We start from the raw sequence: 72,089 nt of genomic DNA, 5'->3' as shown, positions 1-72,089 counted from the left end.
GCGACCTGAAAACTCTGGCACTTGGGTGATGGCATTACCACCATATGCATATATGCATATATATATATATATATATATATATATATATATATATATATCTTAGTAATATTTTGCAACAACGCATTTGCGTTTGTTTGTTTCTATATGAGAAAAGAACTGTGTTAAAGTAAATCCCAGGGACAAATTGAGCCAAGAAAACCCATCAATTTAATGAGAAAAATAATTATAAAAATGACAGTTGTTGCTAGAGGTTGGAAACGAACCACAAGCGCATGTGGTAATTTCACTAGGTGCAAACTTCAGTCATTCAATTCAATTCATTCATTCGAATTATTAGAGTGAGATAAATATATTACTCCCAGCGTGTACGTGAGAAAGAAAGGAACGAATAATTTTGTTCAATAGTTTTATTCGATTCTTTTTAACGAATGATTTTAAACAAATGAATGAATTTTCTACTATCGAATTATTCCTTAAATTCATTACTACTTAAAAGACCTGGAGAATTCATAAAACTTTATTTATGTAAATTCCATAGTATTTTTAATGGTTTAATTGGTTTAGATAACTTAGAATTTTTAAAGGCTATTTTCGATTTTAATAATAACTTTTTATTAACTCCATCAGCAAAATTAAAAATAGATTTCCAAAATTTACCTTCCAAACGGATCAATATTTTTTTAATAATAATAATATGAAGATGGCAGACTCGGAGGGGGACGGTAATTCGTGCTCCCACTGTTCTGGGTCTATGACGATCAAGAGAAAACATTATGACGTGCATAAAATGTAGTAAACTGTTTCATAATAAGTGCGTCAACATCGATTTGAGAGGATTCCACTTAAAGAAGTCCATTTGGAAGTGTTTTGGATGTGGCTTTATCCACATCAGAGCAGTCCAGAGGTGCCGTACCTAACAAGAGACTGAGATTAGATAATGGTGGCGATCAACCGTGTAGTTTGGAAGATGTTATGCCTGTTATCCAGGGATTGGTAGTTTCGGTTACAAAGTTGAAGGCCAATGTGCGAGAGAGAGCTGCTGCTGCTCGATAACGAAAAACTTCGTGCTGAGTAATTTCCCAACAAGTTTCAAGTTTGAGTTGTCAAAACGCCTGGATCCTAACATCGAAAAAAGGAAAAGCAAAGCCTCGAATAAATTGTCATGTTCGTTGTCTCTCACATCGTCTCTCACATCGTCAGGAACATCGGAATATATTTCTAAGCATTAATATTTTGCTAATATTCTATCCGTAGAGTCTTCGAAACAGAAAATCTCCACGTTCTCTACAAGTTATGCAAGCGTCCCGGAGAAGAATCTAGATGATGGTCGTCTTCGCGTTATAAATCATCATAAAAAGAAATTTTTAAGAGAAACGGCCAATAATGAAGGTACATTGATAAAAAGTGTGGCGCGCAAAAGCTAACTGTATGTTGGAAACTTAGCTCCTGGAACTACTAGAAAGGAAGGCCATTTAAAATCCCTACATCCTACGGAAGAATTTACTGTTGAAGAACTTCCTAAACGGGAAACCGCCAAAAGGTATGCTTTCAAGATTGCGGTTAGTAACACAATTGTTAAGTCATTGTATGGATCCTGAGGTCTGCCCGCAAAGTGTTATTGTCAAGTTTTTTTTTTTTTCAAAAAAGATCACCAGCGAAGTGCAAACTCAAGAAAATCCATTGCAAGAACACCTAGGAGTCCCTTCCGTACGACACCATACTCACACTTTATGTGAACAGTCTACGTTTTTAAACTACTATTATCAAGACCTCACAAGCTTAACTTTAAAACTTAAAGACTTTTACTGTGCTTGCTTGAGCAAACATTATTATAGCATGGGTGTATTAACTTATACTTAAACATGGTTGTCACCTAATATCCTCAGCCTAGAAAAAACTTTTCAGATGCTACAGAAGTGAAGCCAAATATAGCACCAAATCCTCTGGTGGTGGCGTGCTCATCGCTGCGAGAAAAGCTTTGTAGTTCTTGTGAAGTGTCATGTAAGTGTTCTTGTGTTGTTTATACACCTTTGTAAAAAGGTGTATAAACTCTCGTGAGGAAATTATTAGTGTTGTTTACCTGCCTCCTAACTCTGATACATCAAAATACTCAAGTCATGTTGAATCTGTGACAAGTATCTGTAATTGCTTTACCAATGCGGATATAATAGTACAAAGCGATCAAAAAGTCCTTCTAACAAGTAGGCGTATTACTTAAGAACGTATGTCTGGCGTCATGTATTAACTCAGGCTGCTGTAAAAATTTAAACTGAAATTACCTCAAATGTAAACTGTTGGATGCCGTGAATCCGTGATTCGGGAAAACGTACACTGAAAGACTCCTCCTTATAGTCCTAATCTATCACCTTGTGATTTAAATTTTTATTGAACCACATAAAGAGGCACTGAAGCACTAGGTAAAGTTTTAAATTCCACAATGACGATGAGCTTCAAAATTTTGCGCATACGCCGTACTTACGTACTTGGCTTAAAAAATTGCTGTAAAGAAGGCTTTGTGAAACTATTAAAATGTGCACAGATGTAGAGGAAGAGTTCGTGAAAAAGTAGTTTTAAAAGTTTTGTTAAAATTTTGTTTCAATACATTTTTTTAAATAAACTCCGGTTTGTATTGAACTCTCCTCGTATATTGGTTGTTTCTTCTAAGTAATAACCTAACTACAAGAATACTACAGTATTGTGCAAAGAGAGTTAATTACACATTTATTACCATCTTCATAGTTGCTTGAGATTTTAAATAAAGATTTATTCGGGTTATTGCAGCCGAAACACTTACGTTTAACCATTGAATAAAATGTAAGGAAAAACACAATTACAAGAAACAACGAAAAAAACAACTCAGAGCGAGATTATTAAATTAAGAAAAGTGCCTGAAAAGTGTCAACAGCTGATCAATGCCCCTTCAAATGTATATCATTTAACAGTAACTAAGTAATGGTAAAATTTTTCGAATTTCGCGGTTTTATTCTGCTATTCTGCCCTGTAGAGGGCTCTACATGCCGGCCGCTTCAAGGCCTTCTGATCCGAATCAGAATTTCATGTCCAGTGAAACGACCACATGAGTGAAGCGAAATGTCATTTTTGTCGGTCACGGAAAACACTTTTCAAATTGGATTCAATCCCCCAAGGAAACGTAGTATACGTTTCCATGAGGGTTCAAATCGATCTGAATACGGATCCAACCATAGAATGATCCAACTCATGAAAGCACCTTGACTTGAACGGATTGAAGTCGATCTGAGTCTAAGGTCAAATTTTGGGATCGCATCGAGATCGAATCGAACCTTTTCCATGAAAAACGGAGAATTTGTAAAAAAAACTTAGCTTGCTGGACATTAAACCTTGTGCTATCACTAGCTGAACCATTGAATAGGTTAAATTCATTGTAAATCCATTCATTTCTTCCAGAAACTGTTCACAATTAAATTTAAGTTGTACTTCCAATGACAAGTGACAAATAAAATTGTCAAAATATCAAATCCAGATTTAAAATTTGTCATGAAAACACGTTTGAAATTGGATATACTAAAACAGTTTTCAAATTGAAATGAAATCTTCATGAAAACCTAGTAGTAATATGTATGTAATTCACCTAGCTTTTAATCGAAAATATTGATTTAAAATTATATTTAAAACAAATGTTTTTCAAAATAGTAACAATGTAGAATCCACTCCTCCAGGATCCCCATAAAAAAAAAAACCTTCGGGCACACAGTATCGACAAATGACGAAAGAAAAACAAAAACAAAAATTGACAGGTTTGTTAGTGAAATTTTTAAATAAAGATAAAAAATAAAGACACGGCCACGACGACATCGACTGTCGTATCGAGTAGTAATGTAGATATTCATATCTGTGGAAATCACAGAAAAAACCTCAAGCAGTTTTACAGAGTGAATCGGATATCAGATACAAATATTGATATAAAATGTGTAGCCGAAAAAGTAATGACTGCGTAAAAGAAAATAATTTGTTAAAAATTTATTTTTCTGAACAAGAAAAGTCCACTTTGCCAAAGGATATCGTTCAATTTTGGAAACACTTAGGCACACTGACAAACTTTAATGATGAACTCATTTTTAAGACTATTTCTGATCTGGCTCTGACTGTTCTGTGTATCCCACATGGTAATACTGATGTTGAAAGAATACTTTCCAATATTGCTGACATTGAAACTAAAAAACGAAATAAGCTTTCAACATCTCTACTTCAAGCAGTAGTACTACGTATTAAACGAGATTTGCACAACAATTAAATATGTTGTTATGATTTTGAATTCAGTAATGAACATTATAAAAGATATAATGTCAATATGTATACGTTTAAAAAGTAATTTTTTGTGTTTTTATATGAAGTTATTATTATTATTACATCGCAAATTACGGATAATAATAATAAAGCATTTGCATAGGTATGCTTGCTTAAAAATTTTGTTAATTTTTGTGAAAAAAACAAAAACAATTTTTGAAATTATGATTGAATTGAACATTGAAGATTGCTTATTTTAAACTTATTTTAAAGACTTACTAAATCAATTGAACTTTTTAGTTTCAATTTGGGATTTGTTATTACCCAGTATTTTAGTAATAGTATTTTTATCTTGTATAGCAATAAAATTTATGTTGTTATAAATTAGTAGAAGGTTGGGAAAGACTGGTGGAACTGCAATTGGTAACATCACAGCCACAGCACTGAATCAGAATCAGTGGAAGTTCGAACAGTTCGCGGTCAACTTTCGCGGTTGGCGAGTATATCGCGGGCTCCTCATAGTAAGTGCTCATTGGTGCAGCTGTTACGGATGCTTCCAGTCCTTCTGCGACCTGCTGAACGATAGGTAAATACTGCACTCGCTTCGCTTGCACGCTCACCTACACGGCGGCCCCGAAAAAGCGCATGGAAGCGCCGCCTTGGACGCTTTTCCACACTCGTCCCAATTTTTGTAAAATTCGTGACAAGCCTTTATTTTCCCAGTCGGATCATTTCGTAATTTATTTTTATTAAACACTTCCTTTGGTTCTCTCATTCCCTATTGTCGCTAATGTGTGTGTGTGTGTTCATCGTGAGAAGGGTTTTCGCATGCTCACCTATGGTAAAAATCCCGGATTTTTTCAAGAAAAAGCGTTTGTTTATGTGGAGGAGCCACACGTGGTGGTTGGTCGATGGCGTGTGGACGGGTTGTTGTTGTGTTTTTCTAATGTCTCCATACTTGTCATTCGAAGTGCACGAGCTTTTGTATTTTTTAATGTGAATTCCGCTGGGATGCCAGACAGATCACAAATGATAACGATTTTGTTCAATCGGCAACGTTTTACCCAGATTTTTAGATAATATATTGGACTGTTTCTTCAATAAATTGTGAATCAGCCACTACATATTTATTGGTTTTGACTGAATTATTTTAATTAAAGGGCTGACTGTCATTTGTTTGGTCATTGTCAAAAAGTGTAAAAATAGCTTCTCAAATCTTACAAAACTGTACAACTTAAAAATTACTTATTTCCCTATGTTGTCGCTTAAAAATTAATAACAAGACAACTACAAAATTATACATGTGTCACTTTAGCAAACTTTTTTAATCGCTTACTGTGTGATATATATTGTTTTATTGTATCCAACAACATTATCGTCCCTATAATTCCTTTGCAACGCGTTGCATTAACAAGAGTAGTGCTGCTAAATATTGTAGATGTCGCATGGTAGTAGTAAAATTCATAGACAAGACAGTAAACTATAGAACGCAGACTCCTATGCATTTTTTTGGAAATGCACCCACAAGCGGCCAGGGGTCGCTACCGTTTTATAAAAATAAAAATCGCGGAGACTTATGCCAAAATTTAAAGAATTGTGTTTTGACGTAATAATCACAAATAATTTTATTGAATTATGAGAATTTGTAGCGTGCAAAGTTGTTATAAACCAGGTGGAACTAGCCATAGATTTCCAAATCCGATTAAATATCCTGGGCCTTTTTTGTATTGGGTTAAAAAGGCGGGTAACAAGCACTTAGAAACTTTGGAACCTCTAAAAGTTTATAATAATAACTACACTATGTGTAGCCTTCATTTTACTAACAAGGACTTCGGCACAAACAAGTATAAACTTACCCCCATTAGAATTTCCTTGTTCTTCCAGTAATAGCAAAAAATTTTGTTATGTAATTGGAACTGAAAATTACTTTTTATAGTTTCATCCGATCCATCTATTTCTACTAAAGACGCCATAAATTGTGTAACCCCTGTTTTGTGTACTAATGAAGACATCAATTCTTATGAAACCTTCATAACAAAAGCCGAGCATACTATTCAGCATTATAAAAAGGCAGAACGTCGATGAAAAATTCGGGCTACAATGTATCGAAAACGTTTAAAACTATGCAAAATTCGATGTGAAAATAAAGGGCAAAATTTTTGGTGAGTATGCTATAAATTTTTGTCTGTCGCAATTGAAAAAAAGAAATACTAAACCAAAAGGACGGAGGTACATAACGGAAGAGAAGACTTTAGCGTTGGCTTTTTATAAACAATCCGGCAGAGCCTATTCAAAATTGAGACAGTTTTTTGCCCTTCCGACTAGAAAAACCATTATGTCCATGCTAAATGAATGTCGTCCCCCTTGAAGCCGGCATTAATAAATTAATTTTTGACAATTTGAGACAGGCCATTTTAAAATTAAAATTTCAAGATAAGTTTTGTGCCTTATCTTCGATAAAATGCATATTACGCCGCATGTTGATTACGACAGACCCAAGGATAAATTTTATGGATTTGAAGACTTTGGAACTATTCAAAATTTAAAAATTGCCGATCATGTTCTTGTTTTCTACTTGCGCGGAATTTTTGAAAAATACCAATATAAATCTGCCGTTTTAGTAAATTTAATGAAACTTTTGTTCAAAGAAGTTCAAAATTGTGGACTTAAAATTATAGCTACCATTTGTGATCAGGGTAGCCAAATCAACCTGCTATTATTACGTTATTGAAAATGTCTAGAAATATATATCTAGTAATTAATGAGGCAGTGAAAAGAAAATTGATAATTGACAGTCAAGAAATAGTACCCTTATTCGATGTACCTCATTTAATCAAAGGAATCAGCAATAATTTGTTAACGAAAGATTTAGTTTGGGAAGTAGATGGAAGCATTTTAACAGCAAAATGGCAACATGTAATAGAAGCATACTTTAATGATACAGCCTGTGGTGAATTCAGAGCACTTTTTAACTGATCTGCATATTTTACCGCAAATTCATAAAATTAAAATTTGCTATGTTACTCAAGTTTTAAGCTGTTCAATGGCAACAGCGACTGCTTCCTCGTTTATTAAACAAGGTAAATAATACATCGTTTGTTAACATTACACCAACTATTTTTTTTAGGTAATATGGCAAAAGAAGCTTGAGAAACTGCAATAAATTTAATTTTTTTGATAAGTTGTTCGATAGTGTAAATGGCGGAACTTTTCATTGTCGTTATGACAAACCATTATGTGGTCGGGTACATAAGGACATATTCATTTTTAGCAAGAAGCAATTCACAATCTACGTAATATGTATTTTGTTGATTGAGATAGTAGAAAACAAGTGCCACCAAGTCTAACCAACTGGATAAAAACATTGCAGGAATTTTTGGACTTAAACAACATGTTAGTTGAAAGTAAAATATTGAAAAATTTTTGACCACGATCTCTAAATCAAGATGTTATAGAAAATTATTTCGGTAAAATTAGGAAGTCGTAATATAAATCTGCAATTTCGAGACAGTTTTAAATCACTATTAATTCGAGATTTAAAAACAATTAGTAGGGACAAATTGTGAAGCAACCAAAATCCGGATATATTTAATATTAGAAATTACATTGATAATATGAACAAGAACATTTAATCTGTTGAGAATATTGATAATTCATTTAAAGTGTGTCCTATCTATAAGTATATTTCAAGATTACCAGCGTTCGAACTTGAGAAAAACTTACATAAAAGCATTATTGGTTACGTGTCTGGGTGGATTCAAAAAACATTAAAAAAATTAGAATGTGAAAGTTGTGTATCCCAAATTTCTGGTGAATATTTTGAAAATGAACAGTGTTGCAATTTAATAAACGAAAGAGAGTACAATTTAGAAAATAGAAAATTAAAGTACTGCAATTTACAATTTATAAAAAATATCAACACAATATAACATAATATATCTAAAATCATTCTTAGTAACATAACTTCTCCTCATATCAAAAATAAAATCTTGATAGTAATTCCACATTATGTCAAGTTTTCGTTTACCTGTGAACATAAAAGCATAATCGAAAATGAAATTACCAATAAAATAATTAATCTTATAATATTTAACTTTATTCAGGGCATAAACGTAGTTTTAAGCGGTAAAGGAACCAGAGCTGTCGAATTTAAAAACAAAATTTATAAAAATGCGATGGAAATGTATCGAAAAAGATTGAAAACAAAAACTTCTAAATAAATGTGGTCTTTTATTTTCATAAATAAATTAGGAACTTTAAAATAAAATAAATAAAAAATCAGGGTATCTAGTTGGCTGTGACTAATTTGGCACCTACCATAAGCCAGTAGATGGCGTCGGGGCACAAAAATCTATGAGAGTTTGCGTTCTATAGTTTAATGTCTTGTCCATGATAAAATTTATTTATAAAACGCCTAATCAGTTTTCGTCTTATTGTAAAATACCTATTCATTTACAATACAACTGAAACAAACCTGCATTATTTAGGCGAATTATAAATTATAATGCACAAGTCAGTACTATTGAAATTTATACTTTGAACATTAAATTTATATTATAAATTATCGTTTTAAAATGCTGTAAAACACAGAAAGTAATGTCTTCATTAATAAAGGGTTGTATTATCAAGAACTACATAAATTTTACGGTGTTAGTGATACTTGTTAACTGATAAGAGTGATAAGTGATTGATAAGTACCGAAAGAAAAATTAACCTCAAAATCAAAATACTACAGGGTGAGTTATTTGATCGTTGTGCAAATAAATGTTGATGAAAAACAGGCAATTATAAAATGCCAGCAAAAATCGAGCAACTTTGCCCAGGCGCTTCGGAAAGAACATTGGAGACAAAAATAAAAAAATATTTTCAGGAAAATTTTCCATTTTCCTTTTTCTACCGAACTCCTGCTATTTGTGCTCAAAATCCAAATTTTAACGCAATACAATGGAGGGTAAACCATTCTCCCTCCACGCGCAATACAATGTTTAATAAAAACAAAGTATTAGTCTTGGTACCCTGCTTTTGGATCAGTTTCATAACTTCACAGATTTAATTTAAGTGAATAATTAACAGATTTTAAAAATTTGAGACAGGGCGTCTAACCCATATTTGTGCCCACTGCCAATTCTGACAAATTTCTCACTAGAAATTACTAAAAACAATAGCGCTCGTTTAAAGACCAACTTATATAGGCCAAATATAAAGAACTTACACTAGGACGTGGTTTTTATAAAATTGAACCGGTTTTAGTGACTTCTTTTTACTTAAAAATCTTAAAAACAAAGTCATAGGAGATTGATCAGAGCAGCTAGATAGAGCTCTACAAAATAATATTTTCGAAAAAGAACATTCATAAAACCGTTCGTTTTTTCTTTACGACGTTTTTCTTTCAAAGATTCGCCTTCTTGTCAGCCCTATTTTCTATCAATTTAAATGCCGAATGTAGGCCACTAGATGCAAATCATAATAACATACATTCAATAAAAAGGTAATATTGAGTAACATGTCTTATTTTTTTTTTTGCACGATTGAGCTCAATTTGATTGTTTACTACGCCTCTTTCCAAGACAGTACGTTGCCAAGTTGCTACGTCCAAAGGTCTCAGTAAATAAATTAGGCGTCGGTAGAGTTATTTTATTGGAAGAGTTGGGACACTAAACGTCAAACCTAGCCAATTTTGTATTATGTGAATAAGGTATACATTTGTATCCTTTTTTATTAAAATTTTTGTTAGTAACTTATGTCAAGAGGTTTATGTCGAAAATAAAAAAATAAATATGCGTAGGATGGTAATGCCATCACCCAAGTGCCAGACATTTCAGATCGCATCTACAGCCTCTGATCTGACCTAACGACCACTAACTAGTAACGACCGGGACCGACGGCTTAAAACGTCTCCTCCGAAAGACGATTTAGTTGCGATGTTTTAGCATTACATTATCGAAAATAATCTCAAGGTTATAATTTTTGTTAAATGAATAAAATGACATAATTTTACGTCAAATTTAACCAAGGACGTCAGAAACGTAGGAATTTTGGGATTACTATTTAAAAAAAGAAAATAATACCTACAAATATTAATGTTCACATTTCTGAAAGTTTTCGATATTTATTTTAATATCAAATACATAACTTAAAACATACTTCAATGATAAAAATGCTTTTCTTTCAGTCACATTTTTTAGTTACACATCTCGTCCCAAAAATTAGTCATCAAGAACCCCATCGTCTTTTTAAATTTCCCAAAAAATGATATTGAAGGTTTTCTCGTGTGAAAAACGTAGTAACAAAACCGTGAATTCCAATAACTTTATAACTTGAAACAAAACCCAAAGTTCACGTAGATGCTAAAGGCGGCCAAGCAGCGACAGGTTCAACTTTTCTAAAAAATAGACCCAATTTTGGGTTCAAGTAGATAATCTATTTTGATGAAAACCCGTCTCCGCCTATGTCTAGATATACACTGCTCAACAATTGAAGTGGATATTGAGAGAAATTCTAAATTTTGGTAATTCATTGCATATTAAATAACAAAAAACAATCACAGTAAATAAATTTATACTCGTTCACAAAATTGTCCGTGAAATGCAGCACTAGAAGTAAAACACAAAAACGAATAAAACGTAACGAAACTTAAAAGTTCCCAAATTTAAATTTTACATCATCCTTACAAAAACCTTGTACCGTGTATGACCTCTCCTGGCTGTTAGCAGGGCTCTTACTCAATTGGGGAGACTCATTATCAAATTGTTTATAAAATCTTGAGGTATCGCTTCCCAAATTCCTTGCAATGCATTAGCCAGCTCTTGTAAAGTGTCAGGAGACTGCTGGAGCTGGTTTAAACGCCTAGACATTTCGGCCCAAACATGTTCGATGCAGTTTATGTCAGGCGAGCAGGGTGGCCACTCCATTCGTGTAATGCCATGGTGTTCTATGCGCTCATTCACAATTCTGGCGCGATGAGGGCGGGCATTATCGTCAATAAATACGAATCGTTTGCCTATCGCACCAAAAAATGGCACAATTATCGGCTCTATCATTCTGTCTCGATAGCGGACAGCAGTCATTGTTTTATTAATTAAGACCAATAAGTCTGTGCGGCTATTAAAACATATGCCTCCCCATACGCAAACTGACCCGCCACCAAAAAGAGTGGTTGGAGCCATCACATTTTCATTATACCGTTGTACTCTTAGCCAAAATGCTAAAAAGTGTGGAGGGAAAGAGGACAACGGTACAATGCAAATGTGATGGCTCCAACCACTCTTTTTGGTGGCGGATCAGTGTGCGTGTGGGAAGGCATATATGTTTTAATGACCGCACAGACCTATTGGTCTTGATTAATGAAACAATGACTGCTTAGCGTTATCGAGATAGAGCAATAGAGCCGATAATTGTACTATTTTTTGGTGCAATAGGGGAAAGATTCGTGTTTATTGATGATAATGCCCGCCCTCATCGCGCCAGAATTTTGAATACGCGCATAGAACATCATGGCATTACACGAATGGAGTGGGAACCCTGTTCGCCTTACATGAACTGCATTGAACATGTTTGGGCCGAAATGTCTAGGAGTTTAAACCAGCTCCAGCAGCCTCCTGAAACGTTACAAGAACTGGCTAATGGATTGCAAGAAATTTGGAGGGCGATACCTCAAGATTTTATTAATAATTTAATAATGAGTCTCTCCAATCGAGTAAGAACCTTGCTAAAAGCCAGGGGAGGAACTACACGGTACTAGGTTTTTGTAGGGAAGGTGTAAAATTTGATTTTGAGAACTTTTAAGTTTCGTTAGGTTTTATTCATTTTTTGTTATACTTCTAGTTTTGGTTTTTCACGGACATTTTTTTTCAATTTTTAATTATGTGTGTGAATGAGTATTAATTTATTTACTGTGATTGTTTTTTTGTCATTTAATATACAATGAATTACCAAAATTTAGAATTTCTCTCAATATCCACTTCAATTGTTGAGCAGTGTATTTCCATTCATTCAAACAAACAAAAAAACTATGTAACGTAAACAGCGTAAAGACAAAAAAAACTTATCAGTGTCAATGTTAGTGGGTCAGTAGTACCACTATAAAAATTGCTAAAATGTTGCCCTTCGGGCGCAATGCACCTTCACAAATCCTTCTGGCACAAATCCCCTCGTGATTTCCAAATAATAAGATTCATGCTTGCAGAACACAAACGGTCAGCTCCTTACTTGAAACACAATTTTAACACTAGTTGTTTCACGTGAATTCATAAAAAACCACACGGATTTAAATCTGGAGAGCCTACATCTGCTGGAGATGGTAAGAGTGTAACCACTACCCCGTACACAAGGACTAGATCACTCAATTCGGCGTTTGAGTAATTGGCCATAATGATTTAATTTCAAACTGACACATGAATTCACTCGAAAGCGGGATTGCGACTGACTAAACGTACGTCTAAACAAACACCTAATAACTGTTTTGGTGCACAAAGTTATCCCCTTTTTGTACAGAAAAACGTTCATTGCAATTTATTTTCACTGATATTTTACTTGCACCTAACAAGAAGATTAATAATATATTAGTGATGACTGATGAATCTTGCCAGGAAGTCGCCGAAACCACTATAGCTTAGTCCAAATCTCAAGATTGGTTTGATGCGAGGTTTGTAAGAGTTACAGCCTCAAAGTTCCATGAAGTTGCGCACTACACGACAACAGAAGGTGCAGTAACTACTTATGCTGTATTGGGAGCCTCAAAATTTAGAGCAACGGAACCGATGAAACAAGGGTTACATTTAGAAAACAAAGATGTTGTAGGTGGTCGCACATCAAAAAAAATATTGCATATGAAAAAATCGTATTGGTTATCAAGAAGAAATATCCGCTATTTCTACTTTTTGCCCACTAGTTTATTCAGATATGTTGATCAGTTGGTTCATGTAGCTTGTGTTTTAGCAAATTTTCTTCCCCCAGTCAATGAAACGAGAGAATAAGTTCATAGTTTATTTTATCACAAATACAAAGCTTAAAACACAGACACACCAGACACTTTTTGAAAAACACAACGCATTTCGAAATCAATGTTGACATCATCAGTTGATGTTTTGAAAATTTAATTGAGTTTCTTCAACTCCAAACCTGTCAATAATGTAATGTACTTTTAAATCTGGGTTGGCACACAACCATGAAAAAAAACTTGTACTACTTCTTTTTGGTACGTTTTTACGAGTTTTTAGAGTGCTACGTATGTAACGGGTTTATTTTCTGAACTAGTATTGTACGACATCTAATTTTTTTCTTCTCAAAGTCTCCCATTTCAGGTAAATTAATTTTGAGTTTTGTAAACACATGATTTGAAGGAGCCTGTCTCTACGAGTATAGTCTCGCATGGAGTCAAACTGCTGCTACATAGTTTCAATTGAATACTCTCAAAGCCATTATCATGTCGCTTTTTACGGTCTTCGAATACATTTTTAAACGACAACAAGTGAACTAAAGTCAACGGTATGATGACAGTAGTTGTTCACTGTTAACTATGCGTTAATTCTAAAAACCAAAATTCTAAAAATCAAAGTCTACTTTGAATTGTATAATGGGTTGCCTGTTTTCAAAATTCAAGGCAGGAACAGATAAAATGGGCGCCCTGTACTGTTTGTAAAAACTGAAAATAGAATCAAAACATTACACACCGCGCCAATATTAACACATATTGTAATATTTAGGAAATCATTGCCTTCAGGGTAAATATTTAAGTAACTTATTAACTTTGTGGAGCTACTTGTATTGAAGGGCTTGGTTTTACCAACAGATGTACTTTGTAGGGTTGGTTTCAAGACAATAAGGATATTGTTTTTCCATTATGTTTGTAAGATGGCTGTTTTGCACCTTTCTATTATTTGCGCTGTGGTGACTAAAAGAAACCCAAGATTGCAAATTTCCACAAAGGCCAATCGAGATTGAGCTACTAAACATTTAACACATCATGTTAAAACAATTCGAGCGATGACGTTGTTAAAACAAGAGCGATTTAATGGGAAATCAGTACTCATGAGCTTGAGGTGCATCAATCGTTGGTGTTTCAAGCCTTTGCTTAGTTCACGAAAACTGAACAACACGATCGTAGATCACAAATTTTCCAACGGCTACATCGATATTATAATACCTGAACTACAGCTAAGCAATAATTTTGGCGCGGAGTGTAAGTGCAAAGTATCCCGTCCGTTAAAACGAAAAGGATGTAATCACTAATCATATTGTTTTACAAAATTTTTTCAAAAAATATATAAAATTTCGTGACAGATTAAAAATTTAATGTTATTTACTAGCGCTTAAACACACATTTGGAGTAATAACTTAGTTTTTTTTTGGTAAAAGGAAATAAACAAATTTGGACAATTTTTTTTCACCGGGGCAAGCCTGGCACCCGGATTGGCGAGGCCCATATTCCAACTTTGCAGTGTGAAGGTGAAGCAAGGTCACCTCCGTCTATTCTGAGGCCCTCGCTAAGTGTCCGCAAATTAGTGCCGCCTAGTGTCTCACCGCCTTTTCAATTTGAAATTTCAACCTCTGATCACAACAACTGCGCAATTAGATCATTCAAAGTCTCCTTACGTCACCTGAGTTGCCGCCGAAACCATCCCTGGAGCCGCCTCCTCCAAGTCGATTTCTTCATCCGTGGTCAAACTAATGCCTTGTTTGTCGCCTGTTTGCCCTTCAGACATTTTTGAGGCACTTTTCGCCGAAATTCGCCTCGCTACACTCAACGTGACAATCGTCTTTTCTTATCACCTTTCTTGCACCGATATGACACTGACGTTTTTCGCTCGTCCAAGTCCTCGACACTAACTTCGTCCCAATTACAATCACGGCACTCAAATTTCACTAACTTGCACGTGAAATTATTCCATTTTTGATTTGTTACGATACTTTTTGAAAAATCTATTTCCACAAAATTCAAAATTGAAGTCAGAAAATCATTCAACACCGTGTCGTCGTCACCTCGATACACTCACTCTCTCGAGTTCTTGCTACTGCCGCCGCGCCGTCGCACTGCTCATCACCCGGTCGTGCCGTAAAAGTAAAATTAAAACAAAATAAAAAAACATAAGTAAAATTAAAACAAAATAAAAAAACATGCCCTTAGGTTACATTTAAGTTCAAGGTTAATTCATCTTGTTTCAAAATTAAAGTTTCATTCGCGCCTCAATTTAATAAAAGTGTACTTAAACGGTCCCTTGTGTACGAATTTCTTTAAATTTTACGTTGAACAGCAGCATAAAATCACTTTCTCTTATGGCAGTAACAATGTTGTTGCTTATTCCATAGATACGAGTAGACGTAGTACACCTTTATTTTACAAGTGGTTACTTACTATGGTACATAATTTCATTTAGTTATGGTCTGTTTTTTATAAACAATTGACAGTGTCAAAATCGGGTATGAAAGTAGTTCATATCGCCTTAAAAAGGGAAAATTGAGAAATTAGATTTACATTACGTACCCGGATGTGGGGTAAGCTATACACCTAGTTATACAGGGTGAGTCTGAATTCCATCATACTCTGTAAACTTTTCGTTGCGATAGAAACGGACAACTTAATCAATTTAGAGTTCATATAAACTTCCAATAAAGGAACTCTAAATCAATTTAAAACAACATTGAAAATTATTGCTATGATTACAAACTAATTATTAAACACTGACCGGCTCGTTTGCACCAAAGCCAGTAGATCTACTGGCTTTGGTTTGCACAAAAGAAAGGAGGAAAACAGCGAAAATTGTAAAGAATAATTTTGCAAAATGTTATAGAGGGTGAGTCTAAATTTCTTCATAATCTGTAAACTACAGTGTCAATATGTGTAGAAACCGGAAACGTAGTTTAAAATTGCAAACGCCTAAAATCAAATTTCCCTTAATTCCATCCCTTACGCGACGCTTATGATAAATCAAATCATGAATAGCCGAAAACGCTTTAAAAAGAGAGGTATTTACTATCTTACAGTGAATGAAATAACGCAAAAATGGTTTAAATGCATGGTTGCGCCGTAACTCTGTGGAGGAGTGGCAGAACCGCCACGTTGATACAAACGTGTTGTTTAGATCGTGTTTTTTATGGTTTTTAATAAATAATAACGATTGTAACCCAGTGGTGATGACTTTTTTAGTTAATAGTGTTGTTTAGCTTGATAACAGTGCAGTGAAAAAAAAACAGGAACACCACTAGGAGGGGAATTTCAATTTTGCAGATCGGGGCTTTAAAATAATCCGACCGACTTGAAACTCAACATATATAAACAACTTAATAATAGCTTTCATTTGGTATTAGTTTCAACTCATTTAATTCAACCCTTAAAAACATCCCCCAATTCAACCTTGCAGACCAGGGCTTTAAAATGATCCGACCGACTTGAAATTCAACACACATAAACAACTTAATATAATCATTTAGTATTACTTTTAACTCCTTTGATTCAACCCTTAAAAATATCCCCCAATTCCCTAGACGCTAGTCAAAAAGCTTGTCTAACTGTAAAAAATTGTGGATTTGTTTTTGGGTTAGGGGTGGATTGTTGATTTGAGCAAACAATACTTCAATTTGACTTGTAAAGGTAGAGGTCAAAACCAACATTACATATGCTTATGTTTAGTAGGCTTCATCCCCTAGTCGCTAGACACTCCTTTAACATTTTAAATAGCGCCTCCTACATTTTAAATCATTATTAGAAAGAAAAAAAAATTAAAAAAGAAGGGAAAAACTAAAATAATTGCAGAGAAAACACATAATTGTAGATTTGTTTTTGAATTAGGGGTGGTTTTAAAAAGTGGGAGGTACTTACTACAATTTAAAGTTCTAATTAAGGAAACGATGTAACCTAAAACGAAGATTATGCTAGTTTTACACTCTCGCCTTTCAAGACGAATCTACAGGTGTCTCAGCTAAGACTTTCGAGCCTGTTATCTCAGATATTTGTCAACGGATTTTTATGATATTTAAAATGCAGATATTTTAGACGATAAAGATTAAAATCCAATTAATGCAACAACTCAAGTCTTAAAAACGTAATTTTTACATGCCTTTCTAAAATGTTAAGCTTTTTAAGACTTATATTAAAAAAATATCATCAGTGAAAAATGCTGTCAGAAAAAACTCGTTTGTGAAAGACGTCTATTTCGCGAGAAAAATGAGAAATAAACTGTTAAACGTAGGTACGGATGCAAAAGCGTAGATCTCTATGAGACAAGTGAGCACTACCATTTTCAATTACCATTGAATTTTGGTCAATCCTACTCGCAGAAACATAACTGTCACGCAAGGGACATTTCACAATTATCTCTCACCCATACAAAGTTAAAAAACAATATTTTTGACTTACCTTTGGTACTGGATGCTTTAATTCTTTCAAAAAAGACTAAAAGAACAACTGAAAAATTCTAGACACATGAAACTTCAGAACTTTGGAAAAGTTTCGTACACTGCTGATTAGATGATTCTCTTCAAAATAATAAGAAATAACAAGAATAGTTAGGTACATTTAGTTTCTTCGTCTACAAACATTTCGAGAGTTGTGTGTACAATCGGTTCGTTCACTCATGGAAATAATACTCGGATTTAACACCACAGATTTCATTTAGTCTTTCTTTAGCAAGGGCCAGTCTAAGACTGACTCCAAATTCCCACACAAAAACTGGTAATTCCTAAACTTTCCCACAAAAATGCATACCACTAAGTTAAAAATCATGATAAGCGCAGCGTTGGCAGGGTGGGTTGCAGAAGATCAAATAAATGCGCCCCAACTCTACTCGTACCTACTCGTACTTAGAATAATGATTGATATGTCTAGGAAACAAAACCAGATCAACTAATTAACTAATTATGAATTACATTACTATGAAAACTATTACATCCTAGACCCTTACTTACACATTATTTGAAAATTATTATTATTACTATTTTTTACACTATTAACAATGATATGTGGGTGTTTTTGTATATAGTTTACGTGCACTCTTCGACACAAAAAAAACAGTTTTGGGTAATACAGCGACAAAGTTTGTTTAAGTGTTTTTAGCCTCAGTGTCAGAGTGTTCTTTGTCGCCTTGTGTGGATTATTCCGTTTTCGTGCTTTTATTCGTTCTTCACTATATTTATAGTGCAATAGTAGGTAGTGTAATTGTAAATTAGGGTAGTGTCGTTTGCGTAAGACAATAGTGAATTTAGGATCGTATTAGTGACTTGTGATTTGTTTTGTTGTATGGTAAGTACTTTGAATCAATTATAATGTTTTGGGCCATCGTCTAAATTTCACAGGTGAATTTTATTTATACGAGTACACTTGTCCGTCTACAAAGACGTTATGTCTTTTTGATCGTAAAATACAAATTGGGGTAATTTTATTAGTCATTGACGGATATGTTTACGCTCATCAAAAAAAAGTTCAAGGTTGCTGTGTTATTGTAAAGTGCTTTCAACATGTATTTTGATCCAAAGCACCCTTCGAAATGATTGCTATTTTCATTCTCAGACTGCGAGAACTTCATTTCAAAATTTAACATCCGACTACAAATCCGACTAAATTATATGTGCAAAATATCCCCTTAGCGCTTAATGCTTAGTTAACATTTTTTATATTATAAATATATGCTAAATTGTAGAGGGGAGACACTCTATGTCTCACCGCGCTTGTAATTACTTGAAATAATTTTTTTTAAAAAAGCCAACTGCTTATTCAGAAACATAATTGGCGCAGTCAGTAGGATAGGCGAAACGTCTTGTGCCCAAAAAAGTGAACCTCCAAAAATCTAAGTTGTGGACTTTCACCGAAAAATTGTGAACCCAACAAGTGCGTGAGGACTTTCACCTAGTGGCCGCTGGACCTGGACAACTCCACGGACTTCCAATCAAAAGACGGTGCGTTTCAACGCTTTGACGCCTATCGAAAAAACCTGAAGACAACGTTGGCAGATGGAGTACAGTTGGTGAGTCGTAGATGTCATTTTGCAACAAATTCGGACTCGAAAAATTGCACCAATCTTATCAAATTCGGGCGAAAACCGAAAAATTAATTGTTTGAAATTTTTGAGTATTAAGAAAAATAAAAATTAAAAATGCCAGAAAATCAACAATTATTTAAATTTGAATATTTACAGATTTTACCGGAATTTACCGGGAATCAAGCTTTATTAAGCGAGTTCATTGCTACAAGTGAACAGTTAATTAATAAGTTTTACAATGTACAAGATGCAAATGACTTTCAAAATACCTTATTAATAAAATCGATAAAAAATAAAATAAAAGGTGAAGCTGCTGCTCACATAGCTTCGTATCAAATTAAAAACTGGAACGACCTCAAAACTGCGTTATTAGCAACATACGCGGACAAACGTGACTTACAGACGTTAACCATCGAATTGTGTAATTTGCGACAAGGCAACCTGCAGCCACTAGAATTTTTCACAAGAATTCAAGAAAACTTGAATCTGCAAATCAGCTATATTTCGACCCAAGTAGTCGTTACTGCCAGAGACGCATTAATTCAAAATTCGAATCATTTGGCCCTAAGAGTTTTTCTAAAACATTTAAACAACCCCTTAGGAGATTATTTATCCACTAGACAACCGGCAAGTTTGGGCGACGCTTTACGAATTTTGACCAATGATTTCAACATAAATGACAAGACCAAATTTACAAAACCCCAAACTAATCACAACAGACCAAACCCAATGGTGTACAAACCCTTACCTCAACCACACCAAAATTTTAACCGTCAGCAAAATTTCAATCAAAACCGAAATCAATCTAACGTATTTAAACCACGACAAACTCATTTAGACAAACCAGTTCCAATGAGTATAAGTACCAGAAACACAGTTCCAAATAAACCAAATCATAATTTTCGACAACCTCAGCAAAATTGGTACGCGGAAGAATTGCACAACAACGAAAATGAAGTAAATGACCAATCCGAAATTCAAGAATGTCCTGATGATAATAATGAAACAAATAACGGTGCATCAACCTCATTTTTTGAACCAAATTTTGAACAATATTCAGAACCTTTTTTAGAAGAAGCAGCCTCGGACATGTTGAATTATTAAATATTGACGACAACCCTTCACAATTGCCTTATATCGTTATACCCTTTCCAAACTGTAAATTAAAATGCTTAATCGACACTGGTTCAACGAAATCGTTTATAAATCCAGAAAAAGCAAAACTTCACTTTGCTAAATTAATAAAAAATGACCCGTTTATTATTTCTACAGCGCACGGTTGTACAAAAGAACAATTTAGCGTTTCCATACCCTGTCCCAAAATTTTTAAAAGTAAAACTAAAATCGTTAAGTTCCATATATTCAAATTTCACAAATATTTCGATTGTTTACTTGGCATTGATAATTTAAAACAACTCCAAGCAAACATTGACCTTAACTTGGGCAAACTCTTTCTTCCCAATACCCAAATCGATATAAACTTTAAAAAATTATGTGATTACAATAATCATATCGAAGTCCTGCCAAATTCCGAACAAGTAATAAAAATTAAGATTGCAAACGTTAAAAATGGAACTGCCCTTTTACCAAGACATACATTTTCAGACCTAGAAATTCACGAAAGTCTCATTAAAGTCGAAAATAATTTCGCTTTAACGTCGTTAATAAACCCTACTAACAAACATACAAAAGTTGACATCTCTCATCCATTTGAAGTGATTCCACAGGACCAATTTGATATACCAAATTTAAACAACCTTGAACCTCAAGCACAAAATTTTGATTTTTCCAAAGTAAGATTAGACCACTGTAACAAAGAAGAGTGTCAAAATTTAGTAAAGTTGCTGAAATCTTATTCAGACATTTTTTATTTTGATTCTGACAACCTAACATTTACAAATGCAGTGAAACACAAAATTAATTTAAAGGACGAGACTCCCATACACACTAAAACATATCGTTACCCCCACATTCACAAAACGGAGGTACAAAATCAAATATCCAAAATGCTAAAACAAGGCATAATCCGACCTTCTGATTCGCCATGGTCCTCTCCAATTTGGATAGTACCCAAAAAATTAGACGCTTCCGGGCAACGCAAATGGAGAATAGTCATCGACTATCGAAAACTCAACGAACAAACAGTCGAAGATCGTTACCCCTTACCAAATATCAATGACATACTCGATAAGCTGGGTCGTAGTCAATACTTTAGCACAATCGATCTTGCTTCCGGTTTCCACCAAATAGAAGTAGACCCAAACGATGTCCAAAAAACTGCATTTACGGTAGAAAATGGGCATTACGAATTCGTCAGAATGCCCTTCGGCTTGAAAAACGCCCCATCAACATTCCAACGTGTGATGGACAATGTATTACGCGGTATCGTAAATAACTGTTGCATTGTGTATTTAGACGACATAATCGTTTTCTCGACATCTTTGCAAGAACATATTCAAAAATTAACAGCTGTTTTTGACCGACTACGCAAATTTAACTTTAAGATACAATTGGATAAAAGCGAATTTTTAAAAAAAGAAGTAAATTATTTAGGACACGTCATTACACCGGAAGGTATAAAACCAAATCCAGACAAAATTAAAGCTATTTTAGACTATAGTATTCCAACAACACCGAAACAACTCAAAGGTTTTCTTGGTTTAATTGGATACTACCGAAAATTCATTAAAAATTTCGCAAAAATTACAAAACCATTAACTATTCGACTAAAGAAAGACCATAAAATTGACCCAAATGAAACTGATTACAAAAATTGTTTTGAATTTTGCAAAAACCTGTTAACCAATGATCCTATCTTACAATACCCAGATTTTGACAAACAATTTATTTTGACGACTGATGCAAGTAATTACGCCATTGGTGCTGTTCTCTCGCAAGGAACCATCGGTAGCGATTTACCTGTCGCATTCGCCTCGAGAACCCTGAACGAACATGAAATTAACTACTCCACGATCGAAAAGGAGCTGCTTGCCATTGTTTGGGCAACCAAATATTTTCGCCCTTATTTGTATGGACGAAAATTTAAAATAGTCACTGATCATCAACCACTAAAATGGCTTTTTTCGCTTAAAGAGCCTAACTCTAAATTAGTCAGATGGCGTTTACGTCTTGAAGAATTTGATTACGAAATCCACTATAAAAAAGGAAAATTGAATAGTAACGCCGACGCTTTATCGCGACCTCCAAATTTAAACATGGCTACAACCCCAGACAATTCTGAACCAGAAACAGATTGTTCGGACAAACCAATATTCGAATACATAAAAAAGTTTAATCAAGAACTCATTAATAAAGAAGAAGACATAAGTTCTACCCGCGTAGAACCCGATAAAGATTTAGACCAAAATATCGATGAAAACGACGATAACATTACAGTTCATACTAATAAGGAAAACCCCGTCTGTTTGATACCTATTTCTGAAGACCCGTTAAATTTTGGCAAAAATCAAATTCAATTCATTTCCGTTACAAACAATCCTTCTGATCCAGTAGTAATCAAATTATTTGAAAATTCAAAACAAAGAATAACAGTCCAAATTTCACGCAATGATTCGAAAAATAATATCCTAAACTTTATAAAAAATTATGTTATACCCCAAGTATCATATGCATGTCACTTCGCATCGGACGAACTTTATGAAATAACCGGAAACATTTTAAGAGAACATTTCAATGAATCAATATTATTTAAAAGACACCTTAAAATTTTAGAAGACGTCGAATCCCCGAAGAACAAATTGCTATAATTCAAAATTACCATTACGGTAAATCTAATCATCGTGGCATTAATGAAACCCTACAGAAAATTTCATCACGTTACTATTGGCCTAACATGCAAAAAGCTATTCAAAATTTTATCAACAAATGTGAAATATGTAAAGCTGTAAAATACGACCGCAAACCATTGAAGCTAAAATTCAATTTGACTCCGACACCGACCAAACCATTCGAGATTGTTCATATAGACGTATTAAAATACCAATCCCACAAGTTTTTAACAGTCATTGATGCTTTCAGTAAATATGCTCAAGTATACCTACTCGAAAACATGCAAGCAATAGAAATAATGAAAAAATTACTGATTTTCTTTAGTCATCATTCTGTCCCCAGTTTGATTGTAACTGATAATGGATCAGAATTCGATAACGGTGTTATAACAGAATTTTTCCGACTTCACAAAATTGATGTCCATTTCTGTAGCCCTCATCACCCAGCAAGTAATGGACTTATAGAGCGTTTCCATTCAACATTTTTAGAACATCTAAATTTACTCAACAATCGTCTTGAATTTTCTAAAGACCCAATCTCAACAAAAATTTTATATGCCACAAATGCCTATAATAATTCCATCCACAGTACCACAAAACTAACCCCTTTCAATGTTTTGAATTTGAACAATGAACAAGAAATTGGAGATATTAATTTAGAATATGTAATTTTAAACAACCATTTACAGTCTCATAAAGAAAAACTGCAAATCATTTTTAAAGAAATTAACAAACGACTAACTGAAAACAAAGAAAAATTAATAACCAAATTAAATGAAAATAGGGAAAACATACCAACTAAATTACCTGACACAGTTTTCGTAAAAAGTAATTTTAGATCAAAAGTTCGAAATCGATATAAAAAAGAAGAAATTTTAGAGACAAACCGTGACCGTAAAACGATAAAACCTAAAATCAATAAATCAAAAACCGGCAGAAAATTTAATAAACTCCATATGGATAATGTTAAACGACCAACTAAACAAGAAAATTCCATTGCAGGTACATCTTCGTAACCTGGCTAATGGTTACCGTTTCGTCAGACCGAAACATTACAAATAACCCTGGCATCCTTCCCATAAATTTAGGTAAAGCAAGGCTTCAATCTTCTTCGGATCACATGATCCACTATTTTGATATTTCCGGTCTTTTAACAGAATATAATAAATTGCAAACCTACTTAGAAATCGTGAAAAACTCAACGGTTAATGAAACTGAAACTCAAAAAGAAATTCAAAATTATTTAAAAATTATTCATTATAACATTAATCTTGTAGACGAAAAACTTTACCCATTTTTCCAAAATAAACGAGCAAAAAGAGGATTAGTTAACATATTAGGATCAATCATAAAAACTATTACAGGAAATATGGACTCCGAAGATAATGAAAGAATAACTAGTGTCATTAACACAATAAAACAAAATCAAAATAACATCGCACATCAACTGACTAATCAATATTCAATTAATCAAGAAATAATTAATAAATTCGAAAAAACTATAAAGGATATCGAACATAACGAGAGAGCATTGTACTCGTTAACATCAAAATTTCAAAACGTCACAAGAAATCAAATAAACACTTTATTTATCAAAGACACTTTGAACCAGCTTACTCATTTATTCAATGTAATTTTGAATATTGCTCAAGATATTGAAAATTCATTGGCATTTTGTAAATTACAAACTGTTCACCCAAGCATAATAACAAACGAAGAACTTTTCAAAGAACTTTTGAAAATCGAATCTATTTATAAAAATCATTTACCATTTCCTGTAAAATCTGAAAACATTCAAAATTATAAAAGAATTTTGTCAACCAAATGTGTCATTAATGAATTCAAAATAATTTATTTTCTTTCTTTTCCTTTGTACGAAACACGTGAATTAGAATTATTTTACTTAATACCTCTTCCAGACCAGAAATTTCAAACAATCATACCATCTGCAAAATATGTTTTAAAAGGCGAGTCCGATTTGTGGCCGTTAACAGACATCTGTGACAAAATCCAAAAGGAATACTTCTGTAAAAATGAATTAAGGACCTATGTTAATATTTCTTGTCAAATGGAAATCTTATTTAAAAACACGTTTGAAAAATGTCTTCCAATCCAGCTCAACAGGCTCCAAACTCTCGAATTCGTTCCCGAAATTAATCAGTATCTAGGCATTTTTCCGGTACCAGTTCCCATCAAAACTTCTTGCTCCAATGTTTTGGCACAACACCAAATCCAAGGTGTCTTTCTCTTCGAAAATCAACTAAACTGCCAAAAATACGTCAATGATCAACTTCTGATTTTTAATGACACAACCGAAGGAAAACCCATAATTCTAGAAGACTTCAGACTTCCTGCAAGAAATAATGCGAAGATTCCCAAGCTAACCTTGAGGACCCTTCAAGTTACAAGTTTAACCAACAACCTGCCTCGACTTCAGATGTACCCCTACGAAGATAGCAAAAATATTTGGCACCTAACCGGAACTGCTATATTGTATTTTGTATTTCTAGCCTTAGCCATCTGGTTTATGATGCAGAAGATAGCATTTCGGCGAAGAAACCAAACGGAAGAAGCCCCTGAGCCAGTAGAACTACCCCGTGATGCCAAATTTTAGTTCCTCTCCGGAGTTTCGGGCTAAGAGGGGAGGAATTATATGTGCAAAATATCCCCTTAGCGCTTAATGCTTAGTTAACATTTTTTATATTATAAATATATGCTAAATTGTAGAGGGGAGACACTCTATGTCTCACCGCGCTTGTAATTACTTGAAATAATTTTTTTTAAAAAAGCCAACTGCTTATTCAGAAACATAATTACTACAAATAAACTATGATTTTTTTATTAGCCCAATAGTAGTTCCTATATATTTTTAAACCACAGTTTAGAATAAATACAGCGTTAAAGAAATACAAATTTATTTTGACGAGTATAGCATGGAGCAAGAAAAATTGATTGGCAAAAAACCCATCCGGACCCCAGTCAGGGAAATTGTTGCGAATGTGATGACCTTTATGGAACGATAGGCGGAACAAAATGCAGTTGTTGTTCCATTGAAAAACTTTAAGCGACGTATATTAGAAGCCACTGGTATTTCGGAAAAAACCTACCGAGCGATTAAAAAAGAAACAACAGCAATCGCAACAGGACAAAAACCCAAATTTACTACCCCAAGAAAGCAGTACCCACACCCCGCACCAAAAAGTACCTTTGATGAAGGCGAAGAACAGGCTATCCGTCAAATAATTTATAAGTTCCACGTAACTGAAAAGCGAAATCCTACATTAAAAGGTATGTATATATGGCGCTGGGTATGATCTAAACATTGGTAAAGGGTGTATTGAGTAGTTGCTAATTGTTTGTTTTTTATTCACTGTGGGTGGGAATTTTGTTTCATCTATGTTGCTTTCGGTGTGCGTTATTAATGCTTAGCTTAATAGGTATCTTAGCGAAAATGAATGCAAGTGGTATACCCTTAAAGGTACCCTTTAAAGCAGACTTTGTCCAAGGTGTTAAGACGTCTGGGATTCAGGTAAAATATTGTCCAATATTGCTATTTAAGTACACTAAGTGTACTTAAGTGTTTTTAAATGCTTAATTATAATGCTATGTGGTTGTTAAGAATTATTAGAATATTATTTTGTAGAACAAAAAACGAGAAAGACTTATTTTTTTTAAAGTGGGGAAAACCAAAGATAATAGGAAACTGTTAATGGAGTTTTACGATATAAGATAATTGTGAATCTAAAAAAACTGATGCAGTATAGAAGCGAAGAAAGACCAATATTTTACATTGATGAGACTTACATTAACAGTGACCATACGACTCCAATGCAATGGTATGACGACATTGATTTGGGGCTGCGAAATTGTGAACAATGCTTTGTTAATTTTCACATCAGGTATGTGCCATATGCACCATAGGTATTTTTAATGAGTTGTGTACTACTGCAGGTTCGAAGGGTGGTGATTACCACGATGGAATGAATTTTGAATATTTTCAAAAGTGGGTAAGAACCCAGAGTTGCTCCCCAATTTGCAGCACCAATCAGTGATTGTTTTGGACAATCATATAAATCATAATAAATTACTGGATGCTGCGCCAACTTCGACATTTTGAAAACAAATTATGATCGACTGGCTTCGAGAAAAAGGTTTGCTTATTACAATCTTTTTCAAATTCTAATGGGGACGCGTATACATCTAAAAATGTCCTAACCTGAAATGGTGGTACACAGCGTAATAGTGCAAGCTAAAAGCGAGCACGTGTAAAACGTGAAGAAGAGGCTAAAATCATACGCCGTTAAAAACTTTTGGAACTAAAATAGTAAATAAGTAAAAACGAAATCGACTAAAATGGTTCATTGATAAAAACGTATAACTAAAACGCTGCATCGTTGTTAAAAACGAAAATCTCTGAAAACGCACATCATCAAAAGTGCACTAATTTGAAAAATTACAAAACTGAAATGTCGGTAAAGTCGATATCCTGCTTTATCTAGTTTACTATTTTACAGATGTCGCCATAGATGCTGTCGAAAGGAAATATTGAAAAACAACCCAACTTAGAAAGTGATTGACAGCTTTGAACTGAGAAAACCCACTATAAACTCTTTATTTGTGCCCCATTTCACTCCAAAAAATTAAAATGCACTGTTGCAAAATTCTACTATAAACTGAACTGAAAACTGAAACTTCGATTAGAAAAATATAATTTTGTGTATTTAGCTAATCAAACTTTGTAAATGTGAAATAATAATATTTAATATTACAAATAAAAATGTTGTTTTAATTTGGTGTAACCGTTTTTTTTATTTTTTGTTGAGTGATTAAGAAGACAGGTGGTTACATAATAGCTAAACGTAAATTGATGCCTACAAACCGTTTTTTAATAAAAAATTGTCACTGTCAAAATCAAAAAAAAATTTCGTTAAATGGCGTTAATTAAAGAATATTATGAACACGGTGCTTTGCCTATGTACATCAACTCAATTTTTCATTTGAAACGGTACAAATTTTATACCCAATTTTGACACTAACAGTTGTTTATAAAAAACGGATAATACTATTATAATAATTTATATACATTCGGTTCATTTTCATAAAAACCATTGTGGTGGAAATTAGGTACTCTTGGCATTAACTTTTATATGAAGTTGTCATGGTAACAGGTTAGTCAATTACACCACGATGGTTTTTATGAATGTGAACTGAAAGTAGTAATCCCAGGCAAAGCAGTAGGTAAACCGACCGATAAGAATGGTAATTTTATACCATTTTATTTTTCAAGCACGTTTAGGCCTGTACCGAGTTGAAAATTTGCCTTTATCTTTTAGACAATCCCCACTCGCATTTAGTCGCTAATACCTGCAGTTGCCATTCCCGCACACCAGTAGTTCAATCTTCTCTGTTTAAAATTTCTCAGTCTTTTCATTCACAAATATAATTAATTATGCGAGATCGATTCCATTCTCCAAATTCCAAATAAAATGTGCAGATTTTCAAAGCTTTTCGGCTAGAAATCGCAAAAATTATTTTAAATGTACAAATAGCTTTTGTGTAAGCAGGTATGAATGTAAACCCAATACCGTCTGCTACAAGATAAGCCGGATGTCATAAAATTGTAATTTAGAAATTCTTAGGTCCCCTTTCTGGTGAATGAGTTTGCATTTAGCCAATAAAATCATTTAGCTGGCATTCGGTTTCGATTTGCATTTGTCTCCTAATTAGATCTGAACTTGAACCTGAACAAAAATTAAAATAAAACATTATTGATTCTTTAATAGACATAGTAGGCATTACTATTTACATTATTTAACGGAACATTTTGTGAAAATTTTTAAGTTGACAGACAGCAAATTCGCGACCGTATTTTCGGCATATTCACTAATTCAGGGAACGTCGATGCATGACTAGCATATTCGTGGTTTTAAATCCGCTAAAACTATTTTGCGAAAGTGTTGCATACAAACTTTTTTTGGTACCAGCTCTCTAAAACAACAAAATTGTAGTAGTTATTTATGTTACAAGGCCGTGAACTAAAAAAAATAATTATTGTAATTAAAAAAAATACTTCACGGCTATGTGGCATACAAAATTTTGTGTGCAACTGTGAAAAATTACCAAAATTAAAGTTTCGTTCGAATCTTTACATAAAATTAATTTAGCGGTGTGCTTTGGTATGGTAACTAAGGCTTGCGTAGTTGCTGTTTATTATTGTCATTCCTATCTATTTAATTGAAAGTGGTGCTGTTTTTTTGTGCTTTATAAAGAAAATGAGCAGTGATAGGTCGCAAATTCTCTAATATTTGTTATTACATATTAATAAAAAACGTTCGATTTATCTAATAAGCTTATTTCATTCAAGATCATGACCCATAAAAAAGTCTTTGTCGGCTGGTTAAAAAAAAAGCACGATTGAGCTTTATTTGGTTGTTTACTAGGCCTGATTCCAAGACAGTACGTGGTGTTTACTAGTTGCTACATCCTAAGACGTCGATAAGTAATTTTGTCGACGCCTTGGACGTAGCAACCCGGAACCATAATTTGCTGTCCTGACAATTATTTTAACATTATTTAATAATCTTTAAAAAAAAATAAAAAATCGTGAAAAAATCGCCATAAAGCATCACGAACGTTAAAGACTGCCGATCTCAAACAATTGTCTTCGTTCGGTAAAATCTCCTTACCGTTCTTGGTACTTAATATATACAATGTTTTACGTTGTCAATACTTTATTTTACTATAAACAATTATGCTATTTAACGAATGAAAATACAAAAAAAAGTGTGTAACTATACAAAACTTTGAAACTTCCTATGTCTTAAAACGTTTGAAATAACATTTCAATATTGCTAAATGAGAATAAATTGACTACTCGGTGCAAAAAGAGGATATGTACCATTTCTTTCGAAAAATTTATTATCGGTCAATCAGTCAAATTTATGCGTTTTGTACTAACAGTAGCTTTTCTCGTAAATAAATTTAGATTTTTCACACACTAGGCTACAGATTCTTGCTGTCTCAAGCTATTCCGTTAATTTCGGCTTCGTTAGCCATCAAATTTATTTTGTTTGATGAACAACCTCATCGTTCAACCTCATTTTAAAAAGATTGAACTCAGATTAACTGATTTTAGTGCAATATGATGGACAGTTTCAGCCGCTGAAACTTTGAGATAAGAATTAAAAAGCTCGATCAGTGCATAAAGTTTTGTATGTATGATATTAAAAATTGCAAAATTGGCTTCGGCCCAGTGTGCGCCTTTACAGTAAACAGAAATGTAACGTGTGTCGTTCTTCACCGCCCTTGATTTTTCGATCATTAAATTTCTTCATATTAAAGTACTATTTACGTATTTCTGAAATTTAAACCTTAAATTTGTTTTCCAAATTTACATTTTACAATTTACGTTTTGTTACTTTTTCCGTCGAGGTCTTCAACTTTGTAAAAATAAAATAAATAGAAATTTTGTGTTTTTCCGTATTTAGATAACAAATGTAGCGACATCTATGCGGTAGTAGTTAAACATTTCAATTTTGTAATTTTTTACTTTCGTGTATTTTTGATGATGTGCGTTTTCAGAGATTTTCATTTTTAACGATGTAACGTTTTAGTTTATACGTTTTCATAAATGAACCATTTTAGTCGATTTCGTTTTTACTTATTTACTATTTTAGATCCACAAGTTTTTAACGGCGTATGATTTTAGCCTCTTCACGTTTTAAACGTGTGCGCCTCTAGCTTGCAATTTTATACTTCGTGCGATTTTACCCAAATACTTTTTCGATGCCACCACGCTCCCCATTCTAATTGCTTTTTATAGTGTACCGAACATAAAAATCTAATTCTCCTTCGATAAAGGTGTGCAAGTTGAAGACACCTTTTGAAGGCTTTAAATCTATGAACGTATAAACAGATAAAGGAGCAACATAAACAATTCCTCCTTGAGAGCTATCTTCAAGAGGCTGGGGTTGAAGAGTTAAGGTTTCCTTCACACCACCCAGAGCTTAACCCGATTGAGAAAATATGGGCCAATATAAAAAACTGGGTGGCGGAGCGTAATGTACTTTTAGACTTAGTGGCGTGGAAGCTTTGGCTCGCCAAAGGTTTGGGGAAATAGGTGCCGAAGAATGGGCAGCCATTTGCCAACACGTCACTAAAGTTGAAGATGAGTACATTGTGCGAGAGCCAATGATCATTATCTAGAAGAGTTTGAGTTCGTCGTAAATGCCGGATCTTCTGACGAAGAAGTTTTCGATGTCTCAAGTTCGGAAGATGACAAAGACCCTTATAAACTCTCAGCGCCAACAGACCCCAGCCCTCAACTTCATTTCAAGATTTGGGAGTTGCTCCTCTGGAATAATTTACCATCCGCCGTGTAAGTTCTTTTGCACGTGTTTCTTTTAAATTTCGTTGCGTAATTCTGGGAAATAAATTCATTTTTTTATAAATAAATTATTTTTGTTCATTCAGTTGTCATATTTCAAGAAAATTACCAAATATTATTAATGTTAATTAATTATGAGACAAAAATATTTTGTTACGCCACTGCTCCGCCTCCCGTTTTACATTTGTGCGCAATTAGGCCCCACCCAGGTGTGCAGTTATCCAATTTACACTACTCTACATATGAAATTTAAAAGTGTAATCACCGTGACGTATTCGCGCGCCGTCTGCTGGTTGGCTAAAAGTTCCGGCGCAACTATATTTAAATGTTAACTAACCATGGTTTAAATGAATGAAACCAAGTGAAGTTGAACAAAAACTCCAACTAAAAAATACTCTTTCTACTTACAATTATAACAATTGTTCAGAAAGTCCTTCTGCACTTCCGTAATAGAATCATATCGGGCATTTCAGGATTTGTTTGAATTTTCAGTGACACACAAATCAAGGCCGAACTAACAACACACTAATCTGCACGTCGTACGACACACCGGTGATAACACAAGTTTTTGCACTTTTTTTGCGTTGGACGCCATAAGTTTCTCGATTCTTTAAAATGTAGTTACTACTGGCGTGCTTAAATTTTACATCGGTTTTTTGCCTTCATATGGAGGTATCGCCCAAAAAGGAATTTTCGAGGTTGTGCGAAATAGTCTGACGACTCTCTAGTTTATAGAGTATGATGGAACTAAGACTCAACCTGTATAAATTTCTTCAATTAAGAGGAGAATTCTCACTTGCCATAACATTTGTCACCACTTATTAGACTTATTGTTCAACCAATCAATACGAAATTTGAAATACACTTTGGTTTGAACACTATCTTTGTTTGCACGATCGATTTTTTTTACTAAAATTTTGAAAAAAAGTTTGTCTTTACATAGTCGAAAAATTATTTTTTTTAAGGAAAACTTTACTCGTACAAACGTAGAATAACTGGGAAAAGTTGTAGCAAAAAATAACTTTTTTCTTTTTAAGTTTCATGAATTCTTTGATGAATTGTTGATAGACCTTGACAATCTCAAAATTTTACATGCAAATATAAATTTTAAAACAAGTTATTTGGTAACCCCCTTTTCAAAAATTATATTATTATATTATAAACCAAAAAATAACTAACTTAATAATAATTGCGAGCTTTAACAACAATTTTAAACAATACATCAAATCCTGTAATTTTTCACACCCTATCAAGACAGAAAAATTTAATAGACAAGAAATCGAGAATGTTGATTTAAACCATCTACTGGATCAACAGAATCAAAATTAAGATTTAATCCAAATTCGAACAAATCACTTAAACAACGAAGAAAATATAAAAATGCAATGTCACCATCCGAGGAAATCGTTAAAATCCGGGTCACTTACCTGATTAAAATTCCGGATGGCCGCAGAGTATTTAACAAGAGACCCTTGATAACGATCAATTCATGATGACACCAAGTCAACCAATACTTTTTCCCAAATTTGATGAAGATCCGAAAGGTACTGACGAAGCTGACCTACCGAAGGGTGATACAAGTGTACACATCGGAAAGATAAGTCTCGATGCACTGCAAGACTTGAAGACAAACTTGCCAAACAACAATCCAGAGATTTCCTTTGGGAGCATTTCACAAAACCCAGCATCTGGACAATTGTAATCTGCGGACTCGTAATAATTATCGGCGACATAATTATCTATCGTAAGACCGTTCCCAAGTGCCGTAAAACAGGGTCACCAGAAGAAGTACAACTACCATTGACGGAGGTACAATCACCTACAAGGGGACAAATTGCAAATATTCCAATTCCTCGTTAAACCTCGGCAATTCCATCTTAGGGGGGAGGTGATATGTGATCGGCCAGTGTCCCGCCCCGTACCATGGAAGCTGCTAATGATGCACATAATTATCTAACAGGAGTAACACGGCATCGTGGGAGGGACACTTGTAGTCTTGTCGCCAAGAAAATTAGACATAAAATAGCTTTTGTAGCAAGTGAATACATTTTTCAAAGTTTAAAATCGCTCTTGAATTTTTCAAAAAACCTATTTCTTGTCATAAAAAGCGACACCAATCTATTAAATGTCCCTAGCCATTGTTGCAAAATAAAAAACACCGCAGTGCGGATACAAAAATAAATTTAACATAGCTTCTTTTTATAATTTCACATTTTTTACTTTAAAAAACATCCACAAAATTTCTAGATTATTCACACCTTTTATGTGAAATAATTTTTCTATGGCCTACTACTTTCAAATATTTTAAATATATTTTTTGTCAAAAATATACAAAAACACCACACTGCATTTTTATATTGCTTTTAGTTAAAAAAATAAGCTTTTCGAAAATGTCATAGTCAACTATGATTCCAATTCCAAAAAATACAATTTTATGTTATTTTAACTAAACGCATGATTTAAAAAACCGCTGATAATATTATTAAATTCTCTGTAAAAAAGTGTGGAAAACGTTGCCATTTTCATAATTTCTTTAGGCCCGAATGTAAAAACAGAGCATGTGGATTTTTTTGAACATTTTTTAGATATCCTGAGAAAACTACCCAATTACTCCCCTTTAATGACGCGACCTTCCGGACACCCCCTGTACAGTGGCGGAAACGAAATTTTGACATTTTGTTGAGAATAATCCATACGTTTTGACAATGAAGTGACAGAAGTGTCCAAAATTCCGTATCCGCCACTGTATAGTGTATTTAGTATTTAGTGGCATGTGCACATTCCCTATATAGCGTGATTCTTAAATAGACCGACAAACTTCTATCCATTGTAGTATCAAATGAGTACATATTGGTCAAAATAGTAAAAAAAATCTTAGAATCACCATTTTCGAAATAAAAATATTTAAATTTATCAAGCGTATGCCACTGATATTCTCCTGAGTAGTTAAAGCACAGTAAGCAGAAAGCATGATATTCATTTGATGACAATGCATGTATTTGATCAATGCAACAATGTTCACTGTGTATTACCGATATTCATGATAAAAATGAGCACATTTTGTTCCAATACAACTAATTTAAACTTATAAGCGCCGTAAGTGACACGGATTAAAAAGATTTCTACCCCTACGAAATAAAAGTGTAAATGTGCTGCAGATCGTCTCTACTTATCCTTGGAAAATTGTATCGGTCTATTTAAAAATCATTATGTATAATAGGGTAAACCAGGCAAACGTGCCCCAGTTGATGTTCCCCAGTTGATAACGTGACCCACTCGCGAAATTAGCGGATACATTTTGAATTTGGCGCTAATTTGAACCGAACACGTTTGTGACACGAAAATAGCTGCGATATAAACAACACACTGCTGGTTTTTATATGTTTTAAGTGGGAAAAAGTGATCAAAATGTATAACAGTGTGACTTTGTTTTGTATCTCTTAAAGTTAAAATGTTGGCTTCATATTTTTTTACTTTTTTAAAGTTTAATTCTAAATCTAATCTCTTTTGGGTTTTGTATGCATACAATGACGTTCCGTTTTTGGTAAACTTTTGTCTCGTGTTCAAGTGTGGCACATTATCGTAAACATTGGCTAATGTGCCCGATTTGTTTCGGGTAATGTACCCCATCTGTGGATTATTTTTAAATTATTATTATTATGAACTTCTAATTTATTTTAGGAAATGGGAAAGGTTAAAGGTATAGATCCAACAAAATGAACGAAAGGAAATATGATAAAAGCCATAGAAGACGTGACAAGCAAGAAAATGGAAGTAAATAAGCGAGCCATTACGAACTTTACGTAGACACATCCATATGGGCTGGAAAAGCAAGCAGAACATTGGTAGACCATGCGAATTAGGATATGAAAATGAGTTGAGACTTGTGGTTCACATTAAGAAGCTCGAATCTATCGGATTTCCTCTGGACCAATCGAGACTGCAGTCCATTGCTTACGACTTTGCAGAAAAACTGGGATTGCGTCAACGATTTCAATAAGTAGAGAAGGCAAGCAAGCTAGGATTGGTTTCAAGGGTATATGAAGAGGCACCCAGGCACCCAAGATATCGATAAATATTTTGAAATGCTGTTGAAAGTGTTACTACAATGTACTTATTTTTGGATTTCGGCGCCATCGGCATGAACCTGTGGCGCATGCTTGATAGAAAAAGTGGTGTTCGACAAGAACGAAAAAGACACCAACGTGTTTTATCAGGGCTATGAAAGTAAAGCGACGTTATTGGTCGATTAAAAATAAAGCTCTCAGCCACCGCAAGGGAGCGCATCGGTAGAAATTAATAGGCAGCACACATTGCACTGTTGTGTTACTGTGTTACCAAGACAGGCTTTGACTGTGGGCTCTGGTGTCAAAGTCTGTGATACCGACACTGTGATGTCAAACAAAACTATCAAATGGTCGAACGCCATTTTTAACGGTTTTGTTTGTGTTTTTTTTACCTTGTTATTCAACAAAATTCACACAGCAGTGCATTTACTTTGGTTTTAGTTTTTACAACTAATAAAGTACTGTTTGAATTCGTGAGAGGTAAACCAATAGAAGTAAATTAACGTATAACAAAACATGACTCTGTAGAAAATTGAACGTGGCCATGGGACTTTTACATTGTTATTTGTTCGGTACAAGGGTGTACCAACAATAAAAGGCCCATATTTGGTTTCCCGCATCCCATCAGTAGATACAAGCCGTCAAGAACCCTGGATAATGTAGTTTGGATTGCCAGTTGGCTATCCAAGGTGCCGGAGGACAACAGCAGCAATTTGTTGCAAAATGGGTGATTAATTTTGCTAAGAGAACTGGATTTTCAACCTTTTGCTTAACGTGTGGACAGATTCAACATTTGAAAAATAAATGTTCCACCAGATGCAACGACACAGGTAATCACTTATAATTTAGCGAGTAACAGTAGTATTGAGACCTTAGAGCCAATTTTTGAGTATTTTTGAAAGAAATTCACGAAATTGCGTTTCTGAATGACCTAAAAAACACTTTAAAACAATCGAAACTGATAGAATTACTTCATTATTGAAGTAATTTGGTGCATTTCTTATGGAATTTGGCAAAACAGTTGAAAGGTTGAAAAAGGCACCATCCTGACATCATAACTTAATTTTCGACTCAATTTTGTTTTCCTTAAGGCCTTAAAACTAATATTCTTTGCTCGTGTTTTATTTAAAATTTTGTAATTGCAGCAAATTTTCTCGGAAAATAATAGGAGAATTTAAGTAGATAATTTTTTTTCTATTTTTCAGATCGTATTTCTTAACCGTACAACAGTAAGCCTCAGTCAGTTATAACAACATAACAATCCTCCAATAAGTCGAGGCTTTCACGTCGGTGTTTCAATTAAACTAAACAGCGTCGAATGACCGAAGACCGCTTTGCAAGAGCTAAAACCGGCAAGTTGCCATCAGATGTGAAAAATAATAACCTGTGTGTAAATTTGCATTACAGAATAATAATTTTATGATGAATGTACCTATGTCAAATAAAAACTGTTATTAATAAATTTTTACAATATTACAATTTTTTATTATGAAACATTTTTTGTTTCATTTCTTTGCACATATTTGCAATGACAGTTTTTAGTAATTTGTTACTAAAAACTGTTGTTGCAAATATTTGCAAAGATTACGAAAAATTATAATATTTTATGGCTAAGTAAAGGCTGGAGTCATTTAAATTTACCGCCATTACGCTCGCGACCACCTACTGATGGCGCTGCAGTCTCTCAACCGCCACCAACAAGGAAAGAGTCAATTCTATCTATCTCTTATTCTATGTGTTTCATTCGAACTCCCAAAAACAAATCTTAATAGGGCTTTAAGTAGCCATCAAATTGGTCCTTCGAGCCGAATTCAAGCAAAGTGCGAACCAGATACAACAGGATTCGGCGTTAAGGCAAGGTAGGCGTCAGTTTCCCGCAAATTCCCAGTTTTCCAAGATTACACAACCAAAAATGTCTGACGAGCAGACCAAAGCATTGCGTAGAAGTCGCGGTGACGTTAAAAGAAATTTAACGCGTATTATCAAATTCGTTTACACACACAACAAACCCGGGGACGAAATCGCGGTTCAACAAAGGATCCATGAATTGGAACCATTGCTCGACAAGTTTAACGATATTCAGAATCAAATAGAAACTCTCATCGACTTTGACAACGATGACGCTGTTGAAAAGGAAGACAGCGAACGCGAAGAATTTGAGTCTAAATATTACGAGACCCTCGCAATGGCCACAAATTTCGTAAAACCCCCAGTTGCTCAACAGGAGCGTTTTCAGGCTCGCTCGCCACCGATCTCGCAGTGGGGCTCTTTTCAAACGGTTCAAGACGTTAATCAAGATAACATAACCCAAATTCCTACTCAGCACACCGATCGCGTAACAATTCCTCAAAACTTAACCTCACAATTTTCAAACTCGGTTCGGTTACCCAAAATTGACTTGCCCACTTTCGACGGTGCATACGAAAAATGGTTAGCATTCAGAGACATGTTCAATTCGCTCATTCACTCAAATCTCACGCTCCCAAAGGTTCAACAATTTCACTACTTGCGGTCTTCGCTAAAGGGCGAAGCGGCCAACATTGTACAATCACTTGAAGTTTGCGACGAAAGTTACGATGCGGCATGGAGTCTTTTAGAAGACAGATATGACAACAAACGTTTAATAATCAACAATCATCTCAAAGGAATCACAAATATTACTCCATTACTAAAGGAATCGAGCAGTGGCTTACGAAGCCTGCTCGACAATCTGTCAAAAAACCTGCGCGCTTTAAAAGTTCTCAAACAACCAGTTGAGTATTGGGACACCATCATTGTATTTTTAGTAGTACAAAACTTAGATCCTACCTCTAGACGCGAATGGGAGAAAGAAGTTTCTTCCAGAGACTATCCATCAACTTCCGAATTGGAAAAATTTCTGCGTAAACGATGCGAACTATTCGAGACAATTGAAATGAGTAAACAATCATCCAATTTAAATCGCACATCCTCAGTTCCAATTAGTCACAATCCAAAGCCATCAAGTCGATCTCTAGCAACTACAACCAAAGAGAATGTTTGTCACTTATGCAGCGAATTTCATCGTGTCTATAACTGCCCCCAATTTCGAAAAATGTCTGTTTCGGAGCGCACAAACGAAGTACAACGACTCAAGCTCTGCCTAAATTGTTTCGGATCTAATCACATGGCAACTAATTGTCGTGGAAGCGGTTGTCGTATATGTAATCAACGTCATAGTACCTTATTGCACACCAATCTAAAACAAACTAACGCTACTGAACAACCAGTAACAACGTCGTCGACCGACACAGTCTCAACTAAATCTGCGACCACAGTCAACACGCATGTTTTCTTCGCAAATCAGGTATTGTTATCCACAGCCCTAGTATTCGTTCAGGGAAAAAATCAGAATCACTATCTATGTCGAGTTTTACTAGATAGCGGATCTCAATCGAATTTCATTACGGAAAGCATGTGCAAAAAACTGGGTATAAAGCGTGACCCAGTTCACATATCCATATCAGGGTTGAATGAAGTAAAGTCCACAGTCACATCAAAGGCCAAACTAACAATACAATCATGCGTCAGCGGATTTTCGGCACTCATTGAATGTCTCATTGTTTCCAAGATCACAAATTCTCTGCCCGAAGTATCGTTTTCAACTTCACAATTGAACATTCCCAAAAACGTCATATTAGCAGATCCAGAATTCAACATAAGCAGCCCAATTGACATGCTAATCGGAGCAGAACTGTTCTACGAACTCCTATCAATAGGTCAAATACGCATTCCCGAGGGACCCATGCTTCAAAAGACCGTGCTGGGATGGGTGCTCTCAGGGAAATCAGACACTGTCAAGCAACGAAGACAAACAAAGAGTTTTCTTATCTACTCTGACGCTGAACGGGACATAAACAAATTTTGGGAAATAGAAGATATCAAAGGTAGAAAGCCGTGGTCACAGGAAGAAACACTCTGCGAAAAACATGTCGTAGAAAACACTGAGAGGGACAGGAAATCAGGCAAATTTATTGTAAAATTGCCCTTTAACGAGAAAATAACATCCTTGTTTGATACGGGGAAGGTTGCAGAGAAACGATTTGTATCTCTCAAGAAAAGGCTAGAAAAGGATCTCAAATTGCGTGAGAAATACCAAAAATTCATGCGAGAATATGAAGACTTGGAACATATGTAAGAAATCAAAACCATGACCGATGAAACAAATAATAATGGTTATTATCTCCCACACCATCCAGTAGTAAACGACAAACAAGACAAAATACGAGTTGTCTTCGATGGTTCTGCCCAGACAGATTGCGGTCTGTCACTAAATGATTGTCAAATGGTAGGCCCAACTATTCAGAATGAGTTGCTCTCTATCATCTTAAGGTTTAGAAAGTACCCATATGTTTTAACCGCAGATATCGAGAAAATGTACCGCATGGTATTGATGCACCCAGACTCTCATCGATATCAGAGAATTTACTGGAGAAATCAAAGTGACGAAGAAATGAAGACCTACGAGTTAACAACGGTGACGTATGGTACTTCCGCAGCAGCATTTTTAGCTATCAGATGCCTATATCAAGTGGCGCTTGATCTCAAGTCTGATGATCCAGAACTCAGCAAGGTAATCGAGAATGACTTTTATGTCGAGGATTTGATGACGGGTGCTCAATCGATGGAGGCTGCAATGGAATTAAAGGATAGATTATACAAGGCACTAAACCAGGTGGGATTCAATTTGACAAAATGGCGCACCAACTTTGATCATGTTCTTGAAGAAACGGAAACGATTATGTTGGGAGACAACGAATCCAAGAAGCTCGGGATATTATGGAACTCGCGACAAGACACAATAAACTATGAAATTGTCTTGGGTGAACCACCAAGATCGACAACCAAACGCGTAATTCTTTCCGAGGTTTCAAAAATATTTGATCCATTAGGTCTTCTGGGACCAGTAGTAATCAAGGCAAAAATCCTTATGCAAAAACTATGGAGTTTAAAATTGGACTGGGACGAATCGGTACCAATTGAAATTTACACGGAGTGGATAAAAATACGTCAAGATCTCACTGCGCTAAATAGTATTTCTATTCCACAATGTGTGATAGTAATAGCAAGATCTTCAATAGAATTGCACGGCTTTTCGGATGCTTCTGAACGAGCCTACGGTGCTGTAATGTATATTCGCACTCGAGACCCAAGCCAAGATAATTGGTCTACAAAATTACTCTGCGCGAAATCAAAGGTCGCGCCGCTCCATAACTTATCTTTGCCCAGACTGGAGCTTTGTGGAGCATTGATACTTGCAAGGCTTTTCGATAAGGTAATTTCATCAATGGATGTGAACTTTGACGGTCATTATATGTGTTGTGATTCCACCATCGTTTTAAATTGGTTAAACTCTCCTCCGTCAAGATGGAAAACTTTCATAGCTAACAGTGTTAGCGAAATTCAAAACCTAACACAAAACGCAAAATGGCAACATGTTCCTTCAAATGACAACCCTGCTGACTTATTATCACGCGACATATATCCAAGTGAGTTGGGTAGTTGTGAAATGTGGTTCTCAGCGTCTCCATGGCTGCAACTCGATGAAGAACATTGACCAGATCAGCCAAATATATATCTCAGCAATGTACCCGAACAAAAGACGAACACAATTAGTCTGACCAATACTGATACATCAGATGACTTGTTCTATAAATGGTCATCAATCAGTAAGACGAAACGAATCCTTTCATGGGTTAAACGATTTATCCATAACTCAAAGAATAAGCCGGAAGATAGACGAAATGGACCCTTATCTGTCGAAGAACTAGAAGATAGTCTGAGATATCTTCTTAAAACTGCACAATCACAATTCTTCTACCAGGAAATATCAACTCTTTCAAAAGGCCTCTCCATTCCCTCCAACAGCAGTTTGAAATCGCTTCAACCATTTCTTGACAGTCACGGAATACTTAGGGTTGGAGGTAGACTAGTGAACGCAGAAATCGATTACAATCAAAAACATCCCATAATACTGCCCGGTAGACATCAATTGACCAAGATGATCTTCGAAGATGAGCACAAGCAGCAAATGCATTGTGGGGCTCAAGCTCTATTAAATACGCTCCGCCAACGATACTGGCCGTTAAGAGGAAGATGCCTGGCGCGTCAGACCGTTCACAAATGCGTCCGGTGCTCTTTGCAGTGTTCTTTCAGGTTAAATGAAAATTGCACAAACTTTTTAGAAAAATGCAACAAGTGTTGTGGCAATAATAAAGTCAAAGGAAAAGGAAAAAGTCAAAAAAATGAATGGCTGTACTGGGGTACATAAGACTGATATATCCGTGAAACATGCCCCACCCTAAATTATAAGATATTGTTAATCTCAACTGTTCTAAATTACATTTTACAAGAATTATTTAGTTTTTGTTATGCAAATTGAGTCAGAGGTTAAGAATAATTACTTTAATAAACATGTTGTAAATAATACCGTTTTTAATTTCAATTCTTCGAATGGTGGGGCATAATTACCAAGTTTACCTGTAATTAGGTGTAAAAATATAAAATAAAAAAAACTTAAAATTCACTAAATTTTGATATGTGTACGTCTAAGTGCGAATACAATAGCTTTTCGTCCATTTTTTAGATTTCACCACGAGGGAAAGAGTTTTGATAATAAATATCTGATGTAAGCAACCAAATTAGGATATGTCTCTTCGAGTGTAAAAATTTTAAAACTTACACACCGTTTTTAAAGTTTCACCATCAGGGGGTGAGTTTTATTGTTATTTGGAATAAAATAACCAAATTCGAGTACAATGTTTCTTTTAAAGCAAACGTAAATACCACAGGCGCTTTTTTAAAAGTTCACCCACAGGAGGAAACTTTTGCCATTATAAAGAATAAAATAACTAAATCCGAGTAAAATGTTTTTAGAGACGTAAAAATAAATCTAGCAGTTGTTTATTCAAGGTTAATTAATCAAATTCAAGTTAGAGTCCGAGATCTGCTACCTTAAGTCCAGAAGATCACAGCTTTAGGTCTGGAAGAATGGTTTGACTTAAAAATTTAGCGCGTTAGGTCCTAAAGTTCAGTTTGACTTTGAAGTATGTAAAGTAGACCTTATCTTATAAGATTATATAGTGATCATAAAATTAGTCTATTGTGTAAAATGTAACCGATACCCTATTGGGTGTATGACAGTTGGGCTAGGGCGAAATAAATGTTTAGTTATAGCAATATTTAGGGATTACGTGGAGCTCAGTTGGGCCACGAATATTTACCACCCACTGACTGAAAGTAATTACAAAGGGAGGATCAAAATAGAACAGGTATTTAAACAAATGCTCGCCAAATTTTTTTTTTAATTGTGGCTTGTCGAAAGCTATCGATGACATTACCGAACGTCCGACTAACCTACTCCATTACTATACACGGCTTCAAAAATGAACACTAATGTTCCTTTAGTGTCTGCACAGTTGCCAAGAGAAACTACGGAAATATATGTTAACTTATTTGAAAATTAGCAAAAAAAATGTAAAGAATTAGATTTAATTTTAAAGCCAGAACAGATTGTTATAGATTTGGAAAAATTGACAAATAATACGATGTAGATTCCATCTGTGTCAAAGTTGGTTGCGTAAGATTCAGGAATTAGGACTAATTTGTGAATACAGAAATAATGAATCAATTATCGGTAGGTATTTAAAACACACATTTCGGTATTCAGTTTTTAGAAGCTGAAGATGCACTTGATTTTTTCAACACTGAAATGTGTCTTTTTAAAAGCCTACAGATGAAAGAGTGAAAAGATTTAGACAATATCTTCATATGAATTTTAATACTAGTGCGCAGTGTCCTCCCATAATTTTGTTTATTTCATTTACAGGAATCCAAGTGCGTGCGAGTCGTTTCACGCTAAATTTAATGATAGTGTCTTACGGATGCGACCAAAGTTACGGCACTCGCTTTTGCAGACCACCTCGTTTTGTGCACGACCACCGCTAGAGGACTCCAAACCAATCTGGATGTTCCCAAAGTAGAGCTTCGCCTAGCCGCTTTCTTGCTGAACCCCAACAAGTGTCAGGCCTTGTCCTTCCGGTTGCTTCCGGACGGGACCACAAAGTGAAGCTCGTGACAAAACCCACCTCTAAGGTGGGCCAAAACACGATTCACCAAGTGGATGCATCCAGTATTTGGAAATATCTGAGAATCCAGTTTAGGGGTAGTGGTACGTGCGGATGCGGTTCAGAGAGTGTAGCTGCTGGGTTGAAGCGGATTACTTGTGCTCCGCTAAAACCTCAACCTCAGCAGAGAATGCACCTGCTGCGGGTCTTTTTCCTGCCCAAGTTTTATCATGCTTGGACATTTGAGAGACTCAATGCGGGTGTACTGCGCCGTCTGGATGTTGTAATCCGGACTTCGGTGCGTACCTGGCTACGCCTCCTTCACGATATACCGGTAGGATACTTTCAAGCTCCTACGAAGTTCGGGGGGCTGGGGATCCCACAATTGTCACGACTCATCCCGTTCTTGGGACTAAAGCGGTTCGACAGGTTGGGGCGTTCGCGGTTGACCATGTCCGAGAGTGTGCATTTACGGACATTGCGGTTCGAAAGATCCGATGGTGTCGTGAGCGCCTCTCGGGGAAAGTAAACCAAGTCGCGGGTAGGCAGGACGCGCTTGATGCACATTGGACAGCGCCGCGCAGCTCCATCAGTCGGTCGACGACAGAGCATTGAGGAAGTTCGCTTCGGTACTTGCGTCTACAGACACGAATATTTGACTCTTTGACTTCCCGCATGCGCATTACGGATTGCTCACTGTTTTCAATTGTTTTGAAGTTTTTGTTTGTGTGGTGAGGTTATATTCGCATACTATTCATTCTGCAGTATTTTTAATAACAACACAGGTAACAAGAATATTAAGAATAGTAGCTAAGTATTCCCTAAAATGGAACCTGAATGCACCGCGTGTAAAATACGATTTTCTAAACATTCCAATTTGAGAACGCATGTCAAGAAATTTCGCGGCGGTAAGTTGAATAACCAAAAGTATAATATCGGGTGATTCAAAATTGTGTGGCATAATTTTAACCACGAATACTCATCTACAAATGAAAATAGATAGGATAGTATTTACTGGCCTACCCCAAAAAAATAGAAAAATTACAGCTTTGCAAAAACTTGTATAGAAAAACAAATGCCGCTAGATGGCGTTTGTGCTGTTTTTCGTAAAGCGCTGGCGGTATTTCGTACAGCGCGAAAAACAATAAAAATTTGAATAATAAAGTCACGTTTAAAAAATATTTATTTACTTTTTAAAAATGATGCTCTGTTTACCCCATACTGTTAAAAATACTTAGTTAAAAAATGATCCAGGTTTTTATCTTCAAAAAAACAAAGTGAGCTTTGCGTATCTATGACAATAAATAATTGTTGTTTAAACTTGCAATTGTTACTTTCACTGGTTTCAGTTTATTGCGAAGTTTTTTTATTTCAACTTTGTTTATAACAATGAATCGAAGATTTAGTAATGCCGAAATGGCCGATATCCATTATCTTTATGGAAGCTGTAACGGCAATGCGGCTGCCACCAGAAGGCGTTATATCGAACTTCACCCTAATAGAAGAGCACCTTCTAAAGGGTTTATTCCCAGCATACACCAAAGACTGCGAGAAAGTGGATCGTTTCGTCCAAGAAATAGAAATGGTGGAAGGCCCAGAGCGGCTAGAACACCGCAATTAGAAGAGCGCGATCTAAATCAGGTGGAAGAAAATCCAACACTTAGCACACGCGAAATAAACCGAGCAGAAAATGTTTCTCAGGCCACTGTGTGGAGAATTCTCCATGAACAAAATTTGCATCCTTTTCATCCGTTTAAAGTACAAGAACTTCTTCCCGAAGATCTGGAGAAAAGAAGAATTTTTTGTCGATGGATTTTGGAAAACCATCAGCAAGATCCTTCGTTTTCCTCCCGCATTTTGTTTACAGATGAATCGTGTTTTCATAGAAAAGGCGTACTAAATATGAGGAACATGCACGTCTGGGCAGATGCAAATCCACACGCTGTGTTTGTAAATCACACTCAGCAAAATTTTCGAATAAACTATTGGATGGGTTTTCTTGGGAACCATTTATTAGGCCCATGGAGATTGCCCGATATCCTTACTGGGCAAGAATATTTAAGTTTCTTAGAAAATCACCTGCCAGAGCTCCTTGAGGATCTGCCACTCGCCGACAGAGTTGATATGTGGTTTATGCAGGATGGTGCACCACCACATTATGCTGTTGACGTTCGCCAGTGGTTGCAGCAACACTTTGCTGGAAGATGGATCGGAAGAGGAAATGAGGCTCCGCATTTCTGGCCCCCAAGAAGTTCTGATTTAAATCCTTTGGATTTTTACTTGTGGGGAACTATCAAACAGGAGGTGTACAAAATTCCAGTAGAAAACCTCGAAGATCTAATGGCGCGTGTCAATAGAATAACAACCGAAATGAAAAATTCACCTGCTACATTGGAACCGGTTCACCGAAATTTTTTGAAAAGAGTTCGAGCATCTTTGGAAGCCAATGGTGGCCATTTTCAGCAGTACCTGGATTGAGTAGTTTAGTTGTTGTTTGTTTCGTTCAAATGCCATTTTCAGGGCTATAAAAAATTTCAACATAATGAAAAAGAGTTTCACCATTGATGAGTATAAACACAATTTAACATTTTTTAATTGTTCTACAATTTTTTCTAAAACCAAAGAGTATAATATGAATCATAACCGGTAGACATGTAATTAAATCATTTGACCAAGACGGTTTTTGGCGCTGTACGAAACACCGCCAGCGCTTTACGAAAATACGAAAAACAGCACAAACGCCATCTAGCGGCATTTGTTGCAGTTGTGCTACTAGTGATGCTACTTCTTCTTGACGTTCTTGTAATTTAAAATAATGTAAATAATTTTTAAGCAGTGCATTAATTCTTTTTAAACAACCTGTGGAACAAAAATAACTTCCTATTAAAGCAAAAATTACCATATGCTACTACCAATGGTTGATAAGGTTTTATTTTATAATTTGTTACAGTTGTGGTTATCTTCTTGGTCTGAACGTTTTAATGTTTCATTTAGTTTTGTAGTTTTATAATGCAAGTATTGAAATACGAAGAACAAACAAGAATTTGGATGGAAAATCGTATTCGGTGTGAAAATTTGTGGTGTGGTCTTAGATCAATTTGTGACACCGGAATGGCTAACGCAAGGTCATGCATTGTTTCTTCCAACACATAATCGTGTCTTTAACTATTATTAACTATTAATCACATTTTACACAGCATTGACAGCTGTGTCATTCGTAGTGGACTGTTTCCAAGGTAATGGTACGCTCAAAATTCATACTTTTTGATTTAGCAGTGCAGTGTAGAGGGTGGTGTTAGAAGGTATGGTGCTCCAACTCCCTTCATTTGTTTTAAACTGGAACGAACTGACGAGGTCGGGAACCATTTCATACAATGGCCATTAGATAGCGCTTTTTGAATTTGATTTAAAGGCATCCTTATTACCGATTACATTTTGAACTTCAAAAATGCTTCAAATTTGATTTCAGTGACAGTAGCATTTTGGCAGATAAGATAATTTACTGAAAAAAAGAAGATAGTGATACTATTACCGGTCTTTAACTGAGTGACGGGCAGATCAAACTGATATTTTGTGATGGTTTGTGTTTTCAGTGGTACTTGTGTATGTAAAAATTTTGCAAAAAGTGGCTCCCAAAGACAAGTTTACACATTTACATACCTAAGAGACTCACACCCAACTGTAATTAATTAAAAGACTGATTTTGCTAATTGTGTACTTCTCATCTGTAGTTTTGATTAAAAATATTAATAACTTTATTAATTACTGTCATTTCTTATGTTATGCGGAATTTCAGTTAAAATCATTGAAACAAGGCTGGTTCCTACATCCAAATGGGTTTGATTACAAAGTTTACTCGATGGTACATAGTTCAAAATCATTTTGTCTATGGTGTTAAGCGATATAATTACCTTGTTGTTTTTGGCGTTGCTTTCGAAAACTCAAGTGCAACTACCGTTTGTACAGACATCAATCACCTTATAATGCGTTCACAGTTGTTTTCGGGCCTCCGATATGAATTTATTTATGTTTATGATAGCTGATGTCTCTACTCAAGAGATTATTGTAGTGAAACCATTTCACTGCTAAATAAATCAATTTCCCTTTAAAGACCATACTTATGATTCATTAACTAATATAATTCCTGGCACAGGTTCGTAGATAGTCGTAAACACCGTAAACAGCCTTAGACCACAGAATTTAATATGATGTGTCATTATGACGTAAATAATATAATAAATAATATAATAAATAATATCATACATCATCGTGTAGAGTTTAGTTTAAACCCAAATAACTTGAGACCGGTACATTTTGGCGATATGAAGCAAGAGTACCTTTTTTATTAAACAATGATTGGGCTTTTGATTTTTGGCATCAAAAATACGTGTTAATAGGCCGAAAAATTGAGTTATGACCCAAAAAATGCAAGGGCCCCCTTGTCTCCTAAAATGTATAACTTTTAAAAGATTTACCTTTACACCATATCAAAGAGCGTCTTCGATAACAAAAATATTTAAGAAAAAACATTTTTCCATACAAATTTTTGCAAAGCTGTAATTTTTCTATTTTTTGGGGTAGGCCAGGAAATACTATCATATCTATTTTCATTTGTAGATGAGTATTCGTGGTTAAAATTATGCCACAATTTTGAATCACCCGATATAAGTTATATTAATAACTCTGCTGCTTACATTATTAAATACTCCAATTTATGTATGTATTTATTTTCATTTTATTGTATAAATGAAACATTCAGAACATCGAAATGTCCAAACCTAAAAATTTTCAGGACGTTTAGAGGAAATTGCTCCAAATAAAGCTCGAACATGCAAGGCAGTATGTAATGAATGTTCCCAAACATTTTCAAAATACTCGAATTTGAGAAGACACGTTCAAAAATTTCACAGCGGTGAGTTGAAACAATTAAACTTTTTTTTATACTTACTATCTTTCGTAGCAAAAGTAGAGCAGCTTACATCTCCAAAAATTTATGCATACCAGTGTGAACATTGCAGAAAAAACTTTTCAAATATAAATCACTATAAAAATCCTAGGAAAATTCATAATGACCAAAGTAATGCCGATAATCGAATGACAGTGAAAAAATGTAGCTTGTGTCATTTTGAAACCGTGTCAAAATCAACACTAAATATTCATTTAGGACAAGCACATGATATAGAAATTTCTACTAAATCATTAAATTTCCTCAACGCAAACGAATTTGACAGTTGGAAAAATAACGTAGAGAAGGCCACTTGCGCAAAATATGTTAGTAGTCACGGCTCATATAAAACTCAAAGTGGTCTTAAAAATATAATGTACGTTTGTCATCGTTCTGGTTTTTACGTGAAAAAAGGTGAAGGTCTGAGACATTTGAAAACACAAGGGAGCAACAAAATCAACGGTATATGCCCCTCAGAGATGCTTGTAAAAATCCAAGACGATGGTACCCATAATGGGATTTTTATTGAAACCCACATAGGGCATGATAATGAATTAGGTCATTTGAATCTGACAGACTCTCAGAGAATGGATTTGGCTTCTAAAATTGCTTCCAAAGTCCCGTTCGCATCAATTTTGGATGACATTAGAGATTCAGTCACTGGCAATAATTTGGAAAGAATGCACTTGCTGTCTAGAAAAGACCTTCATAATATCACTCAATTATTTAATTTAAATAATTAATCTATGCGGCATAAAGATGACGCTATTAGTATTGAGGCCTGGGTAAATCAAGTTAAGGAAAGTGGGACAATTTTGTTTTATGAGCCTCAGGGGGCGAAAAGTGAGCGTTACCCTTTTCTGAAAGGTGACGATTTTGTTATAATTATTATGCATCCTGGTCAATTAGAAATATTAAATAAGTTTTGTGATGACGGCATCTGTATTGACGGAACTCATGGTCTCAATGATTATGACTTCGAACTCACAACACTAATGGTATTAGACGACATGCGGGAAGGGTTCCCTTGCAGTTTCATGTTCTCAAATAGAACGGACGAAGTTGTTATTCAAATTTTTTTCGAAGAGATAAAGGGTAACTTGGGACGTTCAATTCAGGTACGAGTATTTATGTCTGACATGGCACCGGCTTATTACAACGCCTGGTTGCAAGTGTTTGGTCCTGCCGAATTCAAGTAAATGTTTATATATTTTTATCAGTAAATATCCCATATTATTTACAAACTCACTCATAGGCTGTTCTGTATATGGCATGTCGACAGAGCATGGAGAAAAAATTTAAATAAAATTGACGTCAAGAGTCTCAGGTTTGTTTTTCAGATTTAAGTATTTTTTAACGTTCAAAACTAGTCGAATGTCTACAAACAGTTACGAACACTCTTGCAAGAGAGACATCCTGAAGCATTTTTGAGGATGATGCAAAATTTAGTGAATGAGTTATTGTCTACCCCTCAAACTTCAGAATTTGGACGTTATTTTGTGCAAAACTATGGGGACAATGTTAATGCATGGGCTTATTGTCATCGGCTGCATGCTGGTTTCAACACCAATATGCACATAGAGCGTATGCACCATACGATTAAGTATTTATACTTGGAAGGAAAGAAAGCACATCGCCTCGACAAATCAATCAATAAACTCATGAAATTTATTAAAGACAAACTTTTCGAGAGGCTCATTATAATAAATAAAGGCAAAATATCAACAAAAGTCAAGGATTTGCGAAGCAAGCACAAAACTAGTGAGAAGTTGGATACGTCAACTGTTATGGAATCTGAATCCGGTTATCAGGTTTTGTCTTCAACATCTAAGGAAATTTATATCGTTGAAGAAAAAAGGTCTGGTTGTAACTGCAAATTAGTTTGCTCTTCATGTGAAGTATGTATCCATGCTTATTCATGCACCTGTTTGGACAACAGTATTCGATGGAACATGTGTAAACATATTCATTTATTTGGTTTGCAGATATAAAAAAGATATCAAAGAATCACCTACTATTTCAAATAGAATTGAAGGTATGTATGTTGAAAATATAATAGTCGTGAGTAACTTTCGTGTGGGAACAATGGTGAGCAAACAATTTCATTGTCAGAAAAGGCATGGAATTACACACGATTATGTCAGCGAAATTTCAAAGGTGATCGAAATTTTTTGCTCACCACTGTACATATTAGCTGTTTCAAAACTATGTAAACGCCAACGTTGCATTTTGCCGATTTTTTTTAATAAGGTTGATAAAAATGTAAAAGTTATTAATAATTATCTCTCATTGAAACTATAAATTACATTACCTATTAATTTTTTGAAGTGCATAATTAATTTATAACAACTAATTTTGAGAAAAAATGCGACGTTGGCATTTACATTGTTTTGAAACAGATAATATACATATATTATATTAATTATTTCTCTTTTTAAAGAATTAAAGGTCATTAAAGAGTGAAATATTATTAATTGCTTGTAATTTTTTTATTAGTAAACATTTGAAGAGCCCTGCGAGAGAGGATGTTCAAATGAACCAATGGTATGAGGTCCAAATGGGGTATACATTTTTTAGGGTTTTTGGTTTTGGTTTCTTTTCTTTATAATAAACAATAAAAATAATCAGCTTTTTTCCTTTTTTATGGGTGAATGTTTCTTATTAGCAATTGACAAATTCGAAGTTGGTGGCGGTGTTAGAAAATCCCGGATATTTTTTATAATTTTTTTCGTTCACGAATTTCTTACATTTTCTAATATAATATTTTTTCCAGATGAAGAGTGGTGCGTTGTGGTTGTTAACGAATCTAATATCGAAAAGAAAAAAGGAGAAGAACAACTTATGCAAATACTGTCTAAATCTGATAAAAACTTACCTTTGAATAAACAAGATCAATTGAACACCGAAAAAAAAAATTGAAAACACTTCATATTCAGTTGATTGATAAAATTTCAACTTTTGAAGAACTAGAAATATTCAAAAGACATACAGCGTCCATTGGCCCTACTTTAGCAGCTGTTCGAAAAAACAACGAACAAAAAATAACGCTACCTCCAAATGTACCAAATGTCCCTCACAATAAACGGATAGACCGACAACGGTTTTTCTCTACGAAGAAAAAAAGGAAAAGAACTGCAAAGATGAGCAAACCAAATGACGAAGAAGCAAATACAGATTATTAAAAAGTAATGGAATCAACAATACCTAATTAGTAATTATTAAATGAAACTTATTCTATTCTATTGTTAAATTATTTTTTTTAAGAAACAAATTTGTAGTTACATTAAATAAATGCTTATTTCTTTTCGTACTACTTAAATGTTAACACAGTGATATAAGTGACTGATAACTCATATGCAGTCACTCAAATATATTCAGTTGTCAAAATTCGACTTCTTTTTTCAATTTCTTGATTGCTGATTTTCAGAAGTGAAATTGCGCATGCGGGAAGTCAAGGAGCCAAAGTGATATTCGTGTCTGTAGACGCGAGTCGCTTCGGTGGCTTCCAGCACGTAGTGGCTCCGCTGAATTCCGGCCTCTGACTGACTGCCAGAGGGTTTTAACTCGTTAAAAGTAGGGATGTTAGTTAGCGGTAACATTGTTACCAGCCCCAACCAATCCGCGAGTCGCTCTCGAGAGCCTTCTGGGTTTTTTCCCGCAACTCTGCGAGAAACCCTTCGATCAGTGTGACCAACCGTAGCGGAATTCCGCTACAGTAGCGGATTTTTACACTCTGTAGCGGCGTAGCGGAGATTTTGTAAATTAAAGCCAAATTTTGTAAATTAAAGCCAAATGTAGCGTTTTTTTTTCATTAATCACAAAATCTGCTAATTGCAGGGTGTACCACATTATTTTTATTTAATTTTTTTCATTCGAACGTCCTAGTGCAAGGTGTGTTGCCTATTCAAATTTAATTGTGAAAAGTAAGGTTATGTGGTTTTAACATTGACATTTGACAGTTCGTAAAATAATTTGTTCCTAGTTCGGACCAGAAAGTAAAAAAGTTTGGGTCTTGCGACTTCGCGAAGGAATGAAAAATTAATGTAAGATAATTTTCTTCTATTATTTACAATAATTTGTATACGTGTTTTTACCCATTTGTAGCTAGTTTTATAAAAACAATGGAATATACTCCGATTGAATCATCAGGCTCAAGCAGCAATGAATCAGATACAGCAGATGTTTCTTTGAAGTCCAAAACGAAAAGCAAGACAAAAAGTAGAAAACAATTCTTTTCGAACAAGTGGTTAAACGATTCGCGGTTTAAGGGGTGGTTACAACCATTAAATAATGATAAAAGCAAAGCATCATGCACTGCTTGCAACACAATTTTAAACACAAAAGTTAGTGATCTAATTCACCACTCCAGAACAAAGAAACATTTGATGAAGGTCAAGAATATAAAAACTACTTCAAAGATTGATGTGTCTTTTAAGAAAATTCTTGAAAGTCGCGAAGAACATGATGTAATAGATGCCACTTTAAGAAACTGTTTGATGGTAGCAGCACACAACATCAGTTTTAGAACCATCGACCACATAACAAGTGTAACCAAGAAAAATTTTAAGGAGTGTGAAGTTGCAAAAAAAATGGCATTAAAACGCACAAAAGGAGAAATGATTGTAAAAAATGTGTTGGCTTCTGTAATAAAAGACAAATTAAAAGAAGAATTACACAACCAAAGATTTTCTGTACTTTTGGATGAAAGTACAGACATAAGTAATAAGAGACAACTATGTATTCTAGTCAAATACTTATGCAAATCACAGATTAAGACCAGTTGCTTGATATTAAAGAAATGGGGGCTGATGACGGAACAGCTAAAGGCATTTATTCTTTATTTAAAGAAAGTTTGAGGGAATTTAATCTTGAAGGGGCGAACGTTTTTGGATATTGTGCTGACAACGCAAGTGTCATGATGGGGTCTAAAGAAAGCGTTAAAGTATATTTGCGAAGTGAAAATCCATCTCTAATTGCTAGTGCTTGTATCTGTCATTCAGTGCACTTGATTGCAGTTTCAGCTGCTGACAAGATTCCACCCAATGTGGAAACACTTTTACAAAATATAAGTACGTATTTCTCCAGAAGCCCTAAAAGGCAGAAAATTTTAGAGGAATTTCAAGATTTTATGAAAGCAGAGAAACTCAAATTTTTAAAACCTAGCCAAACAAGGTGGTTGGCTTTATCACATTGCATAGAACGCTTTCTTTTGATGTGGGACGTTCTTAGTGAATTATTCAAAATGGCCGCTTTTGAAGATCAAAATGGGGTTGCTTCTCTCATCCACAACGACTTATGTAGCCCAGTTGTTAAAGCCTACTTGTATTTCCTAAAATATGTTTTGCCAATTTTCAATGAATTTAATATGTTTTCTCAGTCCGAAAAAAGTTTATTACATTTGTTATATTCCGAATGTTTGCGATTCTTAAAGTTTTTAGGTGCAAATTTTTTAAAACCTGAATTTCTTGATGAGACACAAATTGTAAATATTAATGTTTACCATCCAGATGTTTTAAATGACATTGAACAGATTAATGTAGGTCCAGAAGCCTTTGACTTAATCAAACATTTTGATAATAATTTAAGCTCAACTGTGTGCAATTTTACCAAAAAGCATTCAGTGAATGTTTAAAACGATTTCCTTTGACTGAATTTTATAAAAATATTATCTTTGTTATTCCAGAAGTAGCTTTAAAAATTGATTCTCAATTCTGTGATATAAGCTGTGTTGCAGAAAACATTTACGCTAATAAAACAGTAGATTGTGTAAGAGAATACAATAAATTAAAAATCTTTTTTAGTGAATCAGAGAAAGAAAATTTGCCCAAAGAGTCTTTACCGTTCTGGAAACATTTACAAACCTTAAAAAATTTCAGTGATGAACACCTGTTCAAAAATATCTCAGAACTGGCACTAACAGTGCTACTAATTCCTCATGGTAACGCGGACGTGGAACGGGTTTTTTCCCTAATGTGTGATGTAAAAAGTAAAAAGAGGAATAAAATGTCAACCGAAATGCTGTGTGCTATTTTGAGGATTAAAATTGATTTGCATAATGAAAATAGTTGCTGCGAAGACTACGTATTTACAAACAAACATTATGAAAAATATAACCAAAATATGTATGACCATAAGAATAAGAAAGATAAACTTGCTGATTAGAATTATAGAATTAGTAACGATAATTAATATAATTAATATATTGTTTTTATTACTTATCTTTAAATATTTTAAATTGTAAAATTTATTTTTGTTATGCGTTTTTGTTAATTTTCACGCTATTTATGTTAGTGTAAAAATTCTATATTTTGTTTTTCTTAGAATTACCCATTTAATTTTGTTAATAAAAATATTAAATTTTTAATAAAGTAATAATTTTTTTTCCAACTGTCAATAAATGTAGTGGTGTAGCGGAATTTTTGTTGTGGTAGCGGAATATCCATGAGATGGTAGCGGGGATAGGTGTTATAGAGTTGGTCACACTGCCTTCGATACGATCAGTCGAGTCCAGGGCTATGAAAGTAAAGCCACATTATTGGTCGATTAAAAATAAAGCTCTCAGCCACCGCAAGGGAGCGCATTAGTAGTAATTAGTAGGCAGCACACATTACACTGCTGTATTCTTTGCCCGGCATTTTGGTGTCGTAGCCTGTAATACCGACAGCACGTTTTTCAAATAATTTCAAACAAAAGTCAATTTAAACCGTTTAATTCTGTGACCGTTTAATAACGAGCATAGAAACAACGAGTTTTTATCATCGTTTCGTTGGTTTGTTATTCTGTAGTTTTAATCGTCAAAGGTAAGCCAATATAAGAAATTATCGTTTTACAAAATTGGACTGGATTGTAGAAAATGGAACAAGGACCTAGGGCCTGTGCTAGGACCTCGGGGCATGTTTGTTCGGTACCAGGGTGTACCAACAAGCATGCACCCATGTTCAGGTTTCCCAACCCTAAGAGAGGGTTGGACATCTGTTTGAGATGGAAGCAGGCCGTCAATAATCCAAAGTGGCCTGAAATGTCGGACTGTCGTCTCAACAGAATTGCGTAATACATATTTTTGATTTGCTTTATATCTTGGAATTTTAATATATTTTTTACAGGCGTGTTTGTTATAAACATTTTATAGATGACGATTTCCTGTCCGGGACCAGACGTTTAACCCGTTTTGCTGTTCCTTCCCTCAACTTACCAACAGGTGGAAGACAATTACTTCAATTAAAATTATTTATTACTTATTTTTATCAGGTCGTCGGGACAGTACACCAAGTCCAAGACCGTTGGAGTTGGGGCAGTCATCTCCATCCGAGGTGTCACTTCAACCCAAGTTTGTCACTCCCACAAAAGAGTTTCCTTTTTGGCTAGGAGCAGTGGGAGTGACACCCAGGAAGAGAGAGACACCTATGAAAGGAGATGTACCTGCAAAACGTGAGATTTTCGTTGAAGAAAAATAAAATTTTATTATCGGCACGCTGAATCAATTCACGTAGGGGCTGCGCTCCTCGTGATTTAACATTTTCGATCCGCTTTTCGATAAAATAAAATTTTATTATGTTCTATATATAACTATTTTTAATATTTTTTTATTTGACAGGGGTTAAAATGTCATTATATCCGGAACCGGACCAAAATATTGTAGCAGTGGGTGAAGCAGGGGAAGGTGTTCGTTTTTTGATGGGTGACGGAGGTATTAAGAGTAAAAGTTGAAAAGTAGTAAGCATGCAGTCAGTAGCACTTCTCAGTATTATTATAATGTTCTTAGTGCACTCTATAAGTCGTAAAGATGATGTTTTATCTTTATTTACAAGGGTCGGTATACAGAAAGCGAAATTAAGATTTAATTCCGAATTAATCTAATTCGACGTTAAGTCACCAATTAAAATGCATTGACAAATATTAAGTTAATCTCGAATTAAAATTTGATTGCAATTAAAATATTCTGTAAACCGGTCCTTAGTTGTAGACTGTGGTTTGTTTTTCTTTTTTCTATTATTATCTGCCTCTGGATCGTAATTTTGTGCTAGTGAATGTTTTGAAATAACAACCAGGTTTGAGGAAAAAACCAGGTTTTTTAAGAAATGGTGTTTATGTTAAATCTTCTCTTTATGCAAAACTATTTAGATATTTAGTACCTACTGCTTCTAGATTTGTACAGCGTTTCATGAATATTGTAAGTATAATGTTGTGTTTTACTGATTTTTTATATTTTATGAAAGAATACCTTTTAATTTTTTTTTTTGGGCAGGGCAGCATTGTGCCGGCATTAAGTTTTTTTGTTTTGTGAACTACTTAATTAATTGCTTGTAGACACATCAGAGCAACCAAATGCTCAATTAGAAGTGTCTCCTCCCTGTTTTGAACGGCGAATTCCTTCTCCTGCTGGTCCTGCTACAAGTAAAAAGGGAAATCGTCATCGTAAGTTTATACCAGCTGTTGGTTATTATTTGTGTAAAATGTTTTTTTAGCAATATTATCGAGACTGGGGATAAGCAAGAAACCCCACACATTTGGTGAAGACGAAAGAAGATTATATAAATTTGCCCAACAGTTGAACGCGAGAGTGAAAAGGCTGGAAAAATCGAAGAATAACTTGAAAGCAGCAATGGTTTTGGCTAAGGATGAGCATGTGCGCCATTTAATTGAAGATCTTACTCCGGTACAACAAGATTTTTTGAAAGTCAGTTGAGAAATTATAAGTATAAACCACAGGGAAGAAGTTTTACGTTTGAGGAAAAGGCTGATGCCGTTGCCATTTACAAGAGCAGTCCTCGAACGTATAGACTTCTTTCTAAGATGTTTATACTGCCGTCAGAACGCACACTGAAGGCAACTCTTGCACAGGTTTCTATTCGACCGGGTATTTCAAATCATTTGTTCAGTGTTCTCAGTCGGAAAATTGGCCGAAATAAGAGGGATCGTATTTGTACTCTCATCTTTGATGAGATACAAATACAACCTCACTTGGACTATTTACCACATGAGGACAGAGTCATAGGATTTGAGGATGACGGTACGAAAAGGTCTGGAGCGGTTGCTGACCATGTTGCTGTCTTTATGTTGCGAGGTGTTTTCAAACGGTGGAAGCAACCTGTAGCTTTTGCCTTTTGTAAATCCGCAATGAAAGCCAGTAACATTGTTAGTTTCTACAAAGAAATTGTTGCTGAAGCTACTGCTGTGGGGTTTAACATTATCGCCTCCGTCTGTGATATGGGTAGCAATAACGTTAAGGCAATTAACGATCTATTAGACTATTCTAAAAGACTGCAAACTTCAGAAGATGATGTGGTGCCAGACAATGTGATTCGGATTCCACTTCGTGATAATCAATATCATGATGTGATTCCATTGTTTGACCCACCTCATCTTCTGAAGGCATTCCGGAATGGTCTTTTAGAACGTGATTGCCAGTTTTCTACCCATGGAGCAGGGGGGCAACAGCAACGGGTTGTTGCAAAGTGGGATCATATTAAACGGGTGGTTGACATTGATAGGGAAAAGAACAGGGTTTTCCGCCTGTTGCCAAAGATTTCGGCTAAACATGTGGACAAATTCAAAATTCCAAAAATGAAAGTTTCAATAGCGGCACAGGTAATGAGTCAGCGAGTAGCGGCAGTGATGAATGAGTTTGCCAGTCCAGAAAGCGGGAGGTTACCACCGGATGCTCAGTACACCGCAAAACTTTTGTTGAAGATGGACCAGATCTTTGACAGTGTCAACGGTGGCTTTGGAGGAAAGTCTGAAAAAAAAAGACTGCGAAGAATGGTAACCTCAAACAGTTCTCATTACAGGATGTGGTTAGAAGGGAAACAAATGTTTAGCAATATGGAATTCCTCCCAAAAAACGCTGAGGATCGCCCACGTCCAAAGTGTTTGATGGGATGGCAGCGAACTCTTGAAGGGTTTTGTTTGATTAAAAATTCTTTGCAAAAGCTTGGTTTCACGCACTTTCCAGCAAGGGCGTTTAATCAAGATCCGCTGGAGAACTTTTTTGGTCAAATAAGACAGTATGGAGTTCGTTATACGAATCCCACTTGCAAGGCATTTGTTCCTTTTTATAAGTCCTTGTTAATAAGAAATTTTTCATCTTATCATTCTCGTGACTCTAATTGTGAAGGAGACAATGACGGCCTGCTGGTCACAATTAGAGACTTTCTTTCTGAGCCTCCAGAGCCAGTTGATCGCGATGGTAGTGGCATTGCCGTCTCGAACTCCAGGCCGTCAGGTTACTAGCTTTTGTTTATTGTGACGTCATTGTAAGAGTCGTGACATTTGTTCGCATCGTTTGAATTTTTTGTACTTTTTGGTGTTTTTGAGTGTTATTAAGTAATTTGTTGTTGTTTACGAATTTGTTGTTTTGTGGTTGCGTTCTAGGGAATGAATTTTGTGTGTTTATAGTCTTGTGTGACGTGATTTTGGCAATTATGGGTTAGGATAGTTTTGCATTATTTTTGTTTATAAATTTGGTTTTATTGTTTTTAATCGTTTAATTTGGTAATAAATAAGCAGATAAGGTATATTTCAGTCTCTAAACCTAACATACTTAATCCTATTGCATTCCTAATTTTAGAAAATGCCGAATAAGTGTTGTGTTCCCAATTGTGTGTCTAACATGAATGGTCCTTATGTACCTATGTTTTCCTTTCCCAAACAAGAATCCCTGCGATCATTATGGTAAAGAAAGATACCCCGAACTAATTGGACTGTTACCAAGAACAGTCGTGTTTATGTGAAATATTTTCGGGATGATTTTATAATAAAATATCACGAAGTGACTAGAGATGACGTAAAATTCTTCGTCATATTCTTATACTTTCGATCACACTTTTACGACTAATTTAAAACATATATAGCGAATAATAACATGTTGCATTCCATAAGAACCTGTGTTAAAACTTGGATAAAACGGTCGTCTTTAAGTCGCGGTTATTCAAAATTTAGGCCCATAAGGAGAATTTTTGTATTAATGGACGTAACTTTAGACGTTTAAGCACGGCTAGATGGTTTAAGCTATCAAAAAATATAAACTTTAATATATGTTTTTCGGCTAATAACAAACGGATAAGCTACTTTAAATCACAACGTATGTCACTATAAAAATTATAGTTGACCGTTCGTTGACCACATTTGCAGTATCAGGATTCTTTAGATACACTTTTCCGTCGTTTCTTGCATAAAACGTTGGACGCAACATAGTTAAAATTAATTTTTTTCAAAAATTCACAAAGTTAGGTTATGATCATTTAGACTCTTACTGTGACGTCACAATGTCAACATGCAGGCCTGGAGTTCGAGACGGCAATGGTAGTGGGGATCAGTGGCATCCACCACCACCAGTACATGATGATAGTGATGATCTTGACAGGTATGCTGTGGGTTATATTGGTGGATTTCTTGTTCATAAACTCTCTTTGGAGGAATATGAATGTGACATCTGCCAACGTAATCTACAACATACTGGCGATCCAGATCACCGTCACCACCGGCTGGTGGAAATGCTAGAATATGATAGTGAAGAGCACAGAAGGCTGAAGTATATAAATGTGAATGTAATTCTGGTGTTACTTCACATTTATAGTCAGCTAAAGGTACTTGTACCGTCAGTGCTCTATCACAATCAAATTGTAGCAAGGATAGTCAGCCACCTAAGACAGTCTTTGGATTTTGATTTCGATTGTTGTTCACATTCTGAAGCAATTAAAACTCAACTTTTTGAGAAATTTGTAAAATTTCATATTTTCACATATCTCAAAAAGTTGAGTTTGATTGTTTTGGGTAAAACGAATGACTCTGAGATCGATAATGAAGATCCATTGCAAAAGGAAATGCATGTGTTATATTCACGTTACAGGAGTCGCAATAGACGGTCTTAATCTCCAAATATCGTGAATAAAATATGTGTAAAGTACTCTTAGGAACCGGTGAAAGTACATCGCTCATTAAATACAACAGCAATAAGGATGATTTAAAAGTTTAGGACCAAGTCTCGAATGGTGATAACTGATAAGAGACGTTCAATTTAGCATAAAAATGAAATCAGATTCTTTTCCAAGCAACTTGATTTTTAATTTAAGGAAAACTACACCAATTCGTGATTTTTTTTAACATAAAACTCTGAAGAACTACGTCTCGTGAATATAAACTACAATAATTTTTTGTAACAGGAATTTTAACTACGTTTAATGCCTTTTATCAGGCATTAAGAGATGGTCCGAAACTTTTGAATCACCTGGGTTCGTCAAGTTTTACACTCAGGCACTTTACACCTCTTAGAAGAGAGAAAAAAAATATAAAATAAATATATTCCACTGCACTGATATCCAATCTCGCTAGGAAAAAAAAATATTTTTACGATTGATTCATTTGCCCAATAAAAAAGAAAAAAACCATTTGACCAAAAAATAAATTTTTGAAAACCACCACCCTGATGGAGACCTTTTGTGGAAGTGATTTACAATTTTACCAAAATTCATGGGAAAAAAGCTGCCCCAATATCAAAACAGAAATTAAAAATCAACGACACATTTTCTCAAAAATTTAATTAGGCACTTCGATGCACTACCTGAAAATACACCTATGGACCAAAGATCGTTGAGATTAGACTATAGTTAACTAAGCGAAAGTGAAAAAATACACCATACAAGTAATAATTTTAAAGATTGGTCAAATCGTTCTTATATACAATAAAATCACATACGATTTTTTTAGAATTTTAGATACATTACAAAGAGGTGAAAAGTGCCTGAGTGTAAAACTTTTTTTTACTTATGTTGTTGTTGCATTTAATGAGAGATTTGTTGGGAATTGTTTTAAGTTAAACTTCAAAATTAGAAAATCATTACATTCTATTTTATGTGGCTTAGTATAAGTATTATCAGTTCACTTTTATAAAAAGCATGTCCTAGTATAAGTAACAAAGCGAATAATGCATTTATAACTTTCGTTAAAATGCAACTAAAATCTTACACTGTACAAAAAAACACTTTCATTATCGAAGCTTATTTCCGAATTGGATATTTAATAAATTCATTCTATGTCTGAATGCTTGTTATTAGTTCTATAAAATGGCATTTCTGATTTTACAAGAAAAATTCATAAGCGACTAAATGAAAATCATTTTAATACACCTTGACTTTATGCGCTATAATATTTTGAAGTTTAACTAAAATTATCCTAACTAATGATGCTTTAAGGTTGTTATACAGGGTGTATCAAAAATACGTGTCTTAATTTTAACAGGTAACGGTAACAGAACTCAAAAAATAAAACATCTTTTTGATTTGTAATTTTTCAATAAAAAATTGCAAATTTGCTTAAAATTTGGAAAAAGATAACATACTGAAACGTGTACTCGAGCCAAACAATTTTCGTTATGACAGAAACGGACAATTTAAACAATTTAAAACAACAATGAAAATTACAAACTAATTATTAAACACTGACCGGCTCTCGTTTGCACAAAAGAAAGGAGAAAAACAGTGAAAATAATAAATAAGAATTTTGCAAAATGTTATATAGAAAAGTTGTTGTTTTTGATGAGTTTTATCACGTGGTAAAATTAACACATGTATTTCGGATACACACTGTTTGTGTGATTCTTAAACAGACCAGTTAAAATTTCCCAAAAGATATACCGATTTTACAACTTTTACTTCTTCATCACTTTATGAAGGATGTGTCAGTCAATTGAGCTATAACAGTAAATAAGAATGGGCAAAATGAGTCTAGCTTTTTTGGATGAAGTAAAGGAATTTTTGTAATCCTATAATAAAAATGTAAAAAATGACAACCGAATAAAATTTAACTGCTCAATTTTGTCAATTTAGCTTAGCTTACGGACCCTAAGAACATTTACATTAAAAGAACTCACACAACCATCTTTGGGATGGTATAAAACAACCTTTTGCGTATGCGGCTTAATTTTTTAGACTGGCTTTCAATTTATCTTTGGATGTTAGTAGTAGTCTTTAATTATTGGTCAATGCACAATCCTCATTATTAGCTCAAATATTGCTTGTAAACAAGTTTTTCTTCCACTTTCAGTCTTTTCATACTCCAAAAAACTGTTGGGTTGATTTTGTATAAACTTCTTTCGTTCTTATGGGGAAAATTTCTGATATTTATTGTTATTTATTTATTTATATATTTATTCATTCTTAATTTTTTGTTAAGTTAAGAAGTCATTGTTTTTTTATTTGTTTATTTATTCAGGCATACACTGAATATTATATTCATATGTTATAGAACCGTTCCTATTTTATTTTATTTAGGTCTAGTTTCTGGTACCATTAAAATTCGGTTAAATTTTACCTCTGTTAGTTGATAAGGTAATGCTTATGTGATTGGTGTTGCTATGTTTTAATTGCTGTTCAGATTTATTTCTCCGTTAAATATGTTATCAGAAATTGGCTTTAAACAGCTAAGAAAAATGTTAAACATTACTGTAAAATTTGTTTCTCCCTGTTTTTCTTTAACTTAAGCCGTACTAACTTTCAGAGAATCACACGGAAACACAGTTCTAATTTGTGACCTATTTCACTCCAAATAATGTAAGTGTGTTAGTGTTTGTTTTTTGGTTTTGAAACAGCAAATTTACTACAGACTGATCCAGAAATACTGAGTCTGTTGGCAACACATTTGAAAGTATTTGTGCTCGTAATTTGCAACACTGTAACCGAATTCGATTTCTCTTGACAATTATTTGACGTACAACCCTACAAGAATGTTAAATTGTTGTTAACTGGAAGAGTACTCTATTGGTATCCTTAAAAATTTAAGTCCAGTGTTGCCAACAGACTCAGTATTTCTGGATCAGTCTGTATTTACTGTGTATTTATAGTTATTTTAATTCAGGACTGCTTTTACAATCGTCGGATAACTTTATTCTGGGAATAAATTTTGAAAAATACATTGTAACAATTGCAACTGTAGTAATTATACCACAAATAACTTATCCGGGGTTTATCTGACGATTGTAAAATCCACCCTTAGTCAACAAACATTGTGTTTAATTTGAAACAGTATAGATGTATGTTAAAAAATCACCAATAAATTTTTAAAATATTGCAATTTTTTATTTATGCTGCATTTGCGTTTTCTTTGCACATGTTTGCAATGACAGTTTTTAGTATTTTGTTACTAAAAGCTGTTGTTGCAAACATTTGCAAAGATTACGAAAAATTATATTATTTTATGACTAAGTAGAGGTTGGAGCCATTTAAATTTACCGCCATTATGCTCGCGACCACCTAATGATGGCGCTGCAATCTCTCAACCGCCACCAACAAGGAAAGATTCAGTTCTATCTATCTCTTATTCTATGGTCGAGTCCGAGCAGTCGTCGAGAGCAGTCCTGTTTCCGATCTTCTCCAATCGACTTTCGAAGAGCCACGTTCAGTCTTCAGTCAGGTACAATTTAACGTCTCGGCGTTAAATCAAGTCCCGCCCCTTTGTTTAGTTTACGGTCGTGCTCGATTTAACCTTATGGCTAAATTTTTGCTCCGTCTGAACTAACAAGTTCAAAATTCGACTTTTTCAAGCCGCAACAAACTCATACACGGCTTTTTCAAGCCGAAATTCAAAATCGGCTTTTTCAAGCCGACTTTTGTTCAAAAAGCGTGTTTTTTCAACGCGCTGATTGGCAAATAAAAAGTTTCACACGAACTTTCTCCGACTTCGAAACGTGTTTTTCAACACGTTAGAAGGAGGTAAAGTTCCTTTTTACAAATAACTAGAGTTCACAAGAGAGTAATGAGTGAAAAAATGGCGGTTTCAAGTCCCCCATTGACACTCGAAGCCATCATGGGCGCCATGAAGACCCTTCTGGCACCCATCAACGAGAGACTCCAGCGTCTCGAAGAGGCAGTCTTTTCAGACAAAGCCTCCGAAGCCGGTTCCACTTCGACATTCACCGGGTTTTCAGCACATTCGCTGAAATCCGGGGAATCCCAGGATTTCATGGAAACCGAGGGTTTCAGCCCAGTGAAAACTGGGAAGAAACGAGGAGCTCCATCCCCATCCCCCGTCGACAATGAGATCGACACAGGGAACAGGTTCTCGAATCTGTCGAACGAGGATGACTTCGAGCCGACCCCATCGGATGTCGAAAATGGGGAAGAAAGAGAGATGGAAGAGAGGAGGAAGAAGAAGAAGTCATCTTCACCCAAGCCCTCTCCCAGGATCGCCACTTGGGCCTCCGTCGCGGCGGCCCCAAAGTGCTCCACCTCGGCAGCCCCCAAGTACTCCAACCCGGCAGCCCCCCGGATCTCCATCCCGGCAGCCCCCCGGGTCTCTCCCCCGACAGCCCCTCAGGGCTCCACCCCGACAGCCCCCATTTTAAAGGCCCCACGAATTCCGCCGATTTTCTTGAGAGACGCAGGAAAATGGCAACGCGTTTCGTCCGTGGCCAATAAACGGAAGTACGGATTCACAAAGGCGAGGAGCGTGAGTGATCAGATCCGAATTCAGCCAACTACCGTAGCTGATTTCAGATCATTCACGAAATTCATGGACGAGGAGAAAATCCCGTACCATACCTTCACCCTCCCTGAGGAGAAGAACACCAGGGTCGTCCTGCGCGGGATTCCAGTCCAGGTATCCATGGAGGCAGTGCTCCAGGACTTGAAGCTCCAGGGCTTCAATCCTGTCTGCGTCCACCGGATGCACGCCGGAAAGAGGCAACTCCCGTTGGTGCTCGTCGAGGCATCACTCAGCCAGACAAAGGACGTCTGGCAAATCAAGACCGTCTGCAGCCTGATGGTCAAGGTTGAAAAACCGAAGAAATCAGGCAAAGCAGCACAGTGCCATCGGTGCCAGCGATTTTTCCACGCGCAGAGGAACTGCACGGCAGAACACCGATGTGGCAAGTGCGGGGAAGCACATGACACAAAAGTGTGCACGAAAGAGAGCAAGGAGCCTCCCAAGTGTGCCAATTGTAATGGCCCCCACACGGCCAATTACAGAGGCTGTCCGCAGTTCCCCAAGCTGCAGAAAACCGCCACCCCCAGGACAACCGCCCCCGCCAAGGTCGCCGCCCCCAAGGCAGCAGCCCCCAAAAAGGCCGCCGCTCCCAAGCCAACAGCCGCCCCCAAGATCGTCGCTCCCAAGGCAAACCCCACCGCCACCAAAGGCAAAGGAGGCGCCAAAAACACCGCTCATCAGCGTCAAACGGTGACCTTTGGTTTGCAGAGGAACCAGATTGCCACGGCCGTGGCAATGGCAAAGAGCCCAGAAGAGTTGGCTGAAAAACTCTCAACCTTTGTCGCTCTTCTTTTGAATCGTTGATGGGTGCAAATCAACTGATCCAAAATTCTTTTCAGGTGGCGTTCTGGAACGCCAATGGTCTTCGAGCGGCCCGGGACGAGCTCGAAGAATTCGTCGACAGGCTGCAACTTGACATCGTACTTGTGTGCGAAACAAAGTTGCAACCTCAAACGACGGACCCAAAAATTCGGGGTTTCACTCTCCACAGGGCGGACAGAGGGATCGGCCCAGGAGGAGGAACGGCAATTTTTGTAAGTAACAGAATTAAACATTCTGTTCTAGCAACACCCGATTTTCGCAACATGGAAGCCGTGGGCATCAACGTAGCCACTGCAAATGGGCCCCTGCGCCTGTTTGCATGCTACAACCGACCACAAATTCCAATTCTCGAAGAGGACCTGCAGACACTTTTCGACGGCAACACACCAACGATCGCTGCTGGTGATTTCAACGCCAAGCACATCAACTGGGGAAGCCGCCGTTCGAACAGGAACGGAAACATCCTCAACGGCTTCACGGATCAACACCTGGACATCTCCGTCATGGCTCCGGTAGAACCCACGTTCTACCGAAACTCGGACGGTGCTGCTGACATCCTTGACGTAGCAATCGTCAAAAACGTCGTGCACCAGGTTCGGCTGACGGCAATAAACGACCTCTCTTCGAATCATAACCCCGTCCTGATGCAAATCGGGAACGAGACAAACGATCCGATTGTATGTCGTTATACCTCAGTGGATTGGAGGAAGTTCACCAAGCACCTGGTGAACAACTTCGGAACAATCCCACCGATAAGATCCACAGAAGAAATCGACGAGGCGGTCCAATCCTTCGAGACGAAGATCCGGGACGCCATCGCCTCCGCCACCAGGGAACGGAGAACTCCGGCCCCAAGACTGGAGATTTCATGGGAAATCAGGGACCTCATCAGGGCAAAAAGGCGAGCCAGACGGATTGCACAACGTACCGGTTTTCCGGTGGACCGTGCAGAAGCCAACCGGCTGAGATGGGAGGTGAGAAAAGCACTTTCTGATTTCAGAAACGAGAGATGGGAAGCCAAGCTTCAATCTCTCACCACCGAGGACAACTCCGTCTGGAGAATGTCGAGGGTGCCGAGATCCGACCGAAAACCGCTTCCACCAATCCACAGTGAGAACGGGATCGTCTTCACCGAGGAGGAGAAAGCAGAAGCATTCGCATTGAGCATGAGCAGACAATGCTCACTCAACCTCACGAATGCGGACCTGGACCACGTCGAAGAGATCGAGGATCACGTGGAATCCATCGCCACCGAGGACCCAGATGAACCCCTGACCCCGACAACCCCCGAAGAAGTTTCCGGAGTGATTCGGAAACTGAAGAAACGGAAGGCATCCGGACCAGACGAAATCAGCAACAGGGCTCTCAAGAACCTTCCGCTGAAAGTCATCGTCGAACTGACAGGTATTTTAAATGCAATGTTCAGTTTCAGATATTTTCCACAGCGTTGGAAAATGGCAACGGTCATTTTCATCACGAAACCGGGGAAGGACCCAAAGTTTCCCCAGAACCACAGGCCAATCAGCTTGCTGTCGGCTGTGGGAAAGGTCGCAGAACGTCTCATCCGCTCCCGCCTCCTCCAGCTCACCCAGGAGCGGCACATCGTCCCCGATGAACAATTCCGCTTTCGGTCGAATCATTCAACAACTGATCAGCTACTACGAGTCGTAGAGCACGCTTCCATCAGTATCGAGCGCAAGCAAGTTACTGGTGCAGTGTTTCTCGACGTGGCAAAAGCATTCGATGCGGTTTGGCATGATGGGCTTATTTATAAGCTCCATCAGACTGGCATTCCGCTCGCAATGGTTCAAATGATCAGATCGTTTCTCGATGGACGCCGTTTCCAGGTGAGAATCAATAACTCTGTTTCAGATCCCCAGGAGCTGGAAGCCGGAGTCCCTCAGGGCTCCGTTCTTTCACCCCTTCTTTACTCCATTTTCACCCACGACATCCCAAAAACTGACCGTACGACACTGGCAATATACGCAGATAACACAGCGATTCTCACCAGATCGAAGCAACCCTACATGGCTACCCGCTACTTGCAGGAGTCTGTGGAACGCATCGAGCGCTCTTGTTGACACGACGTAGAGTCAGCCCTGATGGGTTTGTTCGAATGTTCAACGCGGATATTCCCTGGTCTGACCAGGTCAAATATCTCGGGGTCATTCTGGACAAAAAACTCTCCTTCGGCCCACATCTTGACTACGCACTCGCGAAGGGCAAGATGGCCACGGGAATGCTGAGATCTCTCGTATGTCGGCGGAGCGCGTTGTCAATTGACAACAAGCTCTTGTTGTACAAATCAGTGATCCGACCTACCATGACTTATGCTTCTGTGGCTTGGGCGTTCGCGCCCTGTAAGACTCGGATGCATAAGTTACAAACTTTCCAAAACAAATTTCTCCGTCAAGCATTCAACGCCCCGTGGTTTGTTCGCAACAACCAATTGCACCGAGAGGCGAAGATGCCGACGATGGAGGAATTCTTCCGTGAGACCGCCGAGCGAGCCTTTTCGAAGGCGGAAGCCCACCCGAACCCCCTGGTCCGAGAGGCCGTTGACTACGACGAAAACGGTCCGTCCAGATGCAAGAGGCCAAGGATGGCTCTCTTGTGATCGAAAAATGCCTTTTCACTCGGATCTTCCGAATCTGGTAAGCATCAAATGTCATTGCCACATTTATCTGTCGCAGCTCCTTTCAGATTCCATCAAATGGATCACTTCGGGGGGATCCCCGGAGCGCCCTCTTCTTTTCTTCTGGCGCCATGCAAACCGGCATGGCTGCCCAGCGTGCGTTCAGGGATGAAGGACCAATGGTTCCGATCCCTAAGGTGACGCGAGGGGTTTTAGTGGGTATTGTCGGCTTGCACATTTACCGACCGAGTCCCACATAACCAGACCTAGTCTGGTATGCGTAAAAGCATTTCCCCTCTCCAAAAAAAAAACCTTCGATACGAATTGTCGCTCCACCCACACTCACCCCTTGTGAGCTCATTGGATGTCGGCTAAGGGTTGTTTAGCATAAAACGAGCCACCCTTGGCCACATTCAGAGAGTCTCCAATGAGTGTTCAATCAGTATTCAGTCAGTCTCCATTGAGTATTCATTCCCTTCTTAAACCTCGCTGGTCTCTGCGATGGGCGCTATCGACCCTCCACCAGCTCTCCAATTTCTCCCCTGTCTCACTTAACACCGACTCAGTCGTTTTATTCCAACAAAACCCCGAACTTTTCAGTTCGTAACTCCAAATGAAGCTTCGTACAAGTAAACGACCATTGTTACCGCTGCTACGCTGAGCTGCGCCACAAGGGCCAAAAGCTTCGCGGTAACAACATTACTGAAGCGCTGACGAGCAATTAAAAAAAGATGAAAGATATTACTGTCTCAATCGATTAAAAAAAATGTTGTTTGCGCATGTGTCTCCAACGGTTCACACTTGAGTACTGTCAAAATGGTGGCTCTGGTTGTGATGGGACACAGAATCAATAAAACTATTAAACTTGTTGCGACCCTTCGACACTTCATTGTATCTTCAGGCGCAAAATTTTTGTCTGTTGAACACGTGCGGCACGCAGCCTAACGGTGAGCAAACAAACTAACTCGACAATAGCAGGAAATTCAAACAGGACATTTTACTTATTTTCCATACTTAAAGGATTATAGTAAAAAGTTTTTGACATCCTTGACTAATTGATTGCAATAAATAAGACCAAATTTCTTAATAGTTATTCCTTTAATGAGTTTGACTGAAAATCGGACGGTCTATTTCACGAGTGAAATATTAAACCACGAGTAAAAACGAGTGGTTTATCATCCACGAGGTGAAATAAATGAACTGATTTACATGAAAACTAAAAAAATAATCCAAAAATTAATCTGACGTTTTGCATTGAGAAATGCTAAAGAGTTCTCAAAACTTACACAGAAGAAAAACCGGAAATTTGGACAGTGTCGAAGAATAAAAGGTTTTAAATGAAACGACGATTTGCAACGTTTCATTTAAATAAAAAATATTATCAGGCTTTTAACTTGTTTACATTCTTGGAAGTAAACATTAAAAGATGGAATTGAAAATAAATTAATAACAACTGTACATGCAGACACGGTCGTGGTCGAATTGATTCTCAATAATCTCTAGAAGTATAATTCTGTAAAAGGTGATGGTCGAATTAGTTCCCGGGTGATGGTCGAATTGGCTCCCGCATGAGCAGGTAGGTAAAAGGGATTAAGCCAAATATATGTTAATATTTTAGATTTAAAGCTGGTAGAAATGTTAAAATAATTATTTTCTTGGCACAAAATCCAACAACAAATTTCATTTATTTATGGCTAACTGGTTATTTAAAAAAAAGGAGAATGTAATTTTTTAAGGTCAATGCTCTCCTGTAAATTTCGTAAAATGTTTCGTCACAAGTAATTACTATTAAGACATCTCACATGATGACGTTGCGTTCGTTAATATGTCTATTAATACTATTAAAGCATCAAAATGGAGACAATTTACAAATATAATTTTAACATTTTTCGACAAAGTACCCATTAAGTTCTATGCGCCTTCTCCATCGTTTTGGAAGTACTTGAATACTCAAAGAAATATTTATCCACAGCCTTTAAATTGTTAAAATACGATTTGTTTTTGAACGTTTTGGAACTTGTAAATTTGTTCATACACTTACAAACGCCATTTCTGTTATCATAATACTTTAATCTGTTTATCTTACCTACCTGACCGACGGGAACCAATTCAACCATCCTCGGGAACCAATTCGACTATAATTAGATAGGATTACAGAATTTGAGAACCAATTCGACTCGTTCCATTTAGCGAACTTGCGGACATAAATAACTATTTATTAAATAATACTTCTTGTTGGATTTTCTTGGCATGGATATTAACTAAAATAATGTTTAAAAACCCGACACACCTGAGGATGACCACCTTGTGGCCAGATGGGCTGATTGACAATGACTGCATCCCGATTGCGGAAGTATTTTCCCAACAACTGTCCGAAAAGTGCTAATATGTTTACTTCTGTGGGGCAATAGCAATAGCTAACCGCCTAAAAGAGACTACTTACGGAGTAGGAAGACTACGAATGGACAATTACGTAAGCGAAAAAGCTTGCTTCCCGGTCAAAAATATGAATTTCTAAAAGCCCTCATTTAGGATTGACCACCACGTGTGATCGTGTAAATCTTTTCGTAGCCGCCGTAATTCCAATTTTAACGTTTCACATCCAAATACTTATGCATTTTTAAAAGTTTTAGCAGATTTACTAATAGATGTATATAATATTAAGCTAATCAGTGCTTTAGATTCAAATTTAGATTCTAATATTCTAAACGGACGACAATTTGAAAAAAAAATGTCACACATATAGGTGCAAAATTTATATTTTGCAATATAAGACATAGCTGTTGACCGTAATAAACGGTATTTTCGGCCATCAATCCCCATGTGAGCTTAAGATTAGCTGATTAACTGACAATTTTTACCTTGTGGAAAAATTACATAAGACCTTCCGTCAAGTCACAGTGATATTGCGGTTGTATTTGTATAAACCCTCATTTCCAGTAGACTTGATACTGTACCCCAAAGAAGCACCCCACCGTCATCACTAACTTAAAAATTTTAATCTACTTGCTGATGCTATGGTTTACCCACTTCTTTTTCCATACGGAGAAATGAGATACGAACTACAATTTACTGCGAACGTACGAAGGCAATAGAAGACGAGCAGACGCCGAGGCTATGACATGACAACGCCGAAGCTATGATATGACAACTCCTCCTCAAGGCATACAAGAACAAGGGGAAAACAAAAACCGATTGACAACAAACAGAAAAACCAAAGTCACAATCAGAGAATTCTACAGATTCCGTCCTCAAGTTCGAGACCAATTTTTTATTTTACATAATAGCGGCAAGCTACTTCAACAGTACACTGTGGATGCCTGGGTGAGAACAGATTCAGACTATTTTATGGTGGATAAAGCAAAACCCAAAACAACAAGAGTAGCTGAATATACAGCAATAAGGCGGTATCTAGAAAACAGAGCGGTGAGGGAAAATGCAAGAATTGGCAAAATTACCATTTCACCGTCAACGTCAGTTAATAGCCCACGAGAAAAATAAAGAAGACTTAATGCAATATCTTATCTGCAATGCAATTGCTTAATGCAATGACATTAGTAGCAAGACACGGCAAACCGGATCTATTCATTACTATGACATGCAACCCCAAGAGGCCAGAAATACACATACAAACAAAAGTATGAACAA

At 36.0% G+C, this 72,089-nt stretch overlaps 1 protein-coding gene and 3 long non-coding RNA genes across 4 annotated transcripts; all 4 read left to right on the top strand.

The window, feature by feature from the left end:
* Positions 1-30,886: 30,886 nt before the first annotated feature.
* On the top strand, positions 30,887-36,831 carry LOC135265730 (uncharacterized). The gene is made up of 4 exons (XR_010333543.1): positions 30,887-31,403; positions 35,094-35,959; positions 36,008-36,309; positions 36,685-36,831. It is a non-coding gene; the product is annotated as an uncharacterized LOC135265730 (long non-coding RNA).
* Positions 36,832-37,222: 391 nt separating this feature from the next.
* LOC135265667 (uncharacterized) lies at positions 37,223-43,747 on the top strand. Its single transcript, XR_010333431.1, has 2 exons — positions 37,223-37,338; positions 43,326-43,747. It is a non-coding gene; the product is annotated as an uncharacterized LOC135265667 (long non-coding RNA).
* Positions 43,748-48,333: 4,586 nt separating this feature from the next.
* LOC103312719 (uncharacterized) lies at positions 48,334-51,747 on the top strand. The gene is made up of 3 exons (XR_010333430.1): positions 48,334-48,475; positions 48,524-50,543; positions 51,282-51,747. It is a non-coding gene; the product is annotated as an uncharacterized LOC103312719 (long non-coding RNA).
* A 3,392-nt stretch (positions 51,748-55,139) lies between these two features.
* Positions 55,140-56,285, top strand: LOC103312689 (uncharacterized). Its single transcript, XM_008194046.3, has 5 exons — positions 55,140-55,308; positions 55,359-55,555; positions 55,612-55,706; positions 55,757-55,936; positions 56,103-56,285. The coding sequence occupies exons 2-5, from the start codon at positions 55,362-55,364 to the stop codon at positions 56,213-56,215; spliced, it is 582 nt and encodes a 193-aa protein (XP_008192268.2). The 5' UTR covers positions 55,140-55,308; positions 55,359-55,361; the 3' UTR covers positions 56,216-56,285.
* The last annotated feature ends 15,804 nt before the right edge of the window (positions 56,286-72,089 follow it).

This window comes from Tribolium castaneum, chromosome 3 (genome assembly GCF_031307605.1).
Source record: "Tribolium castaneum strain GA2 chromosome 3, icTriCast1.1, whole genome shotgun sequence".
Taxonomy (NCBI): Eukaryota; Metazoa; Arthropoda; class Insecta; order Coleoptera; family Tenebrionidae; genus Tribolium; species Tribolium castaneum.
This window is presented reverse-complemented; position numbering and strand designations above follow the sequence as displayed.

Coding starts and splice junctions, on each gene's coding strand:
- LOC103312689 (XM_008194046.3), top strand. CDS start 55,362: ATGGAACAAGGACCTAGGGCCTGTGCTAGGACCTCGGGGCATGTTTGT. Junction 55,556..55,611: donor TGTCGTCTCAACAGAATTGC/GTAATACATATT, acceptor TATTTTTTACAG/GCGTGTTTGTTATAAACATT. Junction 55,937..56,102: donor AGGAGATGTACCTGCAAAAC/GTGAGATTTTCG, acceptor TTTATTTGACAG/GGGTTAAAATGTCATTATAT.